Here is a 72,089-nt window from a genome sequence, read left to right as displayed (position 1 = left end):
TGTTAGAGCCCGGGTGTCCTTGGAGAAGGAGCACGCGGTGTCCACCGACACCCTGGAGTTGTTCAGGGAGAGGTGGGCGCCGCAGGGAGTGGAGTGCATTATTCCCCCGTCCAACTCTATTTTGATTTAGTCCCTACCCTCCCCTTCACTGTTTTTGATCACACAGCATTGCCCTTTGATGTGAAGGTCAGTGCTTGTCATTGGCCACTCGGGTGTTTTTCCTATCTTCCTGGTGGTGGAAATTGAATAAAGATTCGTGCACTTTGTGTCTTTCGCTGTGTCTCACAGCTACACACACACACACCATGGGTGCTGGGGAGAAAAATAAGCACTACCACAGTTAGGCGGTAGTGTGGGGGTTAAATAAAAAAAAAAGAAAGAAAAAAAGAAAAAAAAGGAGTTGTTTATTAAAAAAAAGAATCCCTCCTCGCCTCTTCATCAAATTTCCTTACTTTGAGGTCAGACCCTCAAATTATCGAGTCTCCCCCCTGTCCATTGAGCGCCGCAGCTCACAACAACTCTAGGGAGAAAGCAATTTGGATTTTGTAAGGCTTTCATGCTATTTCCTGCAGATGGTGTGAAACTGGACAGAGTAATTGTCGATCTGGAGGCAGGAAGTTAGAATTTGGAGTCTATGAGACTGGAAAGTGCTGCGGAGGAAAGCATTTTCAAAGATGGTGTTTTTCCCATGCTTAGAAATTAAAATGCAACAACACACAAACACCCAAACTGAAACCTTTTATCCAAAGGCCGCACAGTTTTCCCCCGCCTAGAAGCTAAATGCAACGACAGACAAACTCCAAACTGAAACAATTCCTCCAAAAGCTGGACAATTAGCAGGCAAGGGAGCAGTTTTAACTCAGGTAACAGACATTGGGATTCAACCAAACAGCTTGAGCTAGCTACTAAGGTACCAATACCCGAGTAAATTTCAATCTAATGCTTTTGATCTCATAGGACAAATCTCATTGGAGGAATTGCAAATACGTCATTCCGAGCATAAAAGATGGGGACAAGTTGAAGAAAGGTCCCAGAGCCAACTGTCATTTGCTTGAGCCCAGGGCCCTGAGCTCTCAGGAGAGAATTGTTGGCTCAGACAGCTTCCTCTATGTCTTGGAGAAAGCACAACGGGATTAACACAGAACATTCTGGAAGACACATAACCAGGCTGCAATTTCGAGAAAAAAAAGTGAGGACTGCAGATGCTGGAGATCGGAGCTGAAAAACGTGTTGCTGGAAAAGCGCAGCAGGTCAGATTACATTACAGTGTGGAAACAGGCCCTTCGGCCCAACAAGTCCACACCGCCCTGCCGAAGTGCAACCCACCCATACCCCTACATTTACCCCTCACCTAACACTACGGACAATTTAGCCTGGCCAATTCACCCTAACCTGCACATCTTTGGACTGTGGGAGGAAACCGGAGCACCCGGAGGAAACCCACGCAGACACGGGGAGAATGTACAAACTCCACACAGTCAGTCGCCTGAGGCGGGAATTGAACCCGGGTCTCTGGCACTGTGAGGCAGCAGTGCTAACCACTGTGCCACCGTGCCGCCCACTTGTTGCTGGAAAAGCGCAGCAGGTCAGGCAGCATCCGAGGAGCAGGAGAGTCGACGTTTCGGGCATGAGCCCTTCTTCAGGAATGAGGAGGGTGTGCCGAGCAGGCTAAGATAAAAGGGAGGGAGGAGGGACTTGGGGGAGGAGCGTTGGGAATGCGACAGGTGGAAGGAGGTTAAGGTGAGGGTGATAGGTCGGAGTGGGCGTAAGGGGGTGGAGAGGTCAGGAGGAAGATTGCAGGTTAGGAAGGTGGTGATGAGTTCGAGGGATTTGACTGAGACAAGGTGGGGGGGGGGGGGGAAATGAGGAAACTGGAGAAATCTGCTTTCACCCCTTGTGGTTGGAGGGTTCCTAGGCGGAAGATGAGGCGCTCTTCCTCCAACCGTCGTGTTGCCATGGTCTGGCGATGGAGGAGTCCAAGGACCTGCATGTCCTTGGTGGAGTGGGAGGGGGAGTTGAAGTGTTGAGCCACGGGGTGGTTGGGTTGGTTGGTCCGGGTGTCCCAGAGGTGTTCTCTGATACATTCCGCGAGTTGGCGGCCTGTCTCCCCAATATAGAGGAGGCCACATCGGGTGCAGCGGATGCAGTAAATGATGTGTGTGGAGGTGCAGGTGAATTTGTGGTGGATATGGAAGGATCCCTTGGGGCCTTGGAGGGAAGTACTATAAACCAACCGACTCCCACAGCTACCTAGACTACATCTCCTCCCACCCTGCCCCCTGTCAAAACGCCATCCCATATTCCCAATTCCTTCATCTCCGCCGCATCTGCTCCCAGGAGGACCAGTTCCAATACCGAACAACCCAGATGGCCTCCTTCTTCAAAGACCGCAATCTCCCCCCAGATGTGGTTGACGATGCTCTCCACCGCATCTCTTCCACTTCCCTCTCCTCCGCCCTTGAGCCCCGCCCCTCCAACCACCACCAGGACAGAACCCCACTGGTCCTCACCTACCACCTCACCAACCTCCAGATACATCGTATCATCCGCCGTCATTTCCGCCACCTCCAAACAGACCCCACCACCAGGGATATATTTCCCTCCCCTCCCCTAACAGCGTTCCGAAAAGACCACTCCCTCCGTGACTCCCTCGTCAGGTCCACACCCCTCACCAACCCAACCTCCACTCCTGGCACCTTCCCCTGCAACTGCAAGAAATGCAAAACTTGTGCCCACACCTCCCCCCTTACTTCCCTCCAAGGCCCCAAGGGATCCTTCCATATCCACCACAAATTCACCTGCACCTCCACACACATCATTTACTGCATCCGCTGCACCCGATGTGGCCTCATCTATATTGGGGAGACAGGCCGCCTACTTGTGGAACATTTCAGAGAACACCTCTGGGACACCCGGACCAACCAACCCAACCACCCCGTAGCTCAACACTTCAACTCCCCCTCCCACTCCACCAAGGACATGCAGGTCCTTGGCCTCCTCCATCGCCAGACCATGGCAACACGACGGTTGGAGGAAGCCTCCAACCACAAGGGATGAACTCAGATTTCTCCAGTTTCCCCATTTCCCCTCCCCCTCCACCTTGTCTCAGTCAAATCCCTCAAACTCAGCACCACCTTCCTAACCTGCAATCTTCTTCCTGACCTCTCCGCCCCCACTCCGGCCTATCACCCTCACCTTAACCTCCTTCCACCTATCGCGTTCCCAACGCCCCTCCTCCCTACCTTTTATCTTAGCCTGCTTGGCACACTCTCCTCATTCCTGAAGAAGGGCTCATGCCTGAAACGTCGATTCTCTTGCTCCTTGGATGTTGTAATTTCGAGAGACTGAATTCTACTTTTGGTGCACGAGTGGGTCTCGTGCTTATTGGAACAGCATATCATTAGAATCTTGTCTCATTCCAGAATAGTCACTCATTGGACAACTATTTATTTGGATTGTTAACAGCTTAGTTAAGTTGCTCACTGTTAGAGTCAGATAACTAAACTTGCATTTGTTGATTGTTAAAGTGACTTCATGCTATTCAACTAGCGACTCAGGACCACTGCCAGCTGTCCCTACTGGCTGTACACAGAGAGGGCAAGGACCGCACATTTGACTGGGACAGCGTTGCAACAATAGGACAGGCCAAACAGAGGACAGCCAGAGAATTTCCAGAAGCAAACCACTCACCCATGCTCCCCATCAATGTACTCATTGACTCAGACCCAACATATCGAACACTGCAATGAACAAATAGAATCTGTAAGTGGGAAGCAGTGGGAATGAAACCAAGTAAGTGCCAAATGACAGAGTATCGCAGCGCTTCACGGGATGCTCCACCACACTGAGTGTTTCACCTCGAAAGGGGATGCAGCGTTTGCAAGCCAAATTCTCAGCTCGATGAGCATGCCCAGAACAACTGCAACTTGGAGCTGAGCGACAAATCTTTACTCTAACCTTGCACTCAGTACTTGGGATGGCGCTATGTGCTGGTCACATTGTCACACTGAAAATGTTGGAGGCAAAAATTACTCAAGACGCAAATTTAGAGCAAGTCAAAACCTACCGTTTTGTTACCCAAAGTTCTCTGGGGTACGGTCAAAGCACGGTCACCCGAAGAGTTTGTATTCCAACCAGCCAGTCTCCCCAAATGCAACAATCATCATTCATTTTATCCCTTTTGACCAGGCAAAGCACGTAGGTCCGATTATGTTAACGCTTTTCCTCTTGATGTTTCTCAAGCTGTTCCAGTCCTTGGTCAGTGACGCCATCTTCCCATCTGCAACGAGCTGCAGCAAGATGTTGCAGCTGTACAGGACTTTGGTTAGGCCACATTTGGAGTACGGTGTGCAGTTCTGGTCGCCTCACTTTAGGAAAGATGTGGAAGCTTTGGAGAGGGTGCAGAGGAGATTTACCAGGACGTTGCCTGGAATGGAGAATAGGTCGTACGAGGATAGGTTGAGAGTGCGAGGCCTTTTCTCATTGGAACGGCGAAGGATGAGGGGTGACTTGATAGAGGTTTATAAGATGATCAGAGGAATAGATAGAGTAGACAGTCAGAAACTTTTTCCACAGGTACAGCAGAGTGTTACAAGGGGACATAAATTTCAGGTGAAGGGTGGAAGGTAGAGGGGGGATGTCAGGGGTAGGTTCTTTACCCCGAGAGTGGTGGGGGCATGGAATGCGCTGCCTGTGGGAGTGGCAGAGTCAGAATCATTGGTGACCTTTAAGCGGCAATTGGATGGGCACATGGATGGGTGCTTAAGCTAGGACAAATGTTCGGCACAACATCGTGGGCCGAAGGGCCTGTTCTGTGCTGTATTGTTCCATGTTCTATGTCTAAGATGATTCGCTGTTATCATGCCACTATACTCAATAACAGGAACAGTATCTTACCGTGATAGGCACGGTTGCCCCAGCTACCTACAGAATCTAGGTTCTCTCTCCTCTTAGCACAGCACTTGTCCATTGACTTACATAGTAGATGTTTCCTGCCTGAGGTTAGTTTTGCTCATGTATCTGTTACGTGCGATTGCAGAGAGAAGCACACATTTTTTGTTTTCAACCAACAGGTTTTGGTCAAGTATCCCAACATACACTCGTAACATGAACATTGTTCCCGTAATACCCGATTTCAGTAATTAGTGTTAGCACTGAGAAAAGCTGTACCTTGGTACCTTTGTAGGTACGTGGCACTGTATGTGGTGGCTCATAAACTCCTCACCGGAGCGCATTTGAGTACGTGTGAGAATAAAGCTAATTCAATAATTAATTACCATATACTGAAGAGTAGATGGTTGTCATGAGTAGAAGTGTTGAGTTAAAACCCTGGAGAGATCACCTTTTCGAACTGAGTACATTGACGGTCATGTGTACAATATGGAGAAAAAAGCTGTCTACGGTTGGATTCAAAAGTTGAAAACACAAATGAGTTATACTTACTGAGGGACTGATACACAGATTCAATGATGAGCGTTGTGTGATAGTTGTTTTGGGTACAGCCCTGGTGAGATTTTATTCAAATCTGTCTCTGAATGTCTTCAAACTCATATCTTAACAGGATGGATTTGCTTTAACTGTTTAACTTAGTTTAATTTGTCAATAAATTTCACAGCATGGTTTTAATTATCAGTATTGTCTGACTGTTTCATTCAGAGTCATCTCAGTGAAAACCACAAGCAATTCAAAATGTGTTCTACGAAACCAGGTGTCAGTTTGGGTGCTCAGTGGTCCTGCTGCGTGCGGTCATCGCAAACAAATATAGAATCGGTGTTTCTCTGGAATCAGCGGCGTTGTGCTCCGCTGGTGCAAATGCATTTGCCTCCTCAACCTTTCATAACATTCACAATCAGAACGAAGGGATATTTCGCCACATTCTTCAACTCCCTTCTGAACATAGTCTGAGTCACGGCATAAATTGCAGTGTTGGTGCAGCAGCTCAGCAACTGCAACATGAACCCCAATTCTTGCACAAAGTCTGGTATATGTATAGCTACCCATGCCACAAATGTCATGCGGGTATATATAGAAATCAGCATTAGCATTGACCATAATATGATGAAATTGGCAGAGATAACAAAGACTAGAATGATGGATTTCCTTCGACTCTCCATCTCTGCGTCTCTGGGACTCTCCCCGTTGCTGCGATTCCGGAGTCTCATACGGGCTCTGCTACTCACCAAAATGTGTCTGACGGTGAATGCGTTGAGCATCAGGATGAGGACAAATGGGACGCATGGCGTTAGAATGTGATGGAGAAATTCAATTGCAACCCAAGCCTTTGAATACCTGGCATCAGTCACAACATGACAGAACCAAGGCATGTTCTGAAGTTGATACCATTCTGTTAACATGAAATACCAGAAAATGTTCTTCAAACAGCTCAACGCAGTCACTATTAACAGAACCACAGTGGCTGTTTTCTCAGTGCAATATTTAGTTTTTACTTTCTGGCAACAAATGGCCACAAATCTGTCAAAGGTGAATGTGACGGTGAACCAGACAGAACAGTCAGTGACTGCATAAAGCAAAACAGCGTGTACATTGCACACAGGGATGTGAAACAGGAAGGAGAAGCGTTCCCGAAATACAGCAGGGATCTGTCTCAAGATCAGATCCAGTATGACGACCAGAAGATCCGCAACTGCCATGGCCATCAGATAGCAAGTGATACACTTAGAGAGACCACACTTTCCCCGAGACAGGACAACAATCGTCAGCATGTTAACTGTGAGGAATGAGAAAACACAATATTGATATACATTCAGAATCAGTGCAAGCTTAACAGTTTGATGGCGTTGACATTTTGAAACACTTTAGTCTATCCAACCCTGACATGACTGAGTCTGTCCATTGGCTGCAGATGGGAGACAATGCATTGGAACAAATTTTTCCATAAATTAAACTTTTACATTTTGGGATCTGAAAAATCCGCAATTAAGGAGTGCCACAAAACTCGATCATGAGAATGGGAGAACTTACCCGACCTCAGGGTCACATTGAGACCAACATACAGAAAGTGAATATCAATGCTGTGTAAACTTGGGTATAGAGGTGTGCTTTGTCATGAGAATGTGACAGCAGTATACAGCAGATATTTAATTTCAACATCTTTGCTACATTTCTGAATAATTTCCAGTGTTAATAGTGGAGGCAGATATACTCACCAGGAACTCCAATCACAGCCAGGACAGGATAGTAGCCAGCCTGAGCGATCTGCAGTATGTAATAGATCCGATCGGATAAGGATAATGGGAGGAAGCCATTATAATGTTCAAGCATATAATACGCCCAGGATATACTCCGTCCCATTCCTGTGAGATTCCCATCTGTGGATCTCAGGTTTGACTCCATTGAGGGCACACTTCAGTCTATTACTGTCGGATCGGACTCTCGCCCCTGTCTCTCTAGAAAGATGATTTCTGTTAATGTCTGATGTGATGTTCCCGTTGACAATATGTGCACGACCACCGAAAGATGTTGCGAACATAAACAGGTCTGTGAACTCTCCAAAGGCGCAGTTAGGATCTGCAGGGATTGGGATTAATTCCAGTCATTGAAACAAACAGACTTGGTTAACACCTTACGAATCTTGCATCTTGTTTTTAATTCGAACACACTTTACTTGAGAGTTAACTCAGTCGGTCTGGGGGTGGGTGGTGGCGTGAGGATCACTGAGGGCAGGAAATGTCGCGAATCTCTGAGGAGAGGAGGTCAGCCCTGCTCGGATCTGGCACAGAGTTCACAAGAGCACGTGATTCTATTGCTGGTAGTGGCTGAAACAAATATACACACACATATAAAAAGAGAACCGTGCTTGTCACTGGCCACTCGGGGGTTTTTCCTATCTTGCTGGTGTGGCAATTGAATAAAGATTCGTGCACCTTGTGTTTCTCACTGTGTACAAAAAAAAAGAGAACCATTTGATTCTCTGTGGGGAAATAAAATGACTTACTTTTTAATCAGTAATGCCACATTGTAAAACTTGAAACTTTCTGAGAGGGCTGAGTATGCGTTTTGGGGTGGGGGTGAGCGGTGTGGGAGGGTCAATCAGCACTGTGTCCATGCTAATTTGATAGCAGGTGATAGAAGCTTCATCTCAATGTGCTCAATGTTTTCCCAATCACCGATTGCCCCAGCATCAAAATCTGTCATTCACCATTGAGAGAGAATCAAACTATGGTCACTTGTTACAAAATGCAATGTGCATCACTGAACCTCCACACGAACAACACACCCTCGGTGTTATCATTGAGAGAGAATCTCACCATCGCTCTCTTGGCTTTCAATGGTTTTACCATCACTGAATCCCCTGCAACTGTCACAACATTCTGGGAGTACCATTGAGAGAGAATCTAACCATCACCCCCTTGATGTTCAATGGTGTTACCATCACTGAATCCCCCCCCTCACCCCCACCACTATCAACATCCTGGGGGTTCCCATTGAGAGAGAATCTAACCATCGCCCCCTTGATGTTCAATGGTGTTACCATCACTGAATCCCCCCCCCCCCGCCACTATCAACATCCTGGGGGTTCCCATTGAGAGAGAATCTAACCATCGCCCCCTTGACGTTCAATGGTGTTACCGTCACTGAATCCCTCCCCTCCCCCCCCCACTATCACCATCCTGGAGGTTCCCATTGAGAGAGAATCTAACCATCGCCCCCTTGACGTTCAATGGTGTTACCATCACTGAATCCCCCCCCTCACCCCCACCACTATCAACATCCTGGGGGTTACCATTGAGCGGAATCTGAACTGGACCCAACCCTATGTCAACCTTGTGGCAACAAGAGCAGATCAGAGACTGGGAATCCTACAGCGAGTAATTCCCGTCAAATTCCCCCTCTCACTCCCTGAAAATCTCTCCCACCTGTCGACAAGGCATGAGCCAGGAGTTTGATGAAATTCTCCCTACTTGCCTGGATGGGGGCAGCTCTGAAGAGGCTCAACACAATGCAGAGCCAAACATGCCATCTCCCATGCTCGATCGAGACTCTGATCTCCACCTTCACAACTACGCCCTCCACCACCGAGGCACAGCGGCAGCAGTGTGTACTGTCGACTAGACGCACTGCCAAGGTTTCTCCAAGAGTAGGTTCCAGTCCGGCCATCTCCCCCCCCCCCCCCCCCACCCCCGACTAGAAGGATGAGGGAAAGCGCATGCTAAATGCAACGCCAACACACACTCCCTGCACAGCCGCTGTTCAGTTGCAGTAGTGCGTGCTACCCACAGAATGCACGTTCGAAATTCATCAAGGCTCTTCCGAATACAAGGCTACTTCAATCGAGAAGGGCTAAGGGCAGCGAACATCACCTCCTGCAAGTTCCCCGGCGATCAATACCACACCATCCCGACTTGGCACAATATCAGCTGTTCCTTCAGTGTCACCGGGGTCAAACTAAGGGGTATCCCTCCCTAACAACACTGCATTGCGTCCCTACACCACACACAAGGGGACTGCAGCAGCTTAGGATGGGAACGTGGATGAGGTAAGGTAACATAAGTTAAGATAAGTTGAGATGAGATAAGAGAAGACGAGGCGTGAAAGCGGAAATTAGCCCATTCGGCCCATTGAGTCTGTTCTGCCTGTCCATCAGTGATGATCAATTCTTTTTTTCATTCTCCCATTCCCCCGCCCCCCAATAACCTTTGGCATTACCACCCTGGGAAAAAGGCTGGGATTATCGTAGTGGAGGATTGGAAGGAGGCGAATGTTGTTCCTCTTTTCAAGAAGGGGTAACAGGGAAATCCCTGGCAATTACAAACTAGGTCAGTCTTACCTCTGTGGTCAGCTAAGTTTTGGAAAGAAATCTGAGAGATAGGATCTATTGCTATTGGGCAGAGCATAGAGTGATTAAAGGCAGTGGGTGTGGCTTTGTGAGGGGCAGAATGTTATTAAGTTCTTTGAGAATGTGTCAAGACAGGTCGACGATGGTTGAGCAGTGGATGTGGTGTATATGGACTTCAGCAAGGCACTTGATAGGGTTCCCCATGGTAGCTTCATTCATAAAGTCAGGAAGTGTGGGATACAGGGAGATTTGGCTGTCTGGATTCAGAATTGGCTGGCTGATAGAAGGCAGAGAGTGGTTGTAGATGGAAAGTATTCTGCCTGGAGGTCGGTGTTGAGTGGGGTCCCGTGGGTCTCTGCTCTTTGTAATTTTTATACATGACTTGGATGAGGAGGTTGAGGGGTGGATTAGTAAATTTGCAGATGACACAAAGGTTGGAGGTGTCATCGATAGTATAGAGGGCTACTGCAGGCCGCAACGCAACATAGACAGGATGCAGAGCTGGGCTGAGAAATGGCAGGTGGAGTTCAACCTGGATAAATGTGAAGTGATGTATTTTGGAAGGCTGAACCCGAATGCTAAATATAGGATTAAAGACAGGACTCTTGGAAGTGTGGAGGAACAGAGGGATCTGGGTGTGCAATTACATAGATCCCTCAAAGTTGCCACCCAAGTGGATAGGGTTGTTAAGAAAGTATATGGTGTTTGGGCTTCCATCAACAGGGGGGGTAGAGTTTTAAGAGCAGTGAGGTTTTGCAGCAGCTCTACAAGTCCCTGGTGAGGCCACACTTGGAATACTGTGTCCAGTTCTGATCTCCCTACTATAGGAAAAATACAGAGGCTTTGGAGAGGGTGCAAAGAAGTTTCACCAGGATGCTGCCGGGACTGGAGGGGCTTGCCTGATGAAGAAAAGTTGAATAAGTTCTACCAACCTTTGAAAAGTTGAATAAGCTCGGACATTTCTCTCTGGAGAGAAGGAGGAAGAGAGGAGACCTGATGTAGGTGTACAAAATAATGAGAGGAATAGATAGAGTCAATAACCAGAGAGTTTTCCCCAGGGCAGGATTGACTGGTGCGAGAAGTCATCGTTTGAAAATATTAGGAGGAAGGTATAAAGGAGACGTCAGATGTAGTTTTCTTTAACACAGAGAGTTGTGAATGCATGGAATGCGTGGTGGTGGTGGTGGAAGCAGAGTCATTAGGGACATTTAAGCGACTTTTGGGCACGCACATGGATAACAGTGAGTTGAGGGGTGCGTAGGTTGTGACTATATTTTACATTAGGATTAAACCTCGGCACAACATCTTGGGCCAAAGTGCCTGTTCCGTGCTGTACTTTTCCATGTTCTATGTCCTATCCATGCACCTCACTATTTGATGTACACTATCCCGTCGCCACTCAGCCTTCAATAGACGAGCAGAAATAACCCAGGTCTGTCCAATCTCTCCTTCTGAGTAACACACTCCAATCCAGGCACCAACCTGTTAAACCTCTTCCTCACTCTGTCCATGGCCTCCCGTTAAGTGTGGCGAACAGAGCTGCACACAATATCTCGGAACCCCTTTGTGCGCAAACCGGCCAATGAGCCCATTGTGTCCACGCGGCGGGGGAGGCTGCGAAGGACACCCCACCCAAGCCCTGCATTTCTCATGGCTAATCCTCTGAGCCTATGCATTTCCAGAATCTATGGGACAATTTAGCGTGGCAATTCATCCTAAAATGCACGGTCTTCGGAATTGCGGGCAGTTTGCCATGGCCAACCCATACTAACCTACACATTCCTGGACGCTCCGGGACAATTCAACACGCCAATCCATCCTAACTCCCATAACCCTGGACACTGTGGGATAGTTCAGCACTGCCGATGCCGCTGAACCTGTGCATCACTGGACACGACTGGACAATTTAGCATGGCCAATCGACCCTCACCTCCACTGCCCTGGACATTGTGGGACAATTTAGCACAGCCAGTCCCCGCGAACCTGCGCACCACTAGACACTATGGGACAACTTAGCACGGCCAATGTACCCTAACCTGCACATGCTTGGGCATTATGTGTAATTTGTCATTGCCAATCAACCCTAAACTGGACCTCCCTGGGCATTACGGGACAATTTCCCCACGGCCAATCCACCCTAACCTGTACATCCCTGGGCATTACGGGACAATTTCCCCACGGCCAATCCACCCTAACCTGTGCATCCCTGGACACTACGGGACAATTACCCCATGGCCAATCCACCCTAACCTACACATCCCTGGGCTCTACGGGACAATTTCCCCACGGCCAATCAACCCTAACCTGGACCTCCCTGGGCACTACGGGACAATTTCCTTCAGCCAATCCACCCTAACTAGTACATCCCTGGGCTCTACGGGACAATTTCGCCACAGCCAATCCACCCTAACCTGCACATCCCTGGACACTATGGGACAATTTCCCAGGGCCAATCCACCCTAACCTGCACATCCCTGGGCACTACGACAATTTCCCCACAGCCAATCAACCCTAACCTGAACATCCTTGGACACTATGGGACAATTTCCCACAGCCAATCCACCCTAACCTGCACATCCCTGAGCACTACGGGATAATTTCCCACGGCCAATCCACCCTAACCTGCGCATCCCTGGGCACTACGGGACAATTTCCCCATGGCCAATCCACCCGAACCTGCACATCCCTGGACACTACGGGACAATTTCCCACGGCCACTCCACCCTAACCTGCACATCCTTGGACACTATGGGACAATTTCCCCCGGCCAATCCCCCCTAACCTGTACATCCCTGGGCACTACGGGACAATTTCTCCACGGCCAATCCCACCCTAACCTGCACATCCCTGGACACTATGGGACAATTTCCCATGGCCAATCCCACCCTAACCTGCACATCCCTGGACACTACGGGACAATTTCCCCACGGCCAATCCACACTAACCTGCACATCCCTGGGCACTACGGGACAATTTCCCCACGGCCAATCCACACTAACCTGCACATCCCTGGGCACTACGGGACAATTTCCCCACGGCCACTCCACACTAACTTGCACATCCTTGGACACTATGGGACAATTTCCCCACGGCCAATCCACCCTAACCTGTACATCCCTGGACACTACAGGACAATTTCCCATGGCCACTCCACCCTAACCTGCACATCCTTGGACACTACGGGACAATTTCCCCACGGCCAATCCACCCTAACCTGTACATCCGTGGATAAGTGGGTCAATTTGACACGTCCATTCCACCCTAGTCTGCACATCCCTGGACACTTTCGGCAATTTAGCACATCCAATCCTCCCATACCTTTCGACGATGGGAGGAAAACGCAGCATCTGCGGAAAACCAACACAGACACAGGGAAAATGTGCAAACTCCACTCAGACAGTCGGCCGAGGTTGGAATTGAACCTGGGTCCCTGGCGCTGTGAGGTCGGAATGGTAACCACGGAGCCACTGCGATCATTGGATACACGAATGATAATTTTGGTTGGGAAGCTCTCGTTGCTTATTTTTTCTCTAATTCAAGCTTTTGAGGTCATCTGCTTCCCCATTTGTCCCCCATGGTAATGGGAGGAGTGTTCCTCTCCATTAACTACGGCCCTTTGTATTAAACTAATTGGAGCAAATCTCTTGCCTTGGGCAGAGATTGCATTTCAGAATTTCTCAAGACTCCATTTCCCCAAAGAGTGTGTCTCATTGTGAGATCATACTTTCCTAAATAAGTCTTGCCAAACGATAAAATATGGAATGTCACCAGTCAGTGTACAGATATCTCCCTGAGAGAGAGAGGGGGGACTGAGAGACACCAGTCAGTGTACAGATATCTCCCAGAGAGAGAGAGGGGACTGAGAGACACCAGTCAGTGTACAGATATCTCCCTGAGAGAGAGAGAGGGAACTGAGAGACACCAGTCAGTGTACAGATATCTCCCAGAGAGAGAGAGGGGACTGAGAGACACCAGTCAGTGTACAGATATCTCCCTGAGGGAGAGAGGGGGGACTGAGAGACACCAGTCAGTGTACAGATATCTCCCTGAGAGAGAGAGGGGGGACTGAGAGACACCAGTCAGTGTACAGATATCTCCCTGACAGTGAGAGAGGGGACTGAGAGACACCGGTCAGTGTACAGATATCTCCCTGAGAGAGAGAGGGGACTGAGAGACACCAGTCAGTGTACAGATATCTCCCTGAGAGAGAGGGGGGGACTGAGAGACACCAGTCAGTGTACAGATATCTCCCTGAGAGAGAGAGAGAGGGGACTGAGAGACACCAGTCAGTGTACAGATATCTCCCTGAGAGAGAGAGAGAGGGGACTGAGAGACACCAGTCAGTGTACAGATATCTCCCTGAGAGAGAGAGGGGACTGAGAGACACCAGTCAGTGTACAGATATCTCCCTGAGAGAGAGAGAGGGGACTGAGAGACACCAGTCAGTGTACAGATATCTCCCTGAGAGAGAGAGGGGACTGAGAGACACCGGTCAGTGTACAGATATCTCCCTGAGGGAGAGCGAGGGGACTGAGAGACACCAGCCAGTTTATACATATCTCTCAGAGAGAAGGGGTATTTTAAGAATCCTCTGCCGTGTTCCGTGGGCATTTAAAAAAATTTTGTGATGTGCATCAGCTTCTGTTGTGGTCGGTGTTTTGTTTCAGTGAATTCGACACCTCTGAGCGACGCTTCAGTGCAGCTCGGATGTTTCTTTGTATTTCAGTTTATCAGTGCTTTATGAATTGGACGTGCAACACTCCCACAGTCAGAACCCTGTGGTGTATACCTTTCTGCTCTCGAGAGCTAATGGCAATTTTCAAATTGTGTGGCATCACATCCCATTCCTCCCCCCAACTCTGCAGCAGCTGGGTGTACCGTCTACAAAAACTCAATCGAGATCCATCGACAACACCTTCCAAACCCCACGGCTCCTTCCATCTGGAAGGACAAGGGGCAGCAGATACTGGGGAACACCAGCACCCCTGCAAGTTCCCCTTCCCAGCCCCTCAGCGTCCCCCACTTGGAAATATATCGGCCGTTCCCTCGGTGTTGCTGGGTCAGAATTCTGGGATTACCCTCCCTCAGGGGCATTGTGGGTCTACTCCACAGCACGGAGACTGCAGTGGTTCAAGATGGCGGCTCACCCCCCACCTTCTCAAGTTGCGCAACTAGGGATGATGAAATAAATGTTGGGCCCACACAACAACACAATTAAACTCTACTTGTATATCTTGATTGGTAGTGGGGGTTTGAGCCCATTGGGTGAGTATAGAGAGGGGGTGAATGGGAAGGGGTTTGAGTCCATTGGGACGGTGCAGAGTGGGAATAAATGGGAGGGGGCTGGGGTCCATGAGGATGGTGTAGATCGGAGGTGAATCGGAAAGTGTTTGGGGTCCATTGGGATAGTACAGAGCAGGAGTGAATGGACAGGAGTTTGAATCAATTGGGATATGTAAAACGGGAGTGAATGGGAAGGGGCTCGGGTCCATTGGGACAGTGTAGAGTGGAAATGAACGGGAAGGGGTTTAGTGTCCATTGGGACAGTGTCGAGCGTGAGTCAACGGGAATGAGTTTTGGTCCGTTGCAATTGCATAGAGTGGGAGTGGGAAAGGAGGGGTTTGGGTGCATTGGGATGGTGTAAAGTGGGACTGATTGGGAGCTGGCCCATTTTGGAGTCTGTCGTGTGGTAGTGAATGAGAAGGAGTTTGGATTCATTTGGACAGTGTAGATCGGAAGTAACTGAGAAGGCGTTTGGGGAACATTGGGATGACGTGGAATGGGAGTGAACTGGAAGGGCTTTGTATCCATTGGGATGGTGTAGAGTGGGAATGAACGGGAAGGGGGTGGAGTCCTTTGGGACAGTGTCGAGCGTGAGTCAACAGGAAGGCGTTTCGGTCCATTGCAATTGCATAGAGTGGGAGTGGGAAAGGAGGGGTTTGGGTGCATTGGGGTGGTGTTAAGTGGGAGTGATTGGGAACTGACCCATTTTGGGATCTGTCATGTGGTAATGAATGGGAAGGAGTCTGGGCTCATTTGGACAGTGTAGGCGGAAGTAAATGAGAAGGGTTTTGGGGAACATTGGGATGAAGTAGAGTGGGAATGAATGGGAAGTGTTTTGGATCCATTGGGATATATGTTTTCCAACTGAGACAACAATCCTGCCCATCCTCACAATTCTAGTGAGCACTTCCTTGTCTCCCCACACACCTCTGCCCCCTATCTTTAGCGGATGGTAGTACGATCCAGTGGGCACAGCTTGGAAGATGAAAGGCGCGAGGCGGCCAGATTAAATATCGCAGGAGGGTTGCACAAGCTTCGTGCTGGGCGGTGTGCTGAGAGTCAGTGACACTCTGGCAGACCTCATTCTGTGGAGACATGACACTTACTGTCCCACCAGACCAACGTGACAGCACTCAGGTATGTGGTTTATACTGGGGCCGGTGGGCCGTGTCAGACAACATAAAACACAGGCCTCCCTCTCCTCTGCACTCTCTCAGTCACGGCTGGTGTGAGGTCAGAGGGGATCAGCAGTTAACACTGCACTGAGGTAGGTGCAAACCGAGCGCTGAACAAAGGGATACAGAACTGAGGGCAAAGTTATCAGCAGCTCAGGACAGGTTTCAAGTTACAGAGAGAGAAAGACGAGTTTTTGGGGAGGGTGCTAAACAGGATAACAGATACCCAGGACTGAGTTACAGACTGGAATCAATTCTAGGGGTTTGCAATAGTCTTTGCAAATAGAACAACAAAAATCTGGGAGTGGGGGTACAGATTGGTATCTAATCAAAACGTTCAGAGTGAGCTATGTACAAAATAACAGAAACCCGAGAGTGATGTACAGACTGGACTCTAATCGAGGGGTTTGGGGTGATTTATACAGAGAATAACAAATTCCTGGGAGTGGGTTACAGATTGGAATCTAATTCAGGGGTTCAGATGGTTTATATAAAGAATATGAGATACCTGGGAGTGAGGTGCACACCCAGAATATAATCAAGGGTTTTGGGGTGGTTTATGAGTATAATAGGTTAGATGCAGAATATCCAGGTGTGACTTACAGACTGGATTCCATTTGAGGTGTTCAGGGTCTCTTATGTGTAGATGAACAGGTAGCGGAGAGTGAGTTAGAGATTGGAATCTAATCAAGGGGTTCAGGGTGGTTTATAACGAAAATATCCGATACCTGAAAGTGAGTTACAGATGGAATTTGGTTGAGGCGTTCAGAGTAGATTAAACATGGAATAATAGATACCCAGGAATGATGTACAGATTCAAATCTAATCCAATGATTTGTGATGTTATATGTATAGAGAATAACAAATACCCAGGAGAGAGTTAAAGACTGGAATCTAATCGAGGGGTTCGGGGTGGTTTATACACAGAATAACAGATACCTGGGAGGGAGTTACAGACTGGAATCTAATCGAGGGGTTCAGGGTGGTTTATATACAGAATAACAGATACCCTGGGAGGGAGTTACAGACTGGAATCTAATCGAGGGGTTGGGGGTGGTTTATATACAGAATAACAGATACCCAGGAGGGAGTTACAACTGGAATCTAATCGAGGGGTTCGGGGTCATTTATATACAGTATAACAGATACCTGGGAGGGTGTTAAGGACTGGAATCTAATCGAATGGTTCAGTGTGATTTCGATACAGAATAACAGATATACAGGGGTTAGTTACAGACTTGACTTCAATCGAAGTGATAAGTGAGGTTTAATAATAGAGTAAGAGACATCCAGGAGTGAGTTACAGACTGCAATCGATTTGAATTGCTCAGACTGTTTTTATATTATGTAGAATAACAGATACAAAGAAATGAGTTACAGATTTCAATTCAATTCAAGTTTTGAGGATGGAAGAACAGGTATCCAGGAGTGAGTTCGAGACTGGAATTTAATCGAGGGATTCAGGGAGGTTTGTGCACAAATTAGCATACCCGGGAGTGAGTTACAGACTGGAATCTAATCGAGGGGTTCGGGGTGGTTTATATACAGAATAACAGATACCCAGGAGGGAGTTGCAGACTGGAATCTAATCGAGGGGTTCAGGGTGGATTATATACAGAATAACAGATACCCGGGAGGGAGTTACAGACTGGAATCTAATCGAGGGGTTCAGGGGGGTTTATATACAGAATAACAGATACCCAGGAGGGAGTTACAGACTGGAATCTAATCGAGGGGTTCGGGGTGGTTTATATACAGAATAACAGATACCCCGGGAGGGAGTTACAGACTGGAATCTAACCGAGGGGTTCAGGGTGGTTTATATACAGAATAACAGATACCCAGGAGGGAGTTACAGACTGGAATCTAATCAAGGAGAATGCGATGGCTTACATCCAGAAGAACAGATTCCCGGGAGAGAGTTACAGACTCGAAAATAATTGAGGCATTCAGTGCAGTTTAAATATGGAATAACAGATACCTAGGAATAAGTTACAGACTGGAATCTGATCGAGGGGTTCAGGGTGGTTTCGATACAGATTAAGAGATATCCAGGTGCGTGATCCAGACTAGAATCCATTTGAAGTGTTCAGGGTGGTTTATGTGCAGAATAACACATATCTGGGAGTGAGATACTGCCTGGTATCGAGTGAAGGCATTCAGGATAGTTTATATATAGAATAATAGATGCACAGGAGTGAGAGACAGACTCGAATCTATTCAAGGGATTCAGATGGTTTATATGTACAAACTCTGAGATACCTGGGAGTGAGGTAGTGACTGACATATAATCGAACGTTTATTTGGTTGCTTATATGTTGAATAATAGATAACCAGGGGAGAGTAACAGTCTGGAATCCAGTCGTGGTGTTTAGGATCAATTATGTATCGAATAACAGGTATCTAAGAGTGAGTTACAGACTGAACTCTAATTGAGGGATTCATGATGGTTTATATATCCAATAACAGATACCCAAGAACGGGTTGCAGACTGGAATATAATTCTGGCGTTGATTCTGAGTTAAGCAATTGGATATGAGATACTTGGGAGTTATTTACAGGGAGGAATCTAATCCTGGGATGAATGATGATTTATATATCAATTAACAGATACCTGGGATTGAGTTACAGAACGGATTAAAATTGAGGTATTCAGTTTGGTTTTATATATAGAATAACAGGTCTCAGGTGTGAATTACCCACTGAAATCCACTCAAGGGGTTCAGGGTGGTTTGTATTCGAATAACAGGGAGGTCGGAGTGCGTTCTTGACTGGAATCTAATCGAGAGGTTCGGGGTGGTTTATATACAGAACAACTCTGGGGGGAAGTTACAGACTGGGGTATAATTGAGGGTTTTGCGGTGGTTACAGAACAATAAGTATCTGGGAGTGAGGTACTGACTGGAATTGAATCGAGGTTTCACGTTGGTTTGTGTGTAGAATAACACTTATCTGTGTGTGAGCTACAGACTGGAATCTAATCAAGGGGATCAGGTTGGTTTAAATATAAAATCTCACATACCTGGGAGTGAGTTTCAGCCTGGAATATAATTGAGGGGTTCAGGGTAGTTTAACATGGAATAACAGTTAGCTGGGAATGCCTTACAGATCGACTCAGACCCAGGGGATTTTGGTATTTTATGTATGCAATAACAGATACCTTGGAGTGAGGTACAGACTGGAATCTAATCGAGGGGTTTGGAGTGCTTTATATATAAAATAGCATACAGGCAGGAGTGAGTTACACTCTGGAATTGTGTTCGAGGTGTTCAGGATGGTTTATGTACAGATCAACACATAACCAGGAATGAGAATAGACTGGAAACTAATCTTATTTATATATACAATAACAAATACCTGAGAGTCGGTTACAAACTTGAATCTAATCGAGGGATGCAAGGTGATTTATATACAAAATAACAGATACCCGGGAGGGAGCTACAGACTGGAATCTAATCGAGGGGCGCAAGGTGATTTATATACAGAATAACAGATACCCGGGAGGGAGCTACAGACTGGAATCTAATCGAGGGGTGCAAGGTGATTTATATACAAAATAACAGGTACCTGGGAGCAAGTTACAAACTGGAAACAAATTGAGGGGTTCGGGGTGGTTAATATAAAGAATAACAGATGCCCGGAGTGGATTAAGGACTGCAATCTAATCGAGGAGTCCCAGATGATTTATATACAGAACAAAAAAATACCCAGGAGGGAGTTACAAGCTGGGATCTAATCGAAGGATTTTTATCCAGACAAACAGATACCCAGGAGGGAAGTATAGAATGGAATTTAATCGAGGGTATTGGGGTGGTTTACATACAGAATAACAGACACCCGAGAATAAGTTATAGATTGGAATCTCACCGAAGGGTTTGTACGCAGACTGAGAGATTCCTGGGAAGGGGTTGCAGACTGGAATGTCATCGAGGTGTTCAAGATGGTTTGTATTTAGAATAACAGATACCTTTAGAGTGTTACAGACTGGAATCTACTCGAGGGGTTCGGGGTGGTTTATATACAGAATAACAGATACCCGGGAGGGAGTTACAGGCTGGAATCTAATCGAGGGGTTCAGGGTGGTTTATATACAGAATAACAGATACCCGGGAGGGAGTTATAGACTGGAATCTAATTGAAGGGTTCGGGGTGGTTTATATACAGAATAACAGATACCCGGGAGGGAGTTACAGACTGGAATCTAATCGAGGGGTTCGGGGTGGTTTATATACAGAATAACAGATACCCGGGAGGGAGTTATAGACTGGAATCTAATTGAGGGGTTCGGGGTGGTTTATATACAGAATAACAGATACCCGGGAGGGAGTTACAGACTGGAATCTAATTGAGGGGTTCGGGGTGGTTTATATACAGAATAACAGATACCCGGGAGGGAGTTACAGACTGGAATCTAATCGAGGGGTTCGGGGTGGTTTATATACAGAATAACAGATACCCGGGAGGGAGTTACAGACTGGAATCCAATCGAGGGGTTCAGGGTGGTTTGTATAAAGAATAACAGATACCCGGGAGGGAGTTACAGACTGGAATCTAATTGAGGGTTTCAGGGTGGTTTATATACAGAATAACAGATACCCGGGAGGGAGTTACAGACTGGAATCTAATCGAGGGGTTCGGGGTGGTTTATATACAGAATAACAGATACCCGGGAGGGAGTTACAGACTGGAATCTAATCGAGGGGTTCGGGGTCGTGTCGATACAGAATAACAGGTACCCGGGTATTAGTTACAGATGGAATCTAATTGAGGGTTTCAGGGTGGTTTCTATACAGAATAACAGGCACCCAGGTGAAAGTCTCCCCTTCTCACCTTAAACTTTATGCTCCTCCAGTTCTGGACTCCCCCACCTCAGGGAAAAGACCTTTTCTACTTCTCCTATTCATGCCCCTCCTGACTTTATCAACCTTTCAGGTCACCTCTCAGCCATCTGATGCCCCAGGAGAAGTAACGCCAACCTATTCAGCCTCTCCCTCTCATTTAAGGACTACCCTCCCCTACAAAGCTCACACATCCATTATGGTTCGCACAAGCATCATTGACACTCCCTCAGGTTAGGATAATGCTCTTAAAAGAGTCGAGTGAATCATTCCTGAGGAAGGGTTGACGCCCGAAAAGTCGATTCGCCTGCTCCTCGGATGCTGCCTGACCTGCTGTGTTTTTCCAGCACCACACCCTCGGCTCTGATCTCCAGCATCTGTAGTCCTCCCCTTCTCCTCACGCTCTTAACAAACGATTAATTTGTCAGATTAAGCAAAGGTATCTGCTCCGCCCATTCAAAATGCCACAGTGACATTGAACGTCCACTCTCAAGATGGTCAGTAATCGGTGGCCAGCCAACGCTGCTGATATCCCAGGAGTGAAGTGAATCATTTTAGATGGCACTTTCTGGTGACCCCTTCATAAAACTTTCAGATCGAGTGCGCAGGTCTTCACCAACAATTTAACAGAAAATTCTGCTGTGAAGTCTCATAAATCTGTCAAATTAAGCAAATTAAAAACCCATTTCAGCAGCTCACTACCATTCATCATGGCTAGCACACACACATCTTCAATCCCCATTTCGGGTCGGAGAATGCACTTTTACAGCTCAGAAAATGTCATAATAAGCAAACAGAGCATCACTGGTTACCTAAAATTGCACAGATTTAACAAAGAAGTCTTTCACTCACACAGGAAATGGCATAATACCTCTCTCGGCTCATAAATCTGTGAAATTAAGTGAACAGATGGTGAATCTATCATATTAAGGAGACAGATGCCCATCACCCCCTTATGAGAGCCAACCTCTTGAACAGTTCGTAAATCCGTCAAGCTGAGCAAACGGAAACTCAAAACTCACTTGAGATTGGAGACTGATTTCAACATCCTGTCAATCTGTTGAATTTCACAAGCAGAAATTTACTGCCCCCGAAAAATAGCACGCAGATCTTGAAATCTCAAAATCTGTCAAATTAAGCAAACAGAATTTCAACAGTGATTGATGATTCCACCACCCCCCCCCCCCCCCCCCCACTTTTAACAGCTCTGACATGTGTGAAATGAAGTGGCCAGTCTATCAACACGCTTGTAAAATGGCATTCTAGTCGTATCAATTTACCCACGCTTCAGATTTAGCGAAGAAAAAATGACTGACACACTTAAAATGCCATAATTCTTTAACTCATACATCTGTTAAATTAAGTAAATATGAACATCAAATTCCATTTAAGAAGCATACAATTACTCACAGCTCACACATCCATCCTGTTTAAGTGGAGTTGAAGTGCCCAGCAGCCATGATCGAATGGCGGAGTGGACTTGATGGGCCGAATGGCCTGACTTCCACTCCTATGTCTTATGGTCTTATGGTCTTATGTTTAGCGTGCATCTATACTCAAAATCTATTGAAGTCAGGATAAAGCACATAAAAAAAGGTGTGGGAGTGAACTGGAATGAGTTGGAATCCATTGGGATTAGTGTAGTGTAGGCGTGAACGGGAAAGGTTTTGGATTCATTGGGATGGTGTAGAACAACAGCAAAGAGGAAGGGGTTTGGGTCTATTGGGATGGTGTCGAATAAGAATGCACAGGAAGGAGTTTGGGTTAATTGGGATGATGTAGAATTGGAGTGAGCGGGAAGGGGTTTGGGTCCAATTGGATTACGTAGAATTGGAATGAACAGGAATGGGTTTGGGTCGATTGGGATTGCGCGGAGCGTAAGAGAACGGGAATGGGATAAAAGCCAAAATTGCTGGAATAGCTCAGCAGGTCTGGCAACATCCGTCAGAAGAAATCACAGTTGGGTGATTTTGGGGTCTCGCGATCCTTCCTCAGAACTGGAAGTCGTTTGTGTCCATTGGGTAGGAGTGAACGGGAAGGGGTTTTGGTCAGATGGGATTGTAGAAGGTGGGTGTGAGTAGGAAGTGCTTGGGGTCCTTGGCGATTGTATCGACTGGGGCGTGAATTGAAAGGGGATTGGGGTGCATTGGGGGTTGTGCAGGACGGGAGAGCATTTGACCCTAACCTGCACAACTTTGGCTTGTGGGACGGAAACTGGAGCTCCTGGAGGAAACCCCACACCGACACGGGGAGAATGTGCGAACTCAATACAGACCGTCGCCCGAGGCTGGCACTGAACCCGGGTTCTTGGAGCTGTGTGGCAGCAGTGCTAACCACTGTGTCTACGTCACGGTGAAAGGCTCCATTTTGCTGTACTTGGCCCATATCCTTCTCAACCTTTCCTAGGTATGTATTTGTCCAAATGCCTTTAAAATGATGTTAATGAACCCACCTCAACCACTTCCGCTGGCAGCTCCTGTGTAAAACAAAAGAGCCCCTTGGGCTCCCTTTTACCCTTTCCCCTCTAACCTCAAACTGATGCCCACTCGTCCTCGATTCCCCAACTCTGGGGGACAATGGCTGAGTGCATTCACCCTACCCATACCTCTCATGTACTGTATACTTCGATAAGATTCCCGCTTAGTGTCTTGTGCTCTAAAGAAAAATTAAAGCCCTAGCTGGTCCACCCTCTCTCTATAAAGGTCGTGGCAACATCCTTGTAAGTTTCTTCGGCGCTCTTTCCAGTTTAATAAGACCCCTCCTATAGCAAGGTGAACAAACCTGAACACAATATTCCAAGAGCGGTCTCACCAACCTCCTATACAATTGCAAGATAACTTCCCAACTCAGCACTGAATGTCCTGACCGAAAACGGCCAATGGGCCAAAAGCCTTCTTCACTGGACAACAGGACCGATCCAACCTAACCTACACATCCCTGGATACGACAAGACGATTTCCCACGGCTAATCCACCCTAATGTACGCATCCCTGGGCACTGCGTGACAGTTCCCCATGGCCAATCCAACCTAACCTGCACATCCCCGGACACCACGGGACAATTTTACATGGCTAATTCACCCTAAAACTGCACACCCCTGGGCACTACAGGCCCACTTAGCATGGCTAATCCATGCGAAACGGCACATCGCTGGACTCTAGGGGACAATTTAGCATGGCTAATCCACCCTAACCTGCACATCCCTGGGCACTACGGCACAATTTCCAACGGCCAATCCACCCTAACCTGTACATCCCTGGGCACTACGGCACAATTTCCAGCGGCCAATCTACCATAACCTGCACATCCCTGGGCACTACGGGACAATTTAGCATGGCAAATCACCCTAACCACCACATCCCAGCGCACTACGAGACAGTTTAGCACGGCTAATCCACCCGAACAAGCACATCTTTGGACTGTGGAAGGTAACCAGAGCACCCAGAGGAAACCCCCATGCAGACACGAGGGCAACACGGTAGATAGCGCTGCTGCCTCACTGCGCCAGGAACCCGGCTTCAGTTCCAGTCTGTGACGGCTGTCGGTGTGGAGATTGCTCATTTTTCCCCCGTGTCTGCGTGCGTTTCCTCCGGGGTGCTCCGGATTCCTCCCGCAGTCCAAAGATGTACGTGCTTGGTAAATTGGCCATACGAAATTGCCCCTCGTGTTCAGCGACGTCTGGGTGTGGCGCATCGTTCAGGGGAAGTACAGGGTCATAGGATAGGGGATCCAGCCCGGGTCGGATGCTCTTCGGAGGGGGTCAGTGCAGACATTTGGGCCAAACGGCCTGCTTCCACACTGTCGGCATTCCAGATGAATGTGCAAGCTCCACACGGCCAGTCAGCCAATGGTGAAATCGAATCCGGGTCCCTGCCTTTGAGGCAACAGTGTCAGCAACGATAGCGCTCAATGCGCCCCAATCCTCTTCTCATGGACTCCCGCTGTACACAGTCCTAGTGGAAATGGAGCCTCTTCCATTCATTTCCAACATTATCCGATCCAAATGGACGCAATCCAGATCCAGTGCACTCCTGGTGTACACGATCCGAATGAACTCAAACCACTTCCTGGTAAAAACAAGGACTGCAGATGCTGGAAACCAGATTCTGGGTGAGTGGTGCTGGAAGAGCACAGCAGTTCGGGCAGCATCCAAGTAGCTTCGAAATCGACGTTTCGGGCAAAAGCCCTTCATCAGGAATCACCCCTGGGCACTACGGGCCCCATTGAGCATGGCTAATCCATGCGAAACGGCACATCACTGGACTCTAGGGGACAATTTAGCATGGCGAATTCATCCTAACCTGCACATCCCTGGGCACTACGGCACAATTTCCAGCGGCCAATCTACCATAACCTGCACATCCCTGGGCACTATGGGACAATTTAACATGTCTAATTCGCCCTAATATGCACACTCCTGGGCACTACAGGACAATTTAGCACAGCTAATCACTTCCTGATGAAGGGCTTTTGCCCGAAACGTCGATTTCGAAGCTACTTGGGCGCTGCCTGAACTGCTGTGCTCTTCCAGCACCACTAATCCAGAATCAAACCACTTCCTGTTCGCTCCCACACCACATTATTGAAATGGACGCAAAAACCTTCGTCCTCACTCCTTCTATTGACAAGCTCAATGGACACAGGCCATTTGTGCTCACTCCCACTGTATACGCCCAAATGCCTCCCCACATTCCATAAATCAAAATGGATTAATACACGTCCCTTTCAAACCCGCTCTTCTCAGTCCCAGCCGACCCAAGCACCTTCCTCTTCATTGCTAGTCGCCTCAGTTGCAATGGACACAGAGTTCCTCCCGTGCACCATTACAATAGATCCAGACCTCTTCCAGTTCAGTCCAACTCAATGGATCCAAAATCACTTTCCATTCACTCCCACGCTGCACAATTTCAAACCACCTTTACATTTGCTCCAACTCGATATGATGCCAATGAAGCCCAAATCCTTTCCCGTTCACTTCCACTCGATTCACTCCCAACGGACGCAAATCCCTTCCCATTCGCTCCTACTCGACGCAACCCTAACGGAACCAAACCGCTTTCTGTTCACTCCCACTCTTCAGAACCACGATGGACCCAAAACCCTTCCTGTTCAGTCCCACTCTCCGCAATCCCTTTGGACCCAAACCCCCTTCCTGGTCACTCCCACTCTACAAAATCCTAATGGACCCAAACCTCCTCCCATTCACTCCAACTCGACACATTCCTAATTGGCCTCAAAGCTTTTCCAATTTACGTAACCCATTTTCCACAGTCTCCGACTCACTCAATCCAATGGACCGACACCATTTCCTATTTTCCACACTATATATTCCAAAAGGACACACACCCCTTCCCTTTAGCTCTACACAATCCCTAATGGACCATTTCCTGGTCCCATACGTTCCCAGTCTACCAACACCCAATTGACCCAAACCACCTTCTACACACTCTGAATCTGCAGAATTCCTACAGAACCAGGTTTCTATCTGTTCACTCCAACCCTACACAGTCCCAATGGACCCAAACCCCTTCCCATTCACTCCAACCCTACACAATCCCAATGGACTCAAACCCTTCCCATTTACTCCAACCCTATACAATCCCAATGGACTCAAATCCTTCCCATTCACTCCAACTCAACACAATCCCAATGGAAGCAAACCCCTTCCCATTCACTCCAACCCTACACAATCACAATGGACTCAAACCCTTCCCATTCACTCCAACTCAACACAATCCCAATGGAAGCAAACCCCTTCCCATTCATTCAAACTCTACACAATTCCAATAGACTCAAACCCTTTCCCATTCACTCCAACCTTACACAATCCCAATGGAAGCAAACCCCTTCCCATTCACTCTCACTCTACACAATCCCAATGGAAGCAAACCCCTTCCCATTCACTCCCGCTCTACACAATCCCAATGGACCTAAAACCTTCCCATTCACTCCAACCCTACACAATCCCAATGGAATCAAACCCCTTCCCATTCATTCCAACTATACACAATCCCAAGGGACCCAAACCCCTTCCCATTCGCTCTCACTCTGCACAATCCCAATGGACTCAAACCACTTCCCATTCACTCTCACTCTACACAATCCCAATGGACCCAAACCATTTCCCATTCACTCCACTCTACACAATCCCAATGGACCCAAACCACTTCCCATTCACTCTCACTCTACACAATCCCAATTGGAGCTAAATTGATGTGCATTCAACACAATTCTATAGAGTTCCATTGGACCCAATCCCCTCCCTGTGCATCCCACTCAACAATGTCTCAATGGATCTAAACCCCTTCCCATTCTCTCAATCTAAGTTTAAATCTAAACCCTCCAACTCTACGTAATCCCAATGAAGTCCAATGGCTTTCCATTCACTCCCACTTTAAACTATCCAAATGATGCCAAAAGCTATGCCATTCACTCCCACACTGCACAATTCCAAAGGACCCATACCCCTTTGTAGTCACTCCCAAACTACACTATCCCAATGATCCCAAATCCCATCAAATCCACGTCCATTCTCTACGAACTCAATGGACCTAATTTCCTTCATGTTCAATCTCACTCTATGCGACATCAAAGAGTCCAATCCTCCTTCCTACTCCACACAATCGCAATGGACCCAAACTCACTCTCCGTTCACCCCTACACTAAACAATCCCAATGGACCCAATCCCCTTCCCATTCATTTCGGCTCGACATAATCCCACTCTACTCAACCACAATGGACCCAAACCCTTTCCAGTTCACTGTTACTCTAAACGATCCCACTAGACCCAAATCGTCTCCCTTCATTCCAACTCTACACAATGCCAATTGATCGAATTCCCTTACCTTTCACTTTGACACCACACAATCCCATAGGGCCGACATCCCTTTGCATTCACTCCAACAATCGCAATGGATTCAAACCCCTTCCCTTTCTCTTTGAGTCGACACAATCCAAATGGGCCAATGTCCCTTTCCACCCATGCCCACTCTACTCAATCCCAATTGACCCAAATCCCTTCCTCTTCACTCCCACTCTAAGCAATCCCAACAGACCCCAACTCCTTCCCAATCACTCCCACTCGCCACAAACCCAATGGACCCAAATCCCTTCCCGTTCACTCCCACTTTCTTCGGTCCCAATGGACCCAAACCATTCACTCCACTCTACACAATCTCAATGGACCCAAACCCCTCCGCATTCACTCCCACACTACATAATCCCAATATCCCCAAACCTTCTCTCATTATCTCCAACTATCCGCAAGCTCAGTTGAGCCGAACAGCTCCACCTTCACTCCCATTCTAGACACTACACAAGGGGCCACAGCCCCTTCCCATATCGGACTAATGTATCATTTTCATGGATAATGTCATCCTCCAGGGGGCGAGCTCAGCTGACCCCTGGGTACCTGGCATTCAGAACCTTGTTCTGGTCCACCATTGCAACACTTCTGAATCTTTCCTGGGCTCAAATACCCTCGCTGTAAGGCCTTTCTGACATTTACCTCCAGTCTCATTCATAATGGAATGATGATTCATCTTTCAAACCCCCCCCCCCACCCCCACCAGCGCACCGCACGTACTGCCCCACAACAATGCACAAGCCCACTCACTAAGTGTGCCCACGTAGACTGGTCGCATGAAACAGGCTAAAAGCCATTGAGTTGGATTTATTACAAATATATGAGATTATACAAATGTACATGGAAATCAGCTCAGTTGCACTTCTTGATGGGCTGCACTGCTAGCGTGTTCGGAAAAAGCGTTAAAACAATTTTGATTTAACGGTGCACCCACACAGAAATGACAGCTGCAATACTGCTGCAATGTCGCCTTGATACAGTCCGAGAAAGGGGCTCCCAGGGAAAGGGTCAGGGAGAAGTAGTCCGCTGGTGGTTCGGAGAGGGCGGGCCAAGAGCAGGGAAATGGGGTGAGCTTGGTTGGACCATTGGAGTGAAGGCGTTCAGCTCACTGAGATTGTGGCTGGTTGCAAAGAATGAGAAACAGTTTGGGCATATTAGGCCAAAGGGCCTGTCTCCGTGCCGAAGGACTCCACGACTCTCTGACTCTATGACGCGGTCCGAGCAAGATGCTGCCAGGGACAGGGCGATGGAAAGGAGGTCGTGGGGAATGGCAGCTCAGACAGGGTGGGCAGGAGTGTGTTGGGAAGGAGGGGTGCGCTTGGCAAGGCCCTGTCAGAGGTGAAGGGTCACTCAGCAGGGCTGGGCATGTAGTCCCGGCAGGTGGCGCCACCCAGGTGGGGCCCACAGGTGAAGGTGTAGCCGTAGGTCACCTTGCCGTACTTGAGGAAGCAGGTTTCACCGTGGGTGCCAGAGGTGAGTGGAACCTGACAGGTGCCAAGGAGGTCATCGCGCTTGGCATCCTGGTCCCAGACCTCGATGGTCAGCTCGTGCCCACTCTCAGCCTTGACCTCGCCCAGGTCCAACTCGGCGTTCCACTGGGGGTGCTGGTTGTTGGAGATCATGGAGGTCCTGGCCTCCGCCTCTCCGTACTTGACCACCACGTAGCCGTCGGTTTTGGAGAACGCGTCCCCCCGGAGGTCCCGGCCCTCCCGGACGGTGACCACCAGGCGGCCCAGCCCCTTCCCCTTGGAGCAGCAGTTCCGGTCCACATGAGTCTCCCCGCGGCACAAGCAGGAGCAGGGTTGGTGCGGGTGGTGGTAGGACCCGTGGGGGCACCGGGTGCACTGCAGGGAGAGGGCATCGCCCGCGATGTAGTCGCTGATGTAGCGCCGCAGGATCGCATGCCTGGGGTCACTGTTGGGAAGCAAGTGGTGGAGAGGTTCCAGGGCATAGCGCCCCATGCCCGGGTGAGTGGACAGGCTCTCCAGCCAGCTGGTGAAGGCCGAGCTATCCCCGGAGAAGAAGAGGTCTGTCCTCTGCCGGGCCCTTCCCCCCCTCAACTCTGTCTCCCGGTCACTGAAGGCCTGATAGACGTTGTTGTGCTTCATGGTGCGTGCCATATCCTTGCATTTCTGGTAACCCGCTGAGGATTTTGTGGACAACCGCAGTGTGACATGGGCATCTAAAGACAGGCAGTCCTTCACCTCCTCGGCACTGTAGCCCTCGGACGCTGCCTCACAAGTCCGAATAGCCGTCACGGACTTGTAGCGTCCACCCAGCTCCACCGACTTGAGGTAGTGGGTACCGTAGGTGTCCACCAGCTTCTTGTATTGGTACTTGGTGTCGTCATTCCAGACAGTGGGGAGGCGGGCAAGGGAGCGGGTGAACTCGGGCGCCAGGAGGGGCTGGGCCTTCACCCGGAACTGGTAATAGAGGCACTGGAGCTGGTGACTGGCGAAACTGTAGCGGTCGCTCTTGGAGCGGGTGGTTCCAAACTCCACCAGCTTGGACTTGGAGCCAGCCAGCACCAGGTTGGCACCGGTGCCGGGTTTGGGTGGAAGGATCAGGTCCGCCCGCCAGTCGTTGGTGATGTCCGAGGTGGCAGACCGCGACAGCTCGGCAGCCGAGTGGTCGAGCCCGCTGGAGAGGGAGCGGCGGCAGGAGCTCAGGGTGCGCCAGTCCACCAGCGAGACGGGCAGCCGCTGGCGCGCGTTACCGAGATGCTCATTGCGGCAGAGGGTGCAGCTCCCGTTGGCTGAGTGCCAGGTGTTCACGTCGATCACTGAGGCCCCCTTGGGCTGCAGGGTCACCATGTCATAGCCCAACCCTGCCAATCTGGCCCCCGGCACAACATTAGCATCACGGCACTCGCTGGCATTTCCGATGGTGCAGATGCTCAGGGCATCCTGGAAGAAGAGGTACAGGAAGAGGAAACAGCCTGGTTTCAAATGCACAGCTGGCATCTCGGCACCAGCGGTCTGCAGATCTGCAAGGCAAACACATGCTCAGTTTATTTGGCAGATTTATGAGCTTTTAACAGCAATTTGCTTCTCTAAGTGTTTTTTTTCTTGTGAAGTTCCCTTTGCTTATTTTGATATATTTCTGAGTTGTTAAGATGTCCATGCTACTTTGAACGGGTGAAAGTCAGGAGTACAGATGCTGGAGATCAGAGTCGAGAGTGCGGTGCTGGAAAAGCACAGCAGGTCAGGCAGCATCCAAGGGGCAGGAGAATCAACATTTCGGACAGAAGCTCTTCATCGCGAATGCTCCTTGGATGCTGCCTGACACGGCTGTGCTTTTCCGACATTGAGTGGGTGTTGCAAGACTGTCTCTAATTTATGAGCTATTCAGAGCAGTATTTTATGTAAATGTTGAATAGCTGCTGATTTAATGTGACATTATTATGAGAGCCGAAGAGATTTACAATAACCAAAGTGAGTGCTGATGAAGTAAGTTCTAAACCTGCCAAATATATGAGGTATTAAGTGCATTAGGTTTCATAAGTGGCACTTGAAGGTTGGTTTGATACATGAATTCCCTCATCTCAATGATTAGCATTGAGGCCAGGAGAAATATTTTGCACAGGTTGAGTTAACTGATGAGCTTCCAGACTGTAACTGGCTCCCGGGTCCTGTTAATCTGTCGGTAAGCTCCCCCCCCCAAATCGATTCTCTAACACGTTCTGGGGCATTTGATATTCGACACATAAACCTCCCCAAATCCCTCAATGAGCATTGAGTCTGTAACAGCTCCCAGTTATCTGTTTTTCTACGCTGAAGCAATCAGATTCCAGGCTGTAGCCCACTCCCGAGTATCTCTTACTCGGGATTTAAATCACCCCGATCTGCTCAATTCCAACCAGTTGTATATCTCACTCCATGTTTAAGTATTTTAAACATAGATTAAATTCACTGCGCTTGTGGAAGTAGGCCGTTGGGCCCAATAAGTCCATACCGATCCTCAGAAGAGTAACCTATTTCTATCTGACTAATGCAGCTGGTACTATAGACAATTTAGCGTGGCCAAGTCAGCTGACCTGCCCACCTTTGGGCTGTGGGAGGAAACCGGAGCACCCGGAGGAAACCCACGCAGACACGGGGGTGGGGGGGGACGTGCAAACTCCCACACAGACAGTCTGCCCGAGGCTGGGATCGAACCCAGGTCCCTGGGTCATTGTGAGGCAACGGTGCTAACCACGGCGCCCCCCCCCCCCCCCCCCCATATGTTCGCCTGCGAGCTCGCTCAACTAGATTCCAGGCTCTAACATTCCCAGGAATCTGTACGTGGCTGCAGAGCTGGGAAAGGAGGGAGGGCTTCAGATGTATGGTTCATTATGACACCTCCTGGGGAAGGTGGGACCCATTCAAGGAGGGCTGGTTAGATCTGGACTGGAGTGGTACCGATATCCTGGAAGGTTCACTGGAGCTCTTTGGGAAGGTTGAAACTAAATTGGAAGGTGGTGGGGGAGGGGGGGGGAGCCGGAAACCGGAGCTACAGATCAGACGATGGGGTAGGTGGCGAACAGGAAGATCCAGTGTGCAGAGAGTCTGTGAGGTAGGACAGATAGTTGATCCTGCGAAGACGCAGTCAGTGCAACGATTTAAAGCGTGCATTTTAACGCAAAAAAAGTGTCAGGAATAAGGGTGGTGAAAAATTACAGCACAGAAACAGGCCCTTCGGCCCCTCCAAGCCAACGCTGATCCATCTAACCCTGTCACCTATTTTCTAAGAATCTGTATCCCTCTGCTCCCTTCCCATTCATGTCAAGGTACATCTTAAGTGGCACTATCATGCCCACCTCTCCCATCTCTGCTGGCAACGTGTTCCAAGCACCCACCACCCTCTCCATAACGGACGTTCGACACATATCTCCCTTAAACCTTTCCCCTCTCACCTTGAACTCGTGACCCCCCCAGAAACCGAGTCCCTCCCTCTGGGAAAAAGCTTCTTGCTATCCGCCCTGTCTACACCTCTCGTGGTTTTGTAGATCTCAGTCAGGTCTTCCCCTAACCTGCTTCTTTCCAGTGACAATAATCCTAACCGACTCAATCGCTCTTCCTAGCTAGCGCCCTAAATACCGGCAAGATCCCAGTGAACCTCCCTCTGCACCCTCTCCAAAGCGTCCACGTCCTTTTGTTAATGTGGGGACCAGGACTGTACGCAGTGCTCCAAATGTGGCTGAACCAAAGCCCTATGCAACTGTAACACGACCTGCCAACTCTTGTGCTCAATACCCCTTCCAGTGAGGGAGAGCATGACGCATGCCCCCTTGACCACCTTATCAAGGTAAAATGGACCTATACACGTCAACTTTCCCCAGGACTTTTCCATTTACTGTATCGTACCCTCTTGCAGTGGACTTGCAAAAATGCGTCACCTCCCACTTGCCGGGATTGAACTCCATCTGCTTTTTCTCTGCCCAACTCTCCAAGCTATCTATATTCTTCTGCATTCTCGAACAGTACCCTTCACTATCCACGACTCCATCGATCTTAGTGTCATCTGCAAACTTCTATACCTTCTGCCAAATCATTTATGTATATCACAAACAGCAGTGGTCCCAGCACAGATCCCTGTGGGACACCATTGGCCACAGGTCTGAGGAACACCTTTCCATAACTACTCTCAAAGTCCTGTTGCCCAGCCAGTTCTCTATCTATCTAGCTAGTACAGCCTGGATCCCATGACGCTTCACTTTTTTTTCCATCAGCCTACCATGGGGCACCTTATCAAATACCTTACTGAAGTCTAAGTATACAACATCGACAGCCCTTCCCTCATCAATCAGCTTTGTCACCTCCTCCAAGAATTCTATTAGGTTTGTACGAGGTGACCGTCCCTGCACCAAACCATGCTCCCAATCACTGATAAGCCCATTCTCTTCCAAATGGGAATAGATCCTATCCCTCGGTATCTTCCCCAGCAGCTTCCCTATCGCTGACGTCAGGCTGACCGGTCTGGAATTCCCTGGATTGTCCCTGCGACCGGTCTGAAACAAGGGGACAGCGTTAGCAATTCTCCAGTCCTCCAGGACCTCACCCGTGTTCAAGGATGCTGCAAAGATATCTGTTCGGGCCCCGGCTATTTCCTCCCTCGCTTCCCTCCGTAACTTGGGATAGATCCCATCTGGGCCTGGGGACTTGTCCACCTTAATGCCTTTTAGAATACCCAACGCTTCATCCCTCCTTATGCTGACTTGACCTGGGGTAGTCAAACATTTATCCCTAACCTCTACATCCCCCATGTCCATCGCCTCAGTGAATATCGATGGAAAGTACACATTAAGTACACTTTACCTGTTTTCTCTGACTCCACGCATAACTTGCCCCTTTGTCCTTGAGTGGGTCAACCCTTTCGCTAGATACCCTCTTGCTGCTTATATATGAATAAAAGGCTTTGGAATTTTCCTTCACCCTGTTCCGTCTCTTTTCAGTCACCTCGACCTTTTCCTCGTCTCACAATTTCACCTGTCATCCACGGTTCCCTCATCTTGCCATTTCTATCCCTCAAGGATGTGACATCAGCATGGCTCAAGACTTGGCGCTGCGATGCTGTGGCCATTACAGAGACTTGGATATCAGAGGGGCAGGAACGTCGCGGAGTTTGGAAGGTTCGAAGGGAACAGGGAGAGAGGCAAAAGAGGTGAGGGGAAGTGGCAGTGTTAATCAGGGATGATGCCACAACTGCAGAAATGGAGGCCATCAAGGACACTTTGCCTTCTGAGTCAGTATGGGTGGAAGTCAGAAACAGGAAGGAAGCAGTCACTTCATTAGGAGCTTCCTATTGACCTCCAATAGCAACAGACAAATTGAGAAGCAGATTGGGAGGCAGGTTTCGGAAAGGTGCAGGAGTAACAGGGTTTGTGGTCATGGGTGACTTCAACCTCACGGATATTGATTGGAACCTCCTTAGTTTGGATGGAGCAGATTTCGTCAGCCGTGTCTGGAAAGGAGCCCTAACTCAATATGTAGATAGGCCGACTCGAGGGGAGGCCATATTGGATTTGGCGCTTGGCAACTAATCAAGTCAGGTGTCGGATCTCTCGGTGGGGGAGCATTCTGATGATAGTGATCACAACTCCCCAACCTTCAGTATCGTCATGGAGAGAGATAGGAGTAGACAGTACGAGGAATTATTTAATTGGGAGAGAGGGGGAATTGCAGTGCTATTATGCCGGAACTGTGCAGTATACATTGTGAACAGATATTCTCAGGCAACTGCATAACGGAAATGCGGGGGTTGTTTACAGAGAACTTGCTGCGAGTGCCGGATAGGTTTGTCGCACTGAGGCAAGGAAGGGCTGGTAGGGTGCGAAGAGATGTGGAACTTCTAGTCAAGAGGAAGAAGGGAGCTTGCTAAGGTTGAGCAAGCAAGGATCAGACAGGGCTCAAGAGACAGGGTAGCCAGGAAGGAACTGACGAATGGACTTAGGAGAGCTAGAGAGGGGGGCACGGAAAAAAACCTACATCAGGAGGATGGCCAGAGTGAGGGGATAGTGGAGGGAACTGGGGCCTGGAGTCGGAGGAGGTAGGGAGTAGGGAGCATTCCTTAATGCATACTATTCTTCTGCATTCCTTCGTGAGAGCTACCTTGTCATTTGTGAGGACATAGGCTGAGATGTTGAAACAGATTGCCATTAAGAAGGAGGATGTGCTGGAAATTTGGGAAAACGTGAGGATAGATAAATCCCCTAGGCCAGACTGGAGTGGATTCGTGGTGCTGGAAGAGCACAGCAGTTCAGGCCGCACCCAAGTAGCTTCGAAATCGACGTTTCGGGCAAAAGCCCTTCATCGGGAATAAAGGCTGGAGCGTACCACTGGAAAAATACCAGCTGGCTGGAGGTTGGCAAATGTCATCCCCCTGTTCGCGAAACGGAATAGGGATAATCCTGGGTTGGCACAGACCAGTTAGTCTTACATCAGTGGTGGGCAAATTATCGGTGAGGTTTCAGAAAGACAGACTTACTTGGAAAAAAACACGGTTTGGTTCGAGATGGTTCAGCATGGCTTTGTGACGGGCTACACAGGCATAACTGAATTCTTTGAGGACGCGACAAAACACAGTTTCAAACGTCGAGCAGTGGATACGGGCGCACGTGGACTTTAGCGAGGCGTTTGGCAAGTTTTCCCCATGGTCGGCTCATTGAGAAAGTAAGGAGGCGTGGGGATACAGCGAAACCTGGCTCTCTGGGCACCGAATTGGCCGGCCCATAAGAGACAGAGGGTGGTAGCAGATGCAAAAGTATTCAGCCTGCATCTTGGTGGCCAGTTGGTGTTCCACAGGGATCTGTTCTGGGACCTCTGCCTTTCGTGATTTTTTTTTATAAATGGCTTCGATGAGGAAATAGAAGGGTGGGTTCGTAAGTTTGCCAATGACATGACGTTGGGTGGAGCTGTCGATAGAGCGGAGGGCTGTTGCCGATTGCAACGGGACATTGATGGGGCGCAGAGCTGGGCTGATCAATGCAAGATGGATCCAAAAATTTAAGGTGAAGTGGTTTATGCACAGAAATCAACCTGGAAAAAAACTGTGAAGTGATTCATTTAGAAGGTCGAATTACAATGCAGGTTACAGGGTGAAAGGCGGGATTCTTGGCAGTGTGGAGGAACAGAGCGAGCTTGGGTCCCACGCCCATAGATCCCTCAAAGTTGTCACCAAGGTGATGAGGTTGTGAAAAAGGCGCATGGTGTGTTGGCTTTCATTAGCAGGGGGATTGAGTTTAAGAGCCATGGTGTTATGCAGCAACTCTGTGGAGCACTGATTAGATTAGATTACATTACATTACATTACAGTGTGGAAACAGGCCCTTCGGCCCAACAAGTCCCCACCGACCCGCCGAAGCGCAACCCACCCATAACCCTACATTTACCCCTTATCTAACACTACGGACAATTTAGCGTGGCCAATTCACCTGACCTGCACATTTTTGGACTGTGGGAGGAAACTGGAGCACCCGGAGGAAACCCACACAGACACATTGGGGAGAATGTGCAAACTCCACACAGTCAGTGGCCTGAGGCGGGAATTGAACCCAGGTCTCTGGCGCTGTGAGACAGCAGTGCTAACCACAGGTTGGAATATTGTGTTTAGTTCTGGTTGCCTCATTATAGGAAAGCTGTAGAAGCTTCAGTGAGCGTGCAGAGGAGATTTCCCAGGAATGCTGCCTGGACTGGAGGGCATGTCCTATGAAGAGAGGTTGAGGGAGGTTGGCCTTATCTCACTGGAGTGCAGTGGGATGAGGGGTGACTTGGTAGAGGTGGACTAGGTGATGAGAATAACAGATAAAGAGGGTAGCCAGAGGCTTTTCTGCAAAGACCGTTCCCTCCGTGACTACCTGGTCAGGTCCACACACCCCCTACGACCCACCCTCCCATTCTGGCACTTTCCCCGGCCACCGCAGGAACTGTAAAACCTGTGCCCACACCTCCTCCCTCACCTCCATCCAAGGCCCTAAAGGAGCCTTCCACATCCATCAAAGTTTCACCTGCACATCCACTAATATCATTTATTGCATCCGTTGCTCCCGATGCGGTCTCCTCTACATTGGGGAGACTGGGCGCCTCCTAGCAGAGCGCTTTAGGGAACATCTCCGGGACACCTGCACCAATCAACCACACCACCCCGTGGCCCAACATTTCAACTCCCCCCCCCACTCTGCCGAGGACATGGAGGTCCTGGGCCTCCTTCACCGCCGCTCCCTCACCACCAGACGCCTGGAGGAAGAACGCCTCATCTTCCGCCTCGGAACACTTCAACCCCAGGGCATCAATGTGGACTTCAACAGTTTCCTCATTTCCCCTTCCCCCACCTCACCCTAGTTCTAAACTTCCAGCTCAGTAACTGTCCCCGTGACTTGTCCGGACTTGTCCTACCTGCCTATCTCCTTTTCCACCTATCCACTCCACCCTCTCCTCCTTGACCTATCACCTTCATCCCCTCCCCCACTCACCCATTGTACTCTATGCTACTCTCTCCCCACCCCCACCCTCCTCTAGCTTATCTCTCCACGCTTCAGGCTCACTGCCTTTATTCCTGATGAAGGGCTTTTGCCCGAAATGTCGATTTCGCTGCTCGTTGGATGCTGCCTGAACTGTTGTGCTCTTCCAGCACCACGAATCCAGTATTTGGTTTTCAGCATCTGCAGTCATCGTTTTTACCCAGAGGCTTTTTTTTTTGCCCAAAGCAGACAGGCCTACCATGAGGGGGCACGGTGGTTCAGCGGTTAGCACTGCTGCCTCACATCATAAGGTTCCCAGGTTCAAATCCAGCCTCGGGCAGACTGTCTGGGTGGGAGTTTGCACTTTCTCCCCCCGTGTCTGCGTGGGTTTCCTCCGGGTGCTCCGGTTTCCTCCCACAGTCCAAAGATGTACAGGTTAGGGTGGATTGGCCGCGCTAAATTGCCCGTAGTGTTCGGCGCATTAGTCAGAGGGAAATGGGTCTGGGTGGGTTACTCTTCGGAGGGTCGGTATGGACTTGTGAGGCCGAAGGGCCTGTTTCCACGCTGTAGGGAATCTAATCTAATCACAATTTTAAGGTTATTGGAGGAAGGTTGGGGGGGGGGGGGGGGGGGAGGAATGTTAGAGGTAGGTTCTTTACACAGAGAGTGGTGGGCGCGTGAAATACACTGCCAGCGAGAGTAGAATCAGATGTATTAAAGACATTTAAACGAGTCTTGGATAGGTGCATGAATGATAGTGAAATGTTGGGGAGAGAGGTTAACTAGATCTCAGAGTAAGATAAAAGGTCAGCAAGACATTGTGCTGCACTGTTCTATGTTCGATGTTCCCACCCCAACCCCATCGATAGATTCCAGTCAATAATGCATTCCCCGTTTTCGCTTATTCTAAATATAAACCACCCCTGAATGGCTCAATCAGATCCCAGACTGGAATGCAATCCCGATTATCTGTTATTTTCGATTCACAGAATGCTATGAAACTACTGAATTAACTTCCATTCTGTAACTCCCTCCTGGGTATCTGTTATTTTGTATATAGACCACCCTGAACCCCTCGATTAGATTCCAGTCTGTAACTCCCTCCTGGGGTAATCTGTTATTCTGTATATAAACCACCCCGAACCCCTCGATTAGATTCCAGTCTGTAACTCCCTCCCGGGTATCTGTTATTCTGTATATAAACCACCCTGAACCCCTCGATTAGATTCCAGCTTGTAACACCCTCCCGGGGTATCTGTTATTCTGTATATAATCCACCCTGAACCCCTCGATTAGATTCCAGTCTGTAACTCCCTCCCGGGGTATCTGTTATTCTGTATATAAACCACCCCGAACCCCTCGATTAGATTCCAGTCTGTAACTCCCTCCTGGGTATCTGTTATTCTGGATATAAACCACCCTGAACCCCTCGATTAGATTCCAGTCTGTAACACCCTCCCGGGGTATCTGTTATTCTGTATATAATCCACCCTGAACCCCTCGATTAGATTCCAGTCTGTAACTCCCTCCCGGGGTATCTGTTATTCTGTATATAATCCACCCTGAACCCCTCGATTAGATTCCAGTCTGTAACTCCCTTCCGAGGAGCTGTAATTCTGTATATAACCCACCCCAAACCCCTCGATTAGATTCCAGTCTGTAACTCCCTTCCGAGGAGCTGTAATTCTGTATATAACCCACCCCAAACCCCTCGATTAGATTCCAGTCTGTAACTCCCTCCCAGGGTATCTGTTATTCTGTATATAAACCACCCTGAACCCCTCGATTAGATTCCAGTCTGTAACTCGCTCCCGGGGTATCTGTTATTCTGTATATAAACCACCCCGAACCCCTCGATTAGATTCCAGTCTGTACCTCCCTTCCGGGGAGCTGTAATTCTGTATATAACCCACCCCAAACCCCTCGATTAGATTCCAGTCTGTAACTCCCTCCCTGGTATCTGTTATTCTGTATATAAACCACCCTGAACCCCTCGATTAGATTCCAGTCTGTAACTCGCTCCCGGGGTATCTGTTATTCTGTATATAATCCACCCTGAACCCCTCGATCAGATTCCAGTCCGTAACTCCCTTCCGGGGAGCTGTTATTCTGTATATAAACCACCCTGAACCCCTCGATTAGATTCCAGTCTGTAACTCCCTCCCAAGTGTATGTTATTCTGAATATAAACCACTCTGAACTCCTCGATTAGATTCCAGTCTGTAACTCCCTCCCAGGTGTCTGTTATTCTGTATATAAATCATCCTGAACCCCTCGATTAGATTCCAGTCTGTAACTCCCTCCCGGGAATCTGTTATTCTGTATATAAGCCACCCCGAGCCCCTCGATTAGATTCCAGTGTGTAACTCTCTCCCGGGTATCTGTTATTCTGTATATAATCCACCCTGAACCCCTCGATTAGATTCCAGTCTGTAACACCCTCCCGGGGTATCTGTTATTCTGTATATAATCCACCCTGAACCCCTCGATTAGATTCCAGTCTGTAACTCCCTCCCGGGGTATCTGTTATTCTGTATATAAACCACCCCGAACCCCTCGATTAGATTCCAGTCTGTAACTCCCTCCTGGGTATCTGTTATTCTGGATATAAACCACCCTGAACCCCTCGATTAGATTCCAGTCTGTAACACCCTCCCGGGGTATCTGTTATTCTGAATATAATCCACCCTGAACCCCTCGATTAGATTCCAGTCTGTAACTCCCTCCCGGGGTATCTGTTATTCTGTATATAATCCACCCTGAACCCCTCGATTAGATTCCAGTCTGTAACTCCCTTCCGAGGAGCTGTCATTCTGTATATAACCCACCCCAAACCCCTCGATTAGATTCCAGTCTGTAACTCCCTCCCAAGTGTATGTTATTCTGAATATAAACCACTCTGAACTCCTCGATTAGATTCCAGTCTGTAACTCCCTCCCAGGTGTCTGTTATTCTGTATATAAATCATCCTGAACCCCTCGATTAGATTCCAGTCTGTAACTCCCTCCCGGGAATCTGTTATTCTGTATATAAGCCACCCCGAGCCCCTCGATTAGATTCCAGTCTGTAACTCCCTCCCGGGGAGCTGTCATTCTGTATATAAACCACCCCGAACCCCTCGATTAGATTCCAGTCTGTAACTCACACCCAGGTATCTATTATTCTGTATATAAACCACCCTGAACCCCTCGATTAGATTCCAGTCTGTAACTCACTCCCAGGTATCTATTACTCTATATATATAAACCACCCTGAACCCCTCGATTAGATTCCAGTCTGTAACTCACTCCCGGGTATCTGTTATTCTGTATATAATCCACCCTGAACCCCTCGATTAGATTCCAGTCTGTAACTCCCTCCCGGGGAGCTGTTATTCTGTATATACACCACCCTGAACCCCTCGATTAGATTCCAGTCTGTAAATCCCTCCCAGGTGTCTGTTATTCTGAATATAAACCACTCCGAATCCCTCGATTAGATTCCAGTCTGTAACTCCCTCCCGGGTATCTGTTATTCTGTATATAAACCACCCTGAACCCCTTGATTAGATTCCAGTCTGTAACTCCTTCCCGGGGAGCTGTCATTCTGTATATAAACCACCCCGAACCCCTCAATTAGATTCCAGTCTGTAACTCACTCCCAGGTATCTATTATTCTGTATATAAACCACCCCGAACCCCTCGATTAGATTCCAGTCTGTAACTCCCTCCCGGGTATCTGTTATTCTGTATATAAACCACCCCGAACCCCTCGATTAGATTCCAGGCTGTAACTCCCTCCCGGGGTATATGTTATTCTGTATATAAACCACCCTGAACCCCTCGATTAGATTCCAGTCTGTAACTCCCTCCCGGCTATCTGTCATTCTGTATATAAACCACCCCGAACTGCTCGATTAGATTCCAGTCTGTAACCCCCTCCCGGGTATCTGTTATTCTGTATGTAAACCACCCTGAACCCCTCGATTAGAATCCAGTCTGTAACTCCCTCCTGGGTATCTGTTATTCTGTATATAAACCACCCCGAACCCCTCGATTAGATTCCAGTCTGTAACTCCCTCCCAGATATCTGTTATTCTGTATATAAACCACCCCGAACTCCTTGATTAGATTCCAGTCTGTAACTCCCACCCGGGTATCTGTTATTCTGTATATAAACCACCCTGAACCCCTCGATTAGATTCCAGTCTGTAACTCCCTCCCGGGTGTCTGTTATTCTACATATAAACAATGCTTAACCGTTCGATCAGATGCTTGTTTGTAACTGTGGTCACTGTGTGCCCAGCAGCAGAGAGCGTTCTGAGCTGCAATTGAGCATGCTGGGAGTTTTGGTCAAGGTAGTTAAAACTCTTACCTCGGTTAAAACTGGAGTCAGGACATGCCTGGCCCTTTCCCATAAGCTGCGATACTCGAGTTGTCCAAGTCAGGAATGTGTCATGGCGGTCTATTGGTCAGACTGGGCCAAAACTAATCCTTATATGGACATTGGTATGTGGCTGTCTTGACATTTGGGAGTAGGTGTTGAGGGAAATTCCGTTGGCTGCCGCCCAATAATGGGACCACAGTTCAGGCTTTCCATTGGCTGAGCACCAGAAGTGTCTCCGGAGACTGACAGCACTATGGTCCAATAGCCATCGGAAAAAGTCTTGGCAGGAGGTGCCCTCAAGGCGAACATTGCAGCAGGGAAAGACTTGCACACTCTTTTTGGTCAGCCTCCCGGGTACCTGTTATTCTATTTCTAATCCACTCTAAGCCCCTCGATTAGATTCCAGTCCACAACTCACTCCCGGGGACCTGCTATGCTATACGTAATAACAAGTCGAAGCTTTTGGAAACAGGAGAGACTGATGACACTGCCAGTCCGCGAGGCGGCCAGGTCTGTCATCCCAAAGTTGGCGCAGAGGCAGAGCGAAAGAGGCGGACATCGCTCACAGCCGTGGGTAATAGGGGACTCCATCGTGACCGGGGTTTTTGTGGGAGCAGACGGGACTCAAGGATGGTGTGTTGCCTTCCTGGTGCCAGGGTGAAAGACATCGCGGACCGAGCGCAGGAAATCCTCAAGGACGAGGGCGCAGAGCCAGAGGTGGTGGGACATGTCGGCACAATGTGATGGCGGGAAGAAGAGGAGGCACGGACTACAGCGGGACTTCGGAGAACAAGGAAGAAGGATGAAAACAGGACGTCCAGAGTGGTTACCTCTGGTTTGCTTCCAGTTCCTCGGGCTGGCACGGCCAGGAACAGGGAGATAATGGACTTGAACGTGTGGCTGGGGAACTGGTGCAGGAAGCAAGGATTTAAGTTCTTGGATCACTGGGGTATGTTTTGTGGTAAACATACGTTCTACAAGAGAGACGGTTTGCACCTTAATAGGTTAGAGACCAGCATTCTGGCAGGCAGGTCTTTTACTGCAACACCACTACATTTAAACCAAGTAGCGGGGGGGAGGGGGAGGGGACAAGCTGGATGTTTAAAAAGGAAATTGAAGGGAAAGTTAGAACAAGGGAAGTCAAGAAAGACAACTATCGATGAGGCAGAAAACTCGGAAAGGGATCGTGCTGTAAGGTTGAGTGAAATAGGGGTTGATGGGAAGGGTGAGAGCAAATTAAAAATACTATATATGAATGCACGAAGCATTAGACAAAAGCTGGATGAGCTTGAGGCTCTTTTGGAAATTGGCAGATCCGATATTGTGGGGATAACTGAGACGTGGCTTCAAGTGGACAGGGCCTGGGAAATGAATATTCAAGGCCACATGTGCTATCGTAAGGACAGACTGACAGGCAGAGGGGGTGGGGTGGTCTTGTTAGTAAGGGAGGATATTCAGTCCCTTGCGCAGGGGGACCTAGAGTCAGGGGATGTAGAGTCAGTGTGGATAGAGCTGCGAAATACGAAGGGTAAAAAGACCCTCTTGGGAGTTATCTACAGGCCCCCAAACAGTAGTCTGGATGTTGGATGTAAGTTAAATCAGGAGCTGAAATTGGCTTGTCGTAAAGATGTTACTGCAGTTGTTATGGGGGATTTTAACATGCAGGTAAGACTGGGAGAATCAGGATGGTGTTGGACCTCAAGAAAGAGACTTTGGGGAGTGCCTCCAAGATGGATTCTTAGAACAGCCGGTGCTGGAGCCGACCAGGGAGGAGGCAATTCTGAATCTGGTATGGCGTAACGAACCAGAATTGGTCAGTGACCTCGAAGTGAAGGAGCCATTGGGAAGTAGTGACCATAATACATTAAGCTTCAATCTGCAATTTGAGAGGGAGAGGGTACAGTCGGAAGTGACAGTACTTCTGTTGAATAAAGGGAACTATGGAGCTATGAGGGAGGAGCTGGCCAAAGTTCAATGGTGCAATACCTTAGCAGGGATGACCGTGGAGGAACAATGGCGGATATTTCTGTGTATAATGCGGAAGTTGCAGGATCAGTTCATTCCATGGGTGGCCGTGGCTGACGAGGGAAGTTAAGAAACATATAAAGTTAAAAGAGAAAAATTATAACATAGCAAAGATAAGTGGGAAAACGGAGGACTGGGAAGCTTTTAAAAAACAGCAGAGGATTAGTAAGAAGGAAATATGCAGAGGAAAAATGAGGTACAAAGGTAAACCGGCCAATAATATAAAGGAAGATAGTAAAAGCTTTTTTAGGTATGTGCAAGGCAAAAAAATGGCTAGGACTAAAATTGGGCCCTTGAAGACAGAAACAGGGGAATATATTACGGGGAACAAAGAAATGGCAGAGGAATTAAATGGGCGCTTCAGATCTGTGTTCACTGGGGAAGACACAAGCAATCTCCCTGAGGTAACAGTGGCTGAAGGACCTGAACTTCAGGGAATTTATATTTGCCAGGATTTGGTGTTGGAGAGACTGTTAGGTCTGAAGGTTGATAAGTCTCTGGGGCCTGATGGTCTACATCCCAGGGTACTGAAGGAGGTGGCTCGGGAAATCGTGGATGCGTTGGTGATTATTTTCCAGAGTTCGATAGATTCGGGGTCGGTTCCTGAGGATTGGAGGGTGGCTAATGTTATACCACTTTTTAAGAAAGGTGGGAGAGAGAAAGCAGGAAATTATAGACCAGTTAGTCTGACCTCAGTGGTGGGAAAGATGCTGGAGTCTATTATAAAGGATGAAATTACGGCACATCTGGATAATAGTAACAGGATAGGACAGAGTCAGCATGGATTTCTGAAGGGGAAATCGTGCTTGACTAATCTTCTTGAATTTTTTGAGGATGTAACTCTGAAGATGGACGAGGGAGATCCAGTAGATGTAGTGTACCTGGACTTTCAGAAAGCTTTTGATAAAGTCCCACAGGAGGTTAGTGAGTAAAATTAGGGTGCATGGTATTGGGGGGCAAAATACTGACTTGGATTGAAAATTGGTTGGCTGATAGGAGACAAAGGGTAGTGATAAACGGCTCCATTTCAGAATGGCAGGCAGTGACCAGTGGGGTACCGCAGGGATCTGTGCTGGGACCGCAGCTTTTTACAATATATGTTAATGATATAGAAGATGGTATCAGCAATAACATTAGCAAATTTGCTGATGATACAAAGTTGGGTGGTAGGGTGAAATGTGAGGAGGATGTTGTTAGGAGATTACAGGGTGACCTGGACAAGTTAGGTGAGTGGGCAGATGCATGGCAGATGCAGTTTAATGTGGATAAATGTATGGTTATCCACTTTGGTGGCAAGAACAGGAAGGCAGATTACTACCTCAATGGAATCAATTTAGGTAAAGGGGCAGTACAGAGAGATCTGGGTGTTCTTGTACACCAGTCAATGAAGGCAAGCATGCAGGTACAGCAGGTAGTGAAGAAGGCTAATAGCATGCTGGCCTTCATAACAAGAGGGATTGAGTATAGAAGCAAAGAGGCGCTTCTGCAGCTGTACAGGGCCCTGGTGAGACCACACCTGGAGTACTGTGTGCAGTTCTGGTCTCCAAATTTGAGGAAAGACATTCTGGCTATTGAGGGAGTGCAGCGTAGGTTCACGAGGTCAATTCCTGGAATGGCGGGATTACCTTACACTGAAAGACTGGAGCGTCTGGGCTTGTATACCCTTGAGTTTAGAAGATTGAGAGGGGATCGGATTGAGACGTATAAGATTATGAAAGGATTGGACACTCTGGAGGCAGGAAACATGTTTCCGCTGATGGGTGAGTGCCGAACCAGAGGACACAGCTTAAAAATACGGGGTAGACCATTTAGGACAGAGATGAGGAGAAACTACTTCACCCAGAGAGTGGTGGCTGTGTGGAATGCTCTGCCCCAGAGGGCAGTGGAGGCCCAGTCTCTGGATTCATTTAAGAAAGAGTTGGATAGAGCTCTCAAAGATAGTGGAATCAAGGGTTATGGAGATAAGGCAGGGAGGGGATACTGATTAGGAATGATCAGCCATGATCATATTGAATGGTGGTACAGGCTCGATGGGCTGAATGGCCTACTCCTGCACCTATTGTCTATTGTCTGTCTATTGTCATAAACCCCCTGAACCCCTCGATTAGATTCCAGTCTGTAGCTCACTCCCGGGTATCTGTTATTCTGTATATAAACCACCCCGAACCCCTCGTTTAGATTCCAATCTGTAACTCCCTCCCGGGTATCTGTTATTCTGCATATAATCCACCCCGAACCCCTCGATTAGATTTCAGTCTGTAACTCACTCCTGGGTATCTGTTATTCTGTATATAAACCACTCTGAACCCCTCGATTATATTCCAGTCTGTAACTCCCTCCCGGGTATCTGTTATTCTGTATATAAACCACTCTGAACCCCTCGATTAGATTCCAGTCTGTAACTCCCTCCCGGGGTATCTGTTATTCTGTATATAAACCACCCCGAACCCCTCGATTAGATTCCAGTCTGTAACTCCCTCCAGGGTATCTGTTATTCTGTATATAAACCACCCCGAACCCCTCGATTAGATTCCAGTCTGTAACTCCCTCCAGGGTATCTGTTATTCTGTATATAAACCACCCTGAACCCCTCGATTAGATTCCAGTCTACAATGTACACCCGGATATGTTATTGTATGTATAAACCACCCCATTTCACTCAATCCTACATCTATCCTGGCTGTTAAAACACAGGTAGATTTTTAACTTGACCAAACAGCAAGAGGTGCTGGGTACAGTGGCCAAGTAACACCCTGACGTCACAAAACCCGCCCACCAGATACAGGGCCAACGCAGCGGCCAAGTGCGAGTGAGATTGGCATCATGTAAAAGGCAGCAGTTATCCTGGTCAGACACGCTCCTGGCCTACATACGCCTAAACCATTTTTATTCATGTACTTATCCAAATGTCTTTTAAACGTAACTATTGAAGATACAACATAGATCATAGAGCGCAGCCCTTTGACCCTCGATGCTGCACTGACCTGTGGAACCAATCTGAAGCCCCATCTAAAATTCTTGTCCATATACCTCTCCAATGACCAGTTAAATGCCCTTAAAGTTGACGAATCTAGTACTGTTTCAGACAGTGCATTCCACGTCCCTACTTCACTCTGACTGAAGAAACTACCTCTGACATCTGTCCTGTACCTATCACTCCCTGCAATTTTAAGCTACGTGCCCTTGGGCTAGCCGTCACCAAGTGAAGAACAGGCTTTGCACTGTGGACCCTATCTAACCCTCTGATTATCTCCAATATCTCCATAAAGTTGCCTCTCGACCTTCTTCTCTCTGACGAAAACAGCCTCAGGTCTCTGAGCTGTTCCTCGTAAGACCTTCCCTCCATAACAGGCAACATCCTCGTAAATCTCCTCTGAACCGTTCCCAAAGCTCCCATGAACTTCCTATCATGCGGTGACTGTTTGCAAGACTCCAAATGCGGCTGAACCAGAGTTTTGTACAGCCGTCGCATGATCTCACAGTTCTGAAACACAATCCCTCTACCAAGAAAAGCCGACACACCAAATGTCTTCTTAACACCCCTATCAACCTGGGCGGCAACTTTCAAGGATCTGTGTACCTGGACACCGAGATCTGGCACGGTGGCACAGTGGTTAGCACTGCTGCCTCACTAGCGCCGGAGATCCGGGTTCAATTCCTGCCTCAGGCGACTGACTGTGTGGAGTTTGCACGTTCTCCCCGTGTCTGCGTGGGTTTCCTCCGGGTGCTCCGGTTTCCTCCCACAGTCACAAAGATGTGCAGGTTAGGTGAATTGGCCATGCTAAATTGCCCGGAGTGTTAGGTAAGGGGTAGATGTAGATGTAGGGGTAATGGGTGGGTTACGCTTCGGCGGGGCGGTGTGGACTTGTTGGGCCAAAGGGCCTGTTTCCACACTGTAAGTAATCTAATCTAATCTACACTACCAAGAGTCTTACCATTATTCTGCATTCCCGTTACTCCTTGCAAGAGGAGTACCTGTATCTATCAATTCCTCTGGAAGTGCATTCCATGCACAAGCCACCCCTCTTTGTAATGCAAATCGCCCCTCATGCCTTTTCAAAATCTCTCTCCCCTCACCTTAAACACCTTGAAGTCCCACACCTGAGGGAAAAGACATCGACCATTACCCCTTCTTAATCTTGATTCCCTCAAAACCCTTCCACTTTACTCCCAATGTACCCAACTTCCTTCCCATTCATTGCAAATGTCCAGAATCCCAAAGGACCCAAACCCAAGGCTCATTCAATCCCAATCTACACACTCCAAATGGATCTTAAACCTGTTTCATATGCAATCCTGCTGCACACAACCCAGTGGACCCAAACCCCTTCCCATTCATTCTCACACTACTCAATGCTGATTGACCTAAACCTCCTCCCATTTTATCCCCACTCTATATGGCTCTAATAGACACACAATTCTTCCCATTCACTGTCACTCTACAGAATCGCAAACAACGATTTGTAATTCACTCCAACACTTCATGAATGCGACATCTTCAACACTCCTTCCTGTTCACTCCCACTCTACGTAATCCCAATGGAACCCAAACCCCTTCCCGTTCACTCCAACTTGGCACATTCCCAAAGGGCACCCAGCCCATACTGTTCACTCACCACTCAACGCAAGCCCAATTGTCCCAGACTAGTTCCTATTCACTCTAACGCTGCACAATCCCATTGGACAACCAAACTCATCCTGTTCACTCCCACTCGACAATCCCAGTCTTCCCAAACCCCTTCCTGATCACTCCCATTCTACACTATCCCAAAGAAAACCAAACTCCTTCCTACTCACTCCCACTTTGCACTATCCCACTGGACACCAAATCCCCTCTTTGTTCACTCATTGCAATCGGCCCAAACCCCTTCCCGTTCACTTCCACTTGGCAGAATCCCAATCGACACCAAACTCCATCCCATTCACTCCCTCTCCAAAAAATCCCAATAGTCGCAAACACCTTCCCGTTCCCTCCTAATCTAGGCAATCCCAGTGGACACCAAACCCCTTGAAGTACACACTCGTTCTATGCAATCTCAAATGGACCCTAACCCTTTCCCATTTACTCCTAAACTGCGGTATGTCAATGGACACAAAGCCCTTTCCCCTTCACTCCCACTCTGCACCATCCCAATGCACCCAAATCCCTTCTCATTCACTCCCCCACTGCACAATCCCAAAGGACCCAAACCCCTTCCAGATCACTCTCACACTGTACAATCCAAATGGTCCCAAACCCCTTCCCGTTCACTCCCACTCTGCACAATCCCAATGGACCCAAACCCCTTCCAGATCACTCCCACTCTGCACAATCCCAATGGACCCAAACCCCTTCCCCTTCACTCCCACTCTACACAATCCCAATGGACCCAAACCCCTTCCAGATCACTCCCACTCTGCACAATATCAATGGACCCAAACCCCTTCCCGTTCACTCCCACTCTGCACAATCCCAATGGACCCAAACCCCTTCCCGTTCACTCCCACTCTGCACAATCCCAATGAACCCAAACCCCTTCCTGTTCACTCCCACTCTGCACAATCCCAATGGACCCAAACCCCTTCCCCTTCACTCCCACTCTACACAATCCCAATGGACCCAAACCCCTTCCAGATCACTCCCACTCTGCACAATCCCAATGGACCCAAACCCCTTCCAGATCACTCCCCCTCTGCACAATCCCAATGGACCCAAATCCCTTCCCATTTACTCCCTCTCTGCACGATCCCAATGGACCCAAATCCCATTGTTACGAACAGGTTAAGGCTGTGTGCCTCTGATAATTGAACCAAAACACCAGCCCCAACCTGTTAAAGTGGGAGTTGAAGTTCCCTTCTAAAAACTAAACCCGAAACCCCCAGAAAATCTCGCCCGACCCCTTGTAATCTGCTGTAAGTATGGTTATATGCAAGGAATCCCTGATACTCACTTTATTTATACCAAGTCAAAATATATCTATCTAACTCCAACAGGGAACACATTAACCTAACCTCGAAGAACCGAGCAATGACTCTCTAACTGCCCATTCCCGAATAAAATAAGCCATAAACAGATCCCAGGCAGTGGGCAGTAGAAGGGGTCTCGATGGCCAATTGCCTGCCCCTCTTCTGTGGTTCTGTCAATGCCCGGGTGCCCACCAACTCTCTCGGAGGTTTCAGGGAGAGGTGGGCGCCGCAGGGAGTGGAGTGTTTTATTTCCCCCCTCCGACTCTATTTTGATGTAATCCCTTTGCCCGCCCCTTCCCTCTTTCGATCATCATTCAGCAGTGCCCTTTGATGCGAAGGGCACTGCTTGTCACTGGCCACTCGGTTGTTTCCTTTGTTCCTGGTGGTGGGAAGTGAATAAAAAAGGATATTGCCTGAGCTGGAGAGTTGGCTGTACGGGACGTTGGTTCGGCCACTGTTGGAATATTGCGTGCAGTTCTGGTCTCCTTCCTATCGGAAAGACGTTGCGAAACTTGAAAGGGCTCGGAAAAGATTTACAAGGATGTTGGAGGGGTTGAGCTACAGGGAAGAGGCTGAACAGGCTGGGGCTGTTTTCCCTGGAGCGTCAGAGGCTGAGGGGTGACCTTATAGAGGTTTATAAAATCATAAGGGGGCATGGATAGGGTAAATGGACAAAGTATTTTCCCCCCTGGGGTGGGGGAGTTCAGAACTAGAGGGGATAGGTTTAGGATGAGAGGAGAAAGATATAAAAAAGACCTATGGGGCAACTTTTTTACAGAGGGCGGTGCTTGTGTGGAATGAGCTGCCAGAGGAAGTGGTGGAGGCTGGTACAATTGCAACATTTAAGAGGCATTTGGATGGGTATATGAATAGGAAGGGTTTGGAGGGATAGGGGCTGGGTGCTGGCTGGTGGGACTAGATTGGGTTGGGATATCTGGCCGGCATGGACGGGTTGGACCGAAGGGTCTGCTTCCATGCTGTACATCTCGATGACTCTATTTAAACATGTGTTGTCTTTCACTGTGTCTCACACCTGCATGCACACATCATGGGTGCTGGGGGGGAATGTGTGGCGGGGGGGGGGAATAAGCACTACCGCAGTTGGGCAGTAGTGCAGGGGAGAAACAGCGAAAAAAAACGATATAACCAGAAGATTTTAAAGTCTCCTCAGTTTAGGGGACTGACTCTGTGCTGGCTGGGTCACAGTCAGTGGTGATGTTGGTTTCTGCTAACAAAAGAAAAAAGGAATATTTTAATAGAATGCTTTCCGAATAAACACAACTCCCACTTGTAAAGCAACACAATATATCAAAATCGTAATCTCTCAATGGTGACATTAGATGTGTTTTCCAAAACGTCCTTCTGACCTCTCCAGCCTTTCCCCTTTGTCTCTCCCGCGGTCAGGGGATGTTTCTCTGGAATGTCTCCTGTTCTGAACGCCTCTGTCTGCCGAATGCTGATGTCTGGAATGTTAGCTGAACGTGCTGTGGTCCCGTTAATGGATGGGTGGGTGGATGGTACTTTCATCTCAGAGATCGTAGAGATTTCTTGTGGAGAGCAACATGATTATTTCCTCTTCAGATGGCAATTGGAGTTCCTCCGCTCTTGAAAAAAAAAATCCCTTGGTTATTTAACCCCTATCACGCCTTAATGTTAGTGAGTTTTGAGATTTGTCGCACAGGTTGAGGTTCTGGATGTCGGCTTGTTCGCTGAGCTGGAAGGTTCATTTCCAGACGTTTCGTCACCCCACTGGGTAACATCGTCACTGGGCCTCTGGGTGAAGCAATGCTGATGGTTTCTGCTTTCCATTCATATGTTTGGGTTTCTTGGGTTGGCTACTAGTCCCCAGGATACATGAACATCAAATCGCCACAAAACCCTCTCTCACTAGTATCCTTCCATACAGATAAGGAATGACACCATTTCGGCTGGGACAGCACAACCCCCCCTGGGACAAGCCGAATAGAGACTTGCACGAGAATTCCTAGAAGCATAGCATTCCAACCGGAACTCTATCAACGAACACATGGAGTTAGACACCACCTACCACCCCCTGAGAAAAAGAACGGGAAATGACATCGCCACAGGAAATGACATCACCAACCCTAAGAAACGCAAACATATAAGCTGAAACCATCAGCGTTGCTTTGCCTGGAGGCCCACTGAAGATGTTACCTAGTAGGGTGACGAAACGTCTGGAGATGAACCTCCCAGCTCAGCGAGCAAACCTACATCCACACATTAATGTCTTCGCAATCCGATTGGGACTGAGTTGTCCAAACAGCCAAATTTAACTTTAATTGGCTTCATCTCCAAGTGCCTTTTTTTTCAAATTAATTGGCTGAAGTTATACTGTTGGCTGGTAAAAACGCTGCTTCGCTGTTTGATACAAAATATTTCAAATCGGGCAGCTACAAACTGCTGCCCACACGCACTCATCTTTTCTTTAAAAACTCCAAGTTCATAAAAACACTTTATCTCTTAAAGGGACCACGCACTGCTTTTCAAAGCATGAGTATTCTGCACAACCTCGCAACACCTTCCCGTTCACTCCCACTCTACAATGGGCCCAAACCCCCTCCCAATACACTCCAACTCTGCACAGCCACGATGGAGAAAAGTCCTGACCATTCAGGCCAACTCATCTGAATCTCAAAGGAGCTAAATCCTGCCACGTTGACTCCCAGTTATCACAATAGAGATGTGCCCAAAAGCCTTCACCTTCACTCCCACGCTGCACTATCCTAATGGATTCCAACCTGCATGCGTTTACTTCCTTCTGCGCCATCCCAACTGACATCAACCCCTTACAATTCATCCCCCAGTTGAGACAATTCCAATAGAACCACACCCCTACCCATTCACCCTCCCTCTAAACAATCCCAAAACACCTCAACCCCTTCCAGTCCCTCATCCACTCTCTACGTAATCCTAATTGACCCGAACCCATTCTTACTCACTCCCACTCTACGCAATCACAATGGACTCCAACCCCCCCCCCCTCCCCCCTAACATTCACAGCAATTTGCACACAATCCTATTGGAAACTAACCCCTTCCCGTTGGCTTCGACGCTGCGCATTCTGGAAGGACTCAAATCCCTTCCCATTCCCTCCCACTCTCCACAATCCCGATGTACACAAATCTATTCCATTCACAGGCAGAGGGTCGTACTGCACAGTAACAGACCCTTCAGTGCAACCCGTCCCTGCCAACCAAGTTTCCCAAACTGAATTAGTCCTACCTCCTGCATTTGGCCGATATTTTTCTAAATCCTTGCTATTCATACATCCGCCCAATTGTCCTTTCAATGTTTTAACCATATCCAGTTAAATCTGACACTTCCTCTGGCATGCAACAACCCCAGTTTGAAAAGTCACTTCTATTCATGCTCCACAATATGCGTAAAAACGCTATCCCACTGGTCGTAGAGTCATCGAAATGTACAGCATGGAAACAGACCCTTCGGTCCAACCCGTCCATGCCGACCCAGATATCCCAACCCAATCTAGTCCCACCAGCCAGCACCCAGCCCCTATCCCTCCAAACCCTTTCTATTCATATACCCATCCAAATGCCTCTTAAATGTTGCAATTGTACCAGCCTCCACCACATCCTCTGGCAGCTCATTCCATACACATACCATCCTCTGGGTGAAAACAATTCCCCGTAGGTCTCTTTTATATCTTTCCCCTCTCACTCTAAACCTATGCCCTCTAGTTCTGGACTCCCCGACCCCAGGGAAAAGACTTTGCCTATTTATCCTATCCATGCCCCTCATAATTTTGTAAACCTCTATAAGGTCACCCCTCAGCCTCCGACGCTCCAGGGAAAACAGCCCTAGTCTGTTCAGCCTCTCCCTGTAGCTCAGACCCTCCAACCCTGGCAACATCCTTGTAAATCTTTTCTGAGCCCTTTCAAGTTTCACAATATCTTTCCGTTAGGAAGGGGACCAGAATTGCACGCAATATTCCAACAGTGGCCTAACCAATGTCCCGTACAGCCGCAACATGACCTCCCAACTCCTGTACTCAATACTCTGACCAATGTTGTTTGTCATCTGTGTGTGTGGCTACTTAGGATAGCTGGTCATGTTGTTTCGTGTCTAGTTGGTGTTCATGGATAAGGATTGTTAGCTGTCTTCCTTAGCTATCCTTAGTAGCCACACACACAGATGACAAGCAACATGAGTTCGACTGGGACAACACTACTATTATAGGACAAGCCAAACAGAGAACAGCCAGGGAATTCCTAGAGGCATGGCACTCATCCACAGACTCTATCAACAAACACATCGACCTGGACCCAATATACCGGCCACTGCAGCGGACAGCTGGGACTGACAACCGGAAGCGGCAGAGACAAACCACTATAAATGCCGGAGGAAACAGCACAGAAGCGCTTCACAGGAGGCTCCCAAGCACTGAGGATATCCCCTAGACAGGGGACGAAATGTCTGCAACACAAATTCCCAGCTCGGCGAACAGAACCACAACAACGAGCACCCGAGCTACAAATCTTCTCCCAAACTTTGAATTTCTTCTTTATGGACTTATCCAAATTCTGTCCAGGTCCACCAGTTCCACCGGGAAGTTCATTCCACACTCGAAACCCCGTCTGTTCCAAAACAAATGCTGTCCCTCATATATTTTTAGAATCTCTCCCCTCACCTCCTGCCCCTCCGTGCAATTCCCCATCCGAGGGGGAAAAAAACGCCTCACATTAAACTTCAACTTGATTCACTCAAAACCCTTTCACTTTACCCCCAATGGAACTAACCCTTTCATTGCAATTGTGTAGAATCCCAAAGGACCAAATCATAATTCCCAGTCAATCCTAAATCTGCACATTCCAAATGGACAATAAACCTGCTTCGTATTGAGTCCCATTGACACAACCGAATGAGTTCAAACACCTTCCCATTCATTCCCATAATGCCAATCGAACCACTTCTCCTCCCATATTCTCCCACTCTACAGAGTGCCAATGGACACACAACCTTCCCCAGGCACAGATGCTCCAGAAAGTCTCAAAGGACCCAAACCTTTCTCATTCACTCACTGCACGACGTCATCGCGACTCATTCAACCTGACACAATCCCAATCGCGACCAACATTTGCCCGTTCACTCCCAATCTGCACCATCCCATTGGACACAAAAACTCAACCATCCAGTCGAATCCCAAAGGAAACAAATTCTGTCCTATTCATCCCCACCCTTGACAATCCCAATGGACGCAAGTCACTTCCTTTTCACACCCACTCTATACTTTCCCAATGGACCCAAACCCCTTCCCGTTCACTCCCACACTTCACAATCCCAGTAAATGTTGAACTCTTCCCATGCGATCCCATCTTACACAATCCCAAATTACACAATACCTCCCTACCCAATTCTGTTTCACACACTATTGGTGGGCACGAAATCCAACCCCCTCACTTTCAATCTACAAGATTTCAAAGAATCCCAAACCCTTCCTATTTATTTCACTCTTTCAAGTCCCAATAAATCCAAACCCCCTCCCGACCACTCCCATTCTTCGGACTTAAGCCATTCTGGAATCTACACTATATAGCTGTCCTTCTTCCCAAACTACTTCGAAACAATTCTGAATTAGTGGCAGATCAGAAAATGAAACAAGCATCTCTGATATGCAGATAACCTCGTTTAATTACAATATTTATGGTGAGCTGCATAGTTTAAAGAACAATTTGTAGGTGACATTTAAAGTTTAAACAGTTATGGTTTGACCTTTGGTGGCATGGTGGCTCAGTGGTTAGCACTGCTGCCTCGCATCACCAAGGTCCCAGGTTCGATTCCAGCCTTGGGTGACTGTCTGTGTGGAGTTAATGCAATCACAATGGACCCCAACCCCTTCCCGTTCACTCCCACCTTACACAATCCCAGAGACCCCAACCCCTTCCCATTCTCTCCCACTCTCCACAGTTCCAATGGGCCTAACCCCCCTTCCCATTCTCACCCGCACTCCATGATCCCAATCGACACAAATCCCGCCCAGTTCACTCGCACTCTACACAATCCCAATGGAACCAAATCCCTTCCCATTGATTCCAAACATTTGCAATCCCAATGAAGGCCATTCACTTCCTGTGTACTCCCACTCTACACAATCCAAATGGGGTATGAAACCATCTTCGTGGACATAAATGCCTCCCATTTGCCACTCTACATCACCCTGAAGGGTGCTAAAACCCTTGCCCCTTTAATCCAACTCTTCATGTTCATTGCACTCTATCCAATCCAATAAGAACTGTAAAATGCCTTGAAATTCTATAAAGCTATCTTTACTTTTTTTTTAAAAAAAGGTACATACGCCGGACAATCATGGTTAATTACTGCTGTTGATATAAGTTTGCTATTTTAGCAGATTTCTGATCTGAAATGGGAAGGAACAATGTGATGTAAGTTCACCCCTTTTTCTAAAAACATTGAAAATCAAATAAATCAAATTGTGGGCGGCACGGTGTCACGGTGGTTAGCACTGCTGCCTCACAGCGCCAGACACCCGGGTTCAATTCCCGCCTCAGGCGACTGACTGTGTGGAGTTTGCACATTCTCCCCCGTGTCTGCGTGGGTTTCCTCCGGGTGCTCCAGTTTCCTCCCACAGTCCAAAGATGCGCAGGTCAGGTGAATTGGCCATGCTAAGTTGCCCGTAGTTGTTAGGTAAGGGGTAGATGTCGGGGTATGGGTGGGTTGCGCTTCGGCGGGGCGGTGTGGACTTGTTGGGCCGAAGGGCCTGTTTCCACACTGTAAGTGATCTAATCTTTAAAAAAAGTCCATCCATCTCCATTTTAACGTTAAGTCTGATCAGGGTCGTGGAAATCTGTGCATAAATCCATAATGGATGCCGAATTACATTTGATACAGTGCTAATGAGAATCTCATAAACCTTATCAGGTCTTAACAACCCCCAGCTCTTCCACTATGGTGGTTGAGCGGTTAGCACTGTCTGCCTCAGAGCGCCAGGGACCCAGGTTCGACCCCAGCCTGGCGTGGCTGTCTGTGTTGATGTCCTCCCACAGCCCAAAGGTGTGCAAATTAGGTGGATTGGTGATCGGTGCCCGAGTAGGCAAGTGGGTTAATCTTCGGAGGGTGGGTGTGGACTCGCAGGGAATCATATTTGAACTATAGAAAGCTCTTCTGAACCTCACTAAAATGCTGGCTTTGCGGGTGCGGCAGGTCATTCAGGAGGCAAAATGAATGCTGCCCCTTATTCGTAAAGAGACGCGGTTTGGAACAAGGAAGCTGTTCTGAAGCCGCCGAGTGTGCTGGAAACTGCCACGCCTGGCGTCCTGTGTACCGTCTTGTCCTCCCTTACTTGAGAAAGGATGTACTTGCAATGGAGGGGGCGGAAGAGAAGGTTCGTAACGTTAGTCCCATCGTTGAACGGGTTGTCTTACGAGGAGAGATTGAGTAGACTGGGATTGCACTCTTTAGGATTCAGGTGAATGAGGGGGCTCGTATAGATGCGTAGAAAATGATGAAGGGGATAAATCAATCCACTGGCGCGGCTACTCCAAGGCACAGTGCGACCCTCCCAGCGCTGTTTAGTGCGTGTTCTGATTGCCGTAATGATTGCATCCATTTCCTATGTTCTTCGGTAATTCCTATAATAGTCAGCAACGCGATTACCACAAGTCAACCTCTCTGACACCACTTACTGTGATTAGTATAGAGTCCAGCTCCCTCAGACAGTGAAGTGTTGAGATTTCTCAAACAAAAACAATAAATCCCATTTCTAAACGAATAAAAACAGTGCGTCTCTGCCTCAAAACTCCATCAAAACTTCTCTACCCCTCTTTAGTTCCCTTCTGGCATTGAACGAGTTCCCTTTATCTCCTCCACTTTCCCCACCCTTCCATTGGATATTTTACAATCAGTGAAATCTCCTTTCTTTTTTAAAAAAAAACACCTTGTTGCTGTTGACTGGGGTCTCGTTTCTTCTGCCGTGCTGTCACCGTAATGGTCAGAACTGTCGTAGGGTGAGATTTATTTTTAAGCTGACAGTTACAACTGCTGGAACAAAACGCTGGTGCGGCCGCACTTGGGGTATTGCGTACAGTTCTGGTCACCCCCAGTCTCCTGAAGAAGGGCTGATGCCCGAAACGTCGATGCTCCTGCTCCTTGGATGCGGCCTGACCTGCTACGCTTTTCCAGCAACACATTTTCAGCTCACCCCCATTACAGGAAGGATATGGAAGCATTGGGAAAGGTGCAGAGGAGATTTACCAGGATGTTGCCTGGTCTGGAGGGAAGGTCTTATAAGGAAAGGCTGAGAGACTTGGGTCTGGTCTCATGGGAAAGAAGGAGGTTAAGGGGGGGATTTGATAGAGACATACAAGATGATCAGAGGGTTAGATAGGGGAGACAGAGCAAGAATTTTCCTGCAGATGATGACGTCAGCTTGTACGAGAGGACTTAACTACAAAATGAGGGGGTGATAGATTTAAGACAGATGCCAGAGGCAAGTTCTTTACACAGAGAGTGCTAAGGGTGTGGAATGCCCTACCTGCTAAGGTAGTCAACTCAGCCACATTAGGGAGATTTAAACAATCCTTAGAAAAGGTCATAGATGCTTTTGGGATAGTGTAGGGGGACGAGCTGAGAAACGTCCACAGGTCAGCACAACATCGAGGACCTGTTTTGCGCTGTATTGTTCAATGGGTCAGGCAGCATCCGAGGAGCAGGAGAATCGACGTTTCGGGCATGAGCCCTTCTTCAGGAATGAGGAGGGTGTGCCAAGCAGGCTGAGATAAAAGGTAGGGAGGAGGGACTTGGGGGAGAGGCGTTGGGAATGCGATAGGTGGAAGGAGGTTAAGGTGAGGATGACAGGTCGGAGAGGGGGTGGAGAGGTCAGGAAGAAGATTGAAGGTCAAGAAGGCCCGTGCTGAGTCCGAGGGTTGGGACTGAGATAAGGTGGGGGAGAGGGGAAATGAGGAAGCTGGAGAAATCTGCTTTCACCCCTTGTGGTTGGAGGGTTCCTAGGCGGAAGATGAGGTGCTCTTCCTCCAACCGTCGTGTTGCCATGGTCTGGCGATGGAGGAGGCCAAGGACCTGCATGTCCTTGGTGGAGTGGGAGGGGGAGTTGAAGTGTTGAGCCATGGGGTGGTTGGGTTGGTTGGTCCGGGTCTCCCAGAGGTGTTCTCTGAAACGTTCCGTAAGTCGGCGGCCTGTCTCCCCAATATAGAGGAGGCCACATCGGGTGCAGCGGATGCAGTAAATGATGTGTGTGGAGGTGCAGGTGAATTTGTGACGGATATGGAAGGATCCCTTGGGGCCTTGGAGGGAAGTAAGGGGGGAGAGGTGTGGGCTCAAGTTTTGCATTTCTTATGGTTGCAGGGGAAGGTGCCAGGAGTGGAGGTTGGGTTGGTGGGGGGTGTGGACCTGACGAGGGAGTCACGGAGGGAGTGGTCTTTCCGGAGCGCTGATAGGGGAGGGGAGGGAAAAATATCCCTGGTAGTGGGGTCTGTTTGGAGGTGGCGGAAATGACAGTGGATGATACGCTGTACATGGAGGTTGGTGGGGTGGTAGGTGAGGACCAGTGGGGTTCTGTCCTGGTGGTGGTTGGAGGGTTGGGGTTCAAGGGCGGAGCAGCGGGAAGTGGAGGAGATGTGGTGGAGGGCATCGTCAACCACAACTGAGGGGAAATTGCGGTCTTTGAAGAAAGAGGCCATCTGGGTTGTTCGGTATTAGAATTGGTCCCGCTGGGAGCAGATGCGGCAGAGGCGAAGGAATTGGGAATATGGGATGGCGTTTTTACAGGGGGCAGGGTGGGAGGAGGTGTAGTCTAGGTAGCTGTGGGAGTCGGTCGGTTTATAGTAAATGTCCGTGTTGATTCGGTCGCCCGAGGTAGAAATGGAGAGGTCTAGGAAGGGGAGGGAGGAGTCTGAGATGATCCAGGTAAATTTGAGGTCGGGGTGGAAGGTGTTCGTAACCGCCCCTGGAGGTGGAACAGTTCATCCACTTTACAAGGGGGGGTGGTACGTGTATGGAATGAGCTGCCAGAGGAAGTGGTGGAGGCTGGTACAATTGCAACACTTAAGAGGCATTTGGATGGGTATATGAATAGGAAGGGTTTGGAGGGATATGGGCTGGGTGCTGGCAGGTGGGACTAGATTGGGTTGGGATACCTGGTCGGCATGGATGGGTTGGACTGAAGGGTCTGGTTCCATGCTGTACATCTCGACGACTCTAAGTGACTTTATGATGAATGGATTGGAAACTGGAAACAGATCATAAACATAATTTCAGTCACCACCAGAGTGTGCTATAGGATTACGATTGTGGAACATTGCAGGTTAAAACATTTACCAATCAGTGCATCAAAAGATTTGATTTATATGGTTGACACATGTACCTGGGTAAGTGAAAAGTTTTGTTTCGCGAGCAGTTCGGGCAAAGATCAAACAGAGAGAAGTTGCTCAAACAGCATTGGATTTGAAACTTGAGAGGTCCATTCAGAGGTCTGATAGCAGTTGCGAACAAGCTGTTCTCGAAACTGTGGCACGTTTTCTGCCTGAGGGAAGAGATTGAAAGACAGTATAACTGGGGTGGGAGGGGTCTTTGATGATGATTAAGGTGCCGTCCCGAGGCAGCAGACTCAGTGGATGGAAGGTTGGCTTTTGCAATGGCCTGGGCTGCATTCACAACTCTCTGTAGTTTCTTAAACTCCTGGGCAGAGCCGTACCAATCGGAGATGTACCCGAACAGAAGGATTTTTGTTTTGAGATTCGATTCCCTACAGTGTGGAAACAGGCCCTTCAGCCCAACCAGTCCACACCAAAGTGTAACCCACCCAGACCCATTTCCCTCTGACTAATAGTAAGGCTTCAGGTCAGAGGAGTAGATTCCTTAATCAAAGGAAAGGTGGCAAGGTGGCACAGTGGTTAGCACTGCTGCCTCACAGCACCAGAGACCCGGGTTCAATTCCCGCCTCAGGCGACTGACTGTGTGGAGTTTGCATGTTCTCCCCGTGTCTGCGTGGGTTTCCTCCAGTTTCCTCCCACAGTCCAAAGATGTGCAGGCCAGGTGAATTGGCCAGGCTAAATTGCCCGTAGTGGTAAATGTATGGGTGGGTGGCGGGTCGGTGTGGACTTGTTGGGCCGAAGGGCCTGTTCCCACGCTGTAAGTAATCTAATCAAAAGGAGACAGTGAGATTTGCAGATGCTGGAAATCTGAGTCGAGAGTGCTGGAAAAGCACAGCAGCATCGAAAGAGCAGGAAAATCGACGTCTCAGGGCTCTGGCCTGAGCCAATCAGGTTAAATTATACCCCATGATATCAAAGTCCAATCAAGTTTGAATTTGATAATTTAACAATGTCAAAACCAATGAAATGATCCGATGTTTTGGGGGGTATAAAACCCGGGGGGGAGAAAATTGAACGGTTATGGGAGAACTGCCAACATATGCAAACTGCTCACTGAATAACTCTCTTAAAGGTACCTTTATCTATCAATGACTTGTGAAACAGAAGTCCCTAAGAAGGAGAAAGGAAGACAGAGGAAGATACACAGTGATAATTCGACAGCTGGCTGGTTTTGAAATTTGAGCAGATATCCTAAATTAATCTAGTCCCATTTGCCAGATCTTGGCTCATACCCCTCTAAACTCTTTCTATTTATGACCCACCCAGATGCCTTTGAAATGTTGTCATTGGACCAGCCTCCATTACTTCCTCTGGCAACGTATTCCATACACGCACCACCCTCTGCATGAAAAAGTTATACCTCAGCTCTGTTTTAACCCTTTCCCCTCTCACCATAAACCTCTGCCCCTCTATTTCTGAACACACCCCCCCCCCCCCCCCCACCCACCCCCATCTGAGGAAATGATCTTGTCTATTTCATCCCCTACCCACGTCCCTCACGATTTTACAAATCTTCATAAGGTCCCCCCCTCAACCTCTGACGCTCCAGGGAAAAAGCCCCAGCCGATTCGGCCTCTCCTCATAGCTCAAGACCTTCAGACCTGGCCACCTCCTTCTCAATCTTTTCTGAACCTTTTCCCGTTTCACGACATTTTTCCTGTCAGGAGCAGGGAGACCAGAATTGAACGCGGCATTCCAAATGTGGCCTAACCAAATGTCCCAACTTGACCTCCCAGCTCCAATAACTCAACGCACTGAAAAATAAAGGCAAGCAGACCAAATGCCTTCTTCACCACCCTGTCTACCTGCGATTCCACGTTCAAGGAATAGTGAACCTGCATTCCAAGGTCATTTCATCCCATTCTCAATAACCTCAAAGATGTTTCTCTATTACTTGAAAGATTACTCCAAACATCTTTCCCTTAACCTTAGTAAGTAATTTCTTTCCAATTTCTGCCTAATTCGCTTCTCACTTAATGATGACTTATTTAGGTACATTTAACAACTAGCATTTATGTAACTTTCTAAACTAACCTGATAGTGGCGTCACAAAGGGGCCATCAAAAAATTCCAATGGAGCCAAACACCTTCCCAATATGGATAATCCCACTTGTGACAAAGCAAATCCATTTCAGAACGGTCTCTATGCAATTCCAAAAGATCCAAACTGCTCCCACTCACACCTTCATACAATTCCAATGGACACAAACCACTTCCTTATGATTGCAATGGTCCACACTCACGTACCCTTCACTCCCACTCTACATAATCCCAATGGCCCAACCCGTTTCCATTACACAACCGCAACAAAGTCACATGGCCTTCACTCTCAGTGTGTACAATTCCAATTGACACTGCCCCCTTTTCCCAATTCTCTCCCATTCTGCACAATCGGAAAGGCCCCAAAGACATCCCATTCAACGCAACTCAATACAACACCATTCGAACCCAAACATATTCTCCTCACTCCAACCACTGCGCCATCCGAAGGGATCCAAACTCCTTCCCAATCACTCCCAATTTACAAAATCCCAATGGCCCCAAACACGTTCCCATTCAGTACCAATCGACCTAATCCCGATGGACCCACATTCCTGCCCATTCACTTACCACTCTACAAAATCTCAATGGACCCAAAACACTTCGCATTCACTCCCACTCTGCACAATCCCAATGGATCCAAACCACTGCCCATTTGTTTACCAATCTGCACAGTCCCGATGGTCCCAATCCACATGCACTAACACTCGACAGTCCCAGTGGACCCCAACCACTTCATATTCTCCTCCAGACAACACAATCCCAATCAACTGCAAACCTCTTCCACTCTTGTCAGTGCCAATTGAACCCAAAACCGTTCCAATTATGCTCCCACGCTATGCAATCCAAATGGACCAAACCCCATCTCCTTCACTCTCATTCTACACAATAAAAATCAACCCAATACTTTCCCATTCACTTCCACTCTGCCCAACCCCAATGGACCAAACCTCTTCCTCTTCACTCCCTTTCTGCTCAATACCAATAGACCCAAATCTATTCCCAGTAATTCCCACTGTACATACTCCCAATGGAGCCAAGCCCCTTCCCCTTTGCTCCCGCTATAGACAGTTCCAATCGACCTAAACCCCTTACCGCTCACCCCAACTCTACACCATCAAAGTACACCATTCTACAAATACACAATGGTCAGTAGACCTATCTCGTTCACGCTTACCCTACACAATCCCAATTGACCCAAACCCCTCCCTGTTCACTCCCACTGTACATAATCCCAAGTACTCCCAATCGCCACAATCCTCGTGGACCTAACGTTTTCCCAATCACTCCCACGCGATACGGTCACACGAAACACAATTCCAGTTGCTCCAATCCACTTCCCATGCAGGTTTACACTGCACAATCTCAATGGGCCCAGCTTTGATCCCATTCTCTCATCCCACCCGTTAAATCGCATTCCCGTTGATGCTCCCCCGACCGTTGGGTCATTTGCTCAGTTCTTGAGTGTATTGGAGGAGGCTGTATCCCGAACAATTGACAGAAATCAGCATTCTGTCATGGGAAGGATGGACAGGAAAGAGTCGAGAAAGCTGTTGTCTAAAAGGCATAAGTGTTGCCAATTCATCCTCATCTTACACAATCCCAATTCACTCAAACCGCTTCCCTTTGACTGCCACTCGACAACACTCCCAAAGAACCCCTCGCTCCTTCCCATTCACTGCCATTCTACGCCACCCCATGCACTCAAACCACTTACCATTCGGCCCCGATCCACACAATCCACGTGGACCCAAATCCCTTCTCGTTCACGCCAACTCTAAGCAATCCCAGTTGACCCAAACCCCATCCCATTCACTACCATCCTACACAATCCCAATGGATACAAACCACTTCCCATTCAGCTCTGATCTGCACGCTTGCAAAGGAAACAAACACCTTGCTATTCTCTCCCACTCTGCATGATCCCAATGGTCCCAGCCCCCTTCCTGTTCACTCCCACTCTACATAATCCCGATGGACACTAAACCCCTCCCCAATCATTAACACTCTGCACACTCCAACGGACCCCAGACCCCTTCCTATTCATTAACATGTTGTAGAATCCCAGTGGATATCAAACGCCTTCTCAATCATTCCTAAACTACACAATCCCAATCAACCGCAGAACACTTCCACTTTCCTCCCACTCTTTATCCGTGCCAATGGAACCCCAAATCACTCGCACTCACTCCTCCTCCATACAATTGCAACTGAACACAAATCCTTGTCCGTTCACTCCCCCACCTTACACAATGTGAATGAACCCAAATACCTTACTGTTCATTCCCACTCCATACAAGTCCCGGTCAACCCAAAACACTGCCCATCCATTCCAACTCTGAGGAATCCCATTGGGTACATGCCACTTCCCATTCGCTCCCACTCTACGCAATCTGAATGGACTTAAGACGCTTCTCATTAACTTCCATTCTCACACAATCCCTATGGACTGACAGCCCTTCCTGCTCACTCCCACTCTACATGCTCCAAATAGATGCCAAATTTCTTCCCATTCACTCTCACAGTATACAAACTCAAAGGTCCATCCTGTTCACAAGGTGTCCTATGTTTGGAACTGCAGGAGATGGGGGGAGATACTAAACGAGTATTTGGCATTCGTGTTTCCTGTGGAGAAGGACATGGAAGATGTAGTGTGTGGAGAAATAGACGGTGACATCTTGAAAATGTGCCTATTACAGAGGAGGAGCTGTTGGATGTCTTGAAATGCATAAAGGTGGATAAATCCCCAGGACCTGATCAAGTGTGTCCAAGAACTCTGTGGGAAGCTAGGGACGTGATTGCTGGGCCCCTTGCTGAGATAATTGTATCATCGATAGTCACAGCTGAGATGCTGGGAGACTGGAGGTTGGCTAAGGTGGTACCACTATTTAAGAAAGGACAAGCCAGGGAACTACAGACCGGTGAGCCTGACGTCGGTGGTGGGCAAGTTGTTGGGGGGAATCCTGAGGGACAGGATGTACATGTATTTGGAAAGGCAAGGACTGATTAGGGATAGTCAGCATGGATTTGTGCGTGGGAGATCATGTCTCACAAACTTGATTGAGTCTTGTGAAGAAGTAACAAAGAGGATTGATGAGGGCAGAGCAGTAGATGTGATCTATATGGACTTCAGTAAGGCATTCGACAAGGTTCCCCATGGGAAACTGGTGAGCAAGGTTAAATCTCATGGAATACAGGGAGAACTAGCCATTTGGATACAGAACTGGCTCAAAGATAGAAGACAGAGGGTGGTGGTGGAGGGTTGTTTTTCAGACTGGAGGCCTGTGACCAGTGGAGTGCCACAAGGATAGGTGCGGGTCCTCTACTTTTTGTCATTTACATAAATGACTTGGAAGCGAGCATAAGAGGTACAGTTAGTAAGTTTGCAGATGACACCAGGAATGGAGTTATACTGATCAGCTAAGAGGGTTACCTCAGTTTACAACAGGATCTTGATCAGATGGTGCTAATGGGCTAAGAAGTGGCAGATGGAGTTTAATTCAGATAAATGTGAGGTGCTGCATTTTGGGAAAGCAAATCTTAGCAGGACTTATACACTTAATGGTAAGGTCCTGGGGAGTGTTGCTGAACAAAGAGACCTTGGAGTGCAGGTTCACAGCTCCTTGAAAGTAGAGTCGCAGGTAGATAGGATAGTGAGGGCAGCGTTGGGTATGCTTTCCTTTATTGGTCAGAGCATTGAGTATACAAGTTGGAAGGCTATATTGCAGCTGTACAGGACATTGGTTAGGCCACTTTTGGAATATTCCTGGTCTTGGAAGGATGCTGTGAAACTTGAAAAGATTCAGAAAATATTTACAAGGATGTTGCCAATGTTGGACAATCTGAGTTATAGGGAAAGATTGAATAGACTGGGGCTGTATAGGGTAAATAGAGAAGGTATTTTCCCTGGGGTGGGGGGAATCCAGAACTAGACAGCAAAGGTTTAGGGAGAGAGGGGAAAGATATAAAAGAGTCCTAAGGGGCAACGTTTTCACGCAGAGAGTGGTCCATGTATGTAGAATGAGCTTGCAGAGAAAATGCTGGAGGCTGGTACAATTATAGCTTTTAAAAGGCAGAGGGATACAGCCAGGTGCTGACAAATGGGACGAGATTAGGTCAGGATATCTGGTCGGCATGGTCAAGTTGGACTGAAGGGTCTGTTTCCATCCTGTGCATCTCTGTGACTGTCTGACACCGCCACTCTGCACAATTCCAGCGGATACAAATTCCTTCCTACTCGCTCCTGCTCTACACAATCCCGACGAACCTAAACCTATTCCCGTTCGCTCTTCCTCCACGCAAGCCGAAAGGACCCCATAAGCATTCCCGTTCATTCCCCCCCCTGCACATTGCCAATGGACACGCATCCCTTTCGCTTTCATTCTGACTCTACTCAATCCCCATGGAGCCCACAGCACTTTCTGCTCACTTCTGCTCAACACACTTGTGATGGATCAAAACCAATTCCCATTCAGTCCTGATCCTACACAATCCCAATGGACCCAAATCCCACCCCGCTCACTGACACAGTACCAAACCACTTCCCGTTCACTCCCACTCTGGATTGTCCCTAAGGATGCTCCACAAACCAGTCACACTCTGAACAATCCTACTGGGGCAAAAGCACCTTCGGATTTATTGCATTTCGATGCAATTCCAATGGCCATGCTGCGTGATCAGAATGGATCAAAATCCCTTCCTGTTCACACCCACTCTAGAATAGAATAGCCTTTATTATCACGTTAACTCAATGAGTGCAGTGATAAGTTTGCTCTGTCACCTCTCGGCGCTATCTCAGGTCCAGCTACTTAAATTGCTGTTACTGGAAAGGTAAGTGAACTCTGAAATAATAGCGTTGTGAAAGCCAAGAATGATAATAATAATAATAATGTGACTGTGAAGAACATAAGTTCAAGAAGTTCCAGCCCTTTGTTAAACACGAGTCCTTGTCAAAAGGTGTGCTGCTGGAAAAGCACAGCAGGTCAGGCAGCATCTAAGGAGCAAGAGAGTCGACGTTTCGGGCATCAGGTTAAACCTTTCGCGAGTACTCCTCGAGTGCACGTGCCAATAAAGGCCATCGGATTCGAGAGAGAGTGTGAACGGGAAGGGGTTTTGATCCGTTCAGATTGTGCAGCGTGAGGAGAGCTTTGAGTCCATTGGGATTGCACTAGAAATGCAGTAGATCTGAGGGTGTAGGACACAAGGTAACGCCGCCACTGTGTGCTTCCCAATGCTCCCACTGCGGCTGCTCCAGCATCCTGTCCACACTCACTCTGCTTCATGTTCCAGGACTATCCCAGTGGATGTTCCAGTTCACGCACACACTGAACGATCCAACTGGGCTGGAACCCATTCCCATTTATTGTATTTCTATACAATTCCAATGGATTCAAATCTCTATGCACACTGTGCAATCTGAATGAATGAAAACCACTTCCCATTCACTCAAACTCTACATAATCCCAATGGACCCCAAACCTCTCCACTCCCATAATCCCAATGGACCCCAAACCTCTCCACTCCCATAATCCCAATGGACCCCAAACCTCTCCACTCCCATAATCCCAATGGACCCCAAACCTCTCCACTCCCATAATCCCAATGGACCCCAAACCTCTCCACTCCCATAATCCCAATGGACCCCAAACCTCTCCACTCCCATAATCCCAATGGACCCCAAACCTCTCCACTCCCATAATCCCAATGGACCCCAAACCTCTCCACTCCCATAATCCCAATGGACCCCAAACCTCTCCACTCCCATAATCCCAATGGACCCCAAACCTCTCCACTCCCATAATCCCAATGGACCCCAAACCTCTCCACTCCCATAATCCCAATGGACCCCAAACCTCTCCACTCCCACAATCCCAATGGACCCCAAACCTCTCCACTCCCACAATGCCAATGGACCCCAAACCTCTCCACTCCCACAATCTCAATGGACCCCAAACCTCTCCACTCCCATAATCCCAATGGACCCCAAACCTCTCCACTCCCATAATCCCAATGGACCCCAAACCTCTCCACTCCCATAATCCCAATGGACCCCAAACCTCTCCACTCCCACAATGCCCATGGACCCCAAACCTCTCCACTCCCACAATGCCAATGGACCCCAAACCTCTCCACTCCCACAATGCCAAAGCTTTCTCATGCACAGCCAGTCTATACAATCCCAAGGTTTCCAAAGGCTTTGATATTGATTTCCAATCTGCACAATCAGAACGGATTCAAACCCCATCCTTTACACAATCCCAACTAAGTGGAACCCCTTCCCGTTAGTGCTAATTCAGCACCATCTCCATGGACCCAAAGCCCTTCAAATGCTATTCCCACTCTACACAACCCCAATGGACCCGAACTGTTTCCAATTGTCTCCCACTCTACACTAACCCAATGGATCCAAACCCCTTCCCATTTACTCTCAATCTACACACTCCCAATAGACACAAAAGCTTTCCCAATCACTCCTAATCTACATAAACACAATGAACCCAACCCCTTCCCGTACACTCCCACTAGCAAATTCGCAGTGGCCCCAAACCCTTCCTGTTCACTCCAATCCTACACAATCGCCATGTACCCAAACCATTACCTATTCACTCACACTCAACACAATCCTAATGAACCCAAACCTCTTCCCATTCACTCCCACTCTTCACATTCCCAATTAATGCAAACCTGTTCCCATTCACTTCCACTCAATGCAATCCCAATAGACCCAAACCCCTTCCGATTCAGTCACCATCTGCACAAACCTAACGTGTGCGAACCCCTTCCCATTTATTCCCAGTCTACCAAATTCCAATGGACCCCAAGACCCTTCACATTAACTCTCCCTCTACACAGTCCTAATAGACATCAAACTCCTTCACTTTCCCTCTCACTTTACACAATGTCAATCAACTACAAACATCTTCCGGATCACACCCACACTTGCCAATACCAATGGAAATCAAACTCGGTCCCGTTGACTCCCATCCTACACAATCCCAAAGGGCCCAACCCCTTTCCCGTTTGCTCCTACTCTACAAAACCCCTTTGGTACAAACCACTTCCCATTGAAACCACCTTCGCACAATCACACTGCATGACACTGCCCCACATTCACTCCCGATCTGCCAATCCCATTGCAACTAAGCAATCCCTGTCCACTAACAAACTATGCGATCCAAACATAGCCGAAGTCTTCCAAGCCACTCTCAGTCTGCATAATACCATCGTACCAAACCCCATTCCCATTCCCTCACACTGCACAATTCCAGTGAACCCATCTCACTTCCCAGTCACTCCTGCTCTACACACTCCAAATTGACCCAAACTGCTTCCCAGTCACTTCGCCTCTACAAATTCCCAATGGTTCCAAATCCCTTCCGAATCATTCCAACTTTATACGATCCCAATGGACCTCAAAACTCTTCCCATTCACTCCCATTGTGCATAAAACCAGTGGACCCAAACCCCTTCCCGTTCACTCCCGCACTACACCATCCCAATGGACCAAACCCCTTCCCGTTCACTCCCAATCTACACAGTCCCAATGGACCACAAACCCCTTCCCATTCACTACCTATCTACACATTCCCAATGAAAACAACCTCATACCCATTCACTCCCACTCTACACAATCCCAATGGACCCCAAACCCCTTCCTGTTCACTCCCACTCTACACCATCCCAATGGACCCAAACCCCTTCCCGTTCACTCCCGCTCTACACAGTCCCAGTGGACCTCAAACCCCTTCCCATTCACTACCGATCTACACATTCCAAATGGAAACAACCTCCTACCCATTCGCGCACACTCTACACAATCCCAATGGAAAACAAACCAATTCCATTCACTCCCGCTTTGTAAAATCTCACCAACTGAAACCACTTCACATTCAGTCCTGCTCCACACGCTCCCATTGCAGCTAAACTACTCCCCATTCACTCCCAAATTATACAATCAAAATGGAGCCGAACCCCTCCAGGTTCACTTCAAATCTACGCAGTATCATTGGGTCAAACGCCATTCCTAATCCCCCACACTCTGCACAATCCAACAGATCCATCTCACCTACCATTCACTCCTACAGTACACACTCCAAGTTAACTCAAACCACTTCTTATTTATGACTACTCTACAATATCCCAATGGACTCAAAACTCTTCCAATCCACTCCCAAGCTACATAATCCCAGTGGACTCAAATTGCTTCCCATTCACTACCACGCTACATAATCCCATTCCCTACTGCTCTACACAATCCCAACAGAAGCGCATCCCTTCCCATTCACTCCCATTCTCCGAAATCCCAATGGACTCAAACCTCTTCCAATTCACTAACACTCTGCATAATCCCACTGGATCTAAACCACTTCCCATTCGCTACCACCCTATACGTTCCCAACGGACCCAAACCATTTCCCTTCGACTACCACTCTACAGAACCCCTTCTGATTCACTCCCACTCTACATAATCCCAATTGACCCAAGCCGCTTCCCATTTACTCCCACTCAACACTATCCCAACTGATGTAAATATGCACCAGTTCACTGTACAATTGAACACTCTCACCAGGCCAGAGCCCATTTATATGCAATACCAGTGAACTCAAAACTCTCCCCGCATTATGCAATATGAATGCATCAAAACCACTATCCACTTACTACAATGCTACACGATCCCAATGGACTATAACACCCTCCTCTACACTCCAATCTGCCACAACGCCATTGGATACAACAACTTTCTTATACACAGCCATTCGACACAATCTCAAAGATTGAAAATGTTTTACCATTTATGTCCACTCTGACTGGACCCAAACCCCATTCCGTTCATTTCTACTCTACACAATCCCAGTTCAGAGAAACCGCTTATTGTTATCACCAACTCTACATCATCATCCTGGACCTAAACCCCTTCTGACTCACTCCCACTCTACACAATCCCAACGAACCCAAACCCCCTTCTCGTTCACTCTCAATCTACACACTCCCAATGGATGCAATTGCCTTCCCATTCGCTTCCACTCTGCATAATCCCAATTAACCCAGTCCCCTTCCTGTTCACTCCCACTTTACACACTCCCAGTGGCCCAATTCCTTCCTGTTCACTGCCACTCTGCGATCCCAATGGAGCCAAACCCCTTTCCAATCACTCTTACACGACACAATTTTAGTAGACCCGAATGCCTTCCCAATCACTCACACTCTACACAATCTCAATATTTGCATTCCCTCCCCATCTACTCCTGTACTACGCAATCCCATTGGACCCAAACCCCTTCCAATTCAGTCACAATCTCCATTATCCCAATGGACGCAAACACCTTCCGTTTTACTCCCAGTCTACCAGATCCCAAGCGACTCCAAAATGCTACACAGTCTAAACAGTCCCAAAGGGCCCTAAACCCCTTCCGATTCACTACCTATCCAC

General features: G+C 48.3%; 1 protein-coding gene across 1 annotated transcript; it reads right to left on the bottom strand.

Annotated features, from left to right (window-relative positions):
• Positions 1 to 28,764: 28,764 nt before the first annotated feature.
• LOC140463809 (perforin-1-like) lies at positions 28,765 to 42,326 on the bottom strand. The gene is made up of 2 exons (XM_072558152.1): positions 42,249 to 42,326; positions 28,765 to 30,944 (listed from the first exon to the last, which is right to left on the bottom strand). Exons 1-2 carry the CDS (start codon positions 42,289 to 42,291, stop codon positions 29,305 to 29,307), a joined length of 1,683 nt encoding a protein of 560 aa, XP_072414253.1. The 5' UTR covers positions 42,292 to 42,326; the 3' UTR covers positions 28,765 to 29,304.
• Positions 42,327 to 72,089: the final 29,763 nt, after the last annotated feature.

Source organism: Chiloscyllium punctatum, chromosome 39 (assembly GCF_047496795.1).
Source record: "Chiloscyllium punctatum isolate Juve2018m chromosome 39, sChiPun1.3, whole genome shotgun sequence".
NCBI classification, from domain to species: domain Eukaryota; kingdom Metazoa; phylum Chordata; class Chondrichthyes; order Orectolobiformes; family Hemiscylliidae; genus Chiloscyllium; species Chiloscyllium punctatum.
This window is presented reverse-complemented; position numbering and strand designations above follow the sequence as displayed.

What these genes read in the sequence shown, in the direction of transcription:
- LOC140463809 (XM_072558152.1), bottom strand. Translation starts at nt 42,291, where the DNA reads ATGGGAAAGGGCCAGGCATGTCCTGACTCCAGTTTTAACCGAG. An exon ending in TGACTCCAGTTTTAACCGAG is followed by an intron (nt 30,945 to 42,248) that starts GTAAGAGTTTTA and finishes TTTGCCTTGCAG; the next exon opens with ATCTGCAGACCGCTGGTGCC.